A 72,089-nucleotide genomic window follows, 5' to 3' on the forward strand; every position below is an offset into this window, starting at 1 on the left:
CCATGAATGCAACATTGCAAACCTTCCGATCCACATAACATTTCTGTCTAGATTGAGTTGTATGAAGCCGATCTTGGATCATCTTGACCTTCTCCAAAGAATCTCGAACCAGATCCATGCCTAATAACTTAGCCTCTTCCGGCTCAAACCACCCAACCGGAGAACGACACCGTCTCCCATATAGAGCCTCATATGGAGCCATGTGAATACTTGACTGGTAGATGTTGTTGTAGGAAAACTTTGCAAGTGGCAAGAACTGATCCCAAGCACCACCGAAATCCATAACACAAGCGCAGAGCATATCCTCCCAATATCGGGATAGTGCGCTTGATTTGTCCGTTTGTCGAGGGGTGAAATGTTGTACTCAACTCAACCCGTGTGCCTAGATCTCACTGTACAGCCTTCCAGAAATGCGATGTTAACTATTTACCCCAGTCAGAGATGATGGATACCGATATGCCATGAAGTCGGATAATCTCGCGGATACAAACCTGAGCCAGCTGCTCTGAAAAATAGGTAGTCATTACCGGAATGAAATGAGCTGACTTGATTAACTTGTCCACTATCACCCATACCGCATCAAACTTCTTCTGAGTCTGTGGGAGCCCAACAACAAAGTCCATGATGACACTCTCCCATTTTCACTCAGGAATCTCAAGTCGCTAAAGCAAACCACCCGGCCGCTGATGCTCATACTTTACCTGCTGACAATTTAGGCATCGAGTTACATACTCCACTATGTCTTTCTTCATCTTCCTCCACCAATAATGCTGCCTCAAGTCCTGATACATCTTAGAGGCCCCCGGATGAATGGAGTACCGTGAATTGTGGGCCCTCTAAAGAATCAACTCATGCGGCCCATCCATATTGGGCACACATAACCGGCCATACATCCGCAACACACTGTCGTCTCCAATAGTAACCTCCTTGGCATCGCCATGCTGAACACTGTCCTTGAGGATAGCAAATGGGGGTCGTCATACTAACACTCTCTAATACGGTCATATAGAGAACACCGAGAAACCACGCAGGCAAGAACTTGACTGGGCTCCAAAATATCCAATCTAACAAACTGGTTGGCTAAGGCCTGAACATCCAATGCTAATGGTCTCTCCGCTACCGGTAGATATGCTAAACTACCCAAACTCTCCGTCTTTCGACTCAAGGCATCGGTCACCATATTGGTCTTCCCAGGATGATGCAGAATGGTGATATTATAGTCCTTAAGCAACTCTAACCAACTCTGCTACCGCATTGGCAAAACACAAGAGTGATGTTAGGTATATAAGTTAAACAAGCCTTAGACTCTAGTGACGTATTTTAAACCCGTGAGGGCCTAGGCCTAGAGCAGACAATATCACTAGCGGGCTGGGCTATTACAGATAGTATCAGAGCCACTCTTGTGTTAGCTATGCCGATGGTGGGTCAGGGTTTAACTGAGTTTAGGCAAATCCCGATTAGGTGGGGCAAACCTTAGTGCTAAGCCTAGGAGAATCCCATACGGTGGGGCAAAACCTCAGTGAGGATGCTGAGTTCATAAGAGGAGATGTATGCAACACCCTAGACTTTAGACAGAGTCCCACATCGGCAAAACAGAAGAGTGATGCTGGGTATATCAGTTAAACAAGCCTTAGACTCTAGTGACGTATTTTAAACCCGTGAATGCCTAGGCCCAGAGCGGACAATATCACTAGCGGGCTGGGCTATTACAAATGACACCCCTGAACTTCAAGATACCCTCGCACAGTTCTTGAGCATGTTTGGTACTCTAGCTCAGGCAGGGTTGATTCCACTTGCACCAACCACATCTCAGGCTAGGGAAGGAGCTCAGATTCCCGCAGCCCGTACCCGAGTGCATCGGGTCCATGTTGATCAGGTCCTAGAGGTTATACTAATGCAGCCTATTTTTCTGGTTCCACCTGACATTAGGGCATCATCATCTGAGGAGGAGCAACTTAGACTTGAGAGGTACAAGAAATACCATCTTCCTACTTTCAGCGGCCTAGCTACAGAGGATGCATAAGGTTTTCTAGAGAAGTGCCACCGTATTCTCAGCACCATTGGTATTGTGGAGATGAGAGGGGTTGCTTTTACTACAATCCAACTATCAGGGGTAGCGAATTAGTAGTGGAGGGCTTATGAGGAGGGTAGCCAAGCTGATGCAGCTTCACTCACATGGGCTCAGGTTTTAGAGATATTCTTGAGAGAGTTTGTTTCCCAGAGCCTTCGGAATGCATGGCGCGTGGAGTTTGAGCAGTTGCGCAGGGTACTATGGCAGTGTGGGAGTATGTTGTCAGATTTAGTGAGTTGTCCAGACATGCACTGGCTTGTTTTCCACAGTTAGAGAGCAAGTTCACCGATTTATAGAGGGGCTCAACTATGGTATTAGATTTAGCATGGCTCGAGAGTTGGAGACAGATACCCCATATCAGGAGGAGGTAGATATTACACGGAGGTTAGAGGGTATGCGGGGACGTGAGAGAGAGGACAGAGAGGCTAAGCGGCCTCGAGATTCTGCCAGATAAAGTGGTCCTCGTGCCCTAATTGCAGGTCATCATGGTAGAGGCTATGTGAGTCGTCTTGTTCATTCAGCACTTCCAGCTTCTAGTAGTACTCCGGCTGCTTCTAAGTCTCAGGTTGCCTATTATGCACTGCCACTGTCTAGTGCATCTCCTGCACGGGGTGCTTCCAGCGATCAGTCCAGCCGATCAGGCCCGAGCCAGTTTCAGCAACCACGCCCACCGAGAGCTTCCTTTGAGTGTGGTGATACCCGGCATATGGTGAGGGACTAACCCAGACTCAGGAGGGGTGCACCTCCAAAGACTACTTAGGCTCCTCGTGTTCCATCAGGTCCATAGACTTCTCAAGCCTTGGTTGTTGCTCCAGTTGCCCCTCCACCTACACAACCAGCTAGGGGTGGAGGTCTGGCGGGTAGGGGTCGCCATAGAAAGGGAGGCCAGGCTAGATGTTATGCTTTTCCAGATAGGACGGAGGAATCATTCACTCGACTGCTAAGCCTACGGGCTACTTCGATCATTACGTCTACGGGCTATATTGCACCGAGTTTGAATCATTCACTCGATGATTAAAAGCCTACGGGCTACTTTCACTTCTAGTTCAAGCAAAACATTCACTCGACTGCTAAGCCTCGGGCTACTTCGACCATTACGCCTACGGGCTACATTGCATCGAGTTCGAATCATTCACTCGACTTCTAAGCCTACGGGCTACTTCGACCATTACGCCTACGGGATACATTGTATCGAGTTTGAATCATTCACTCGACTGCTAAGCCTGCGAGTTACTTCGACCATTACGCCTACGGGCTATATTGCACCGAGTTCGAATCATTCACTCGACTGCTAAGCCTACGGGCTACATTTTTGAGTTCGAGCAAGAACTCACTCGACCATTACGCCTACGGGCTACATTGCATCGAGTTCGAGCAAGCACTCACTCGACCATTATGCCTACGGGCTACATTGCATCGAGTTCGAATCATTCACTCGACGATTAAAAGCCTACAGGATACTTTCACTTCGAGTTCAAGCAAAACATTCGCTCGACTGCTAAGCCTACGGGCTACTTCGACCATTACGCCTACGGTCTACATTGCATCGAGTTCGAATCATTCACTCGACTGCTAAGCCTACGGGCTACTTCGACCATTATGCCTACAGACTACATTGCATCGAGTTCGAATCATTCACTCGACTGCTAAGCCTACGGGCTACTTTTTTCGAGTTCGAGCAAGCACTCACTCGACCACTAAGCCTACGGGCTACGTCGACCATTACGCCTACGGGTTACATTGCATCGAGTTCGAATCATTCACTCGACTGCTAAGCCTACGAGTTCGAATTATTCACTCGACTGCTAAGCTTACGGGCTACTTCGACCATTACGCCTACGGGCTACATTGCATCGAGTTCGAATCATTCACTCGACTGTTAAGCCTACGGGCTACTTCGACCATTATGCCTACGGGCTACATTGCAATGAGTTCGAATCATTCACTCGACTGCTAAGCCTACGGGTTACGTTTTTCAAGTTCGAGCAAGCACTCACTCGACCATTACACCTACGGGCTATATTGCATCGAGTTTGAATCATTCACTCGACGATTAAAAGCCTATGGGCTACTTTTTTGAGTCCGAGCAAGCAATCACTCGACCACTAAGCCTATGGGCTACTTCGACCATTACGCCTACGGGCTACATTGCATCGAATTCGAATCATTCACTCGACTGCTAAGCCTACGGGCTACTTCGATCATTACGCCTATGGGCTATATTGCACCGAGTTCGAATCATTCACTCGACGATTAAAAGTCTACGGGCTACTTTCACTTCGAGTTCAAGCAAAACACTCACTCGACTATTACGCCTACGGATTATATTTCTTCAAGTTCAAATCATTAACTCATCTAGTAAGCCCAAGGGATACGTCACTTCGAACAAATCAATAATAGAGACTACAAAGTCCAAATTTGATTGAAGATGCGAAAGATGCTCCCCCGGAACTTGAAGAAGGGGCGAAGGCAACGATTGATGCCTTAAAAGAAGTTAACCTTGGCACTGATGAAGAACCAAGACCCATCTACCTAAGTGTTTTACTAGAAGTTGATGAAGAAAACACTTATATTGAGTTACTCAAGGAGTTTAGGGATGTATTTTCTTGGAGTTACAAAGAAATACCTGGCTTAGACCCTAAAGTAGCAGTCTATCACCTTGCGGTCAAGAATGGCACTCGTCCTGTTAAGCAAGCTCAAAGGCACTTTAGGCCGGACTTGGTTCCCCTGATTGAAATCGAAGTTAACAAACTCATTGAAGCTGGATTTATTCGGGAAGTTAAATACCCAACGTGGGTTTCAAGTATTGTCCCTGTAAGGAAGAAGAATAGCCAGATTCGAGTGTGCGTCGACTTTAGGGATGTCAACAATGTGTGTCCCAAAGATGAATTCCCGCTTCCTATTCCAGAGCTGATAATCGATGCTACTACTAGGTATGAGGCAATGTCGTTTATGGATAGTCGTCAGGCTATAACCAACTTCGCATGGCACCAAAAGATGAAGAGCTTACTGTATTCCACACCCCTAAAGGTTTTTATTGCTACAAGGTAATACCTTTTGGCTTGAAGAACGCTGGTGCTACTTATCAAAGGGCTATGCAGAATATTTTTGATGACCTCCTCCATAAAAATATTGAATGCTATGTGGACGACTTAGTGGTAAAATCAAGAAAGAAGGGTGACCACTTGAAAGACTTGAGAATGGTGTTTGAGTTGCTCCGGAGGTACCAACTTAGGATGAATCCATTGAAATGAGCCTTTGGAGTTGCTTCCGGAAAGTTCCTTGGTTTCATTGTCTGACATCGAGGGATTGAAATAGATAAAGCCAAAGTAGATGCAATCTTAAAAATGCCTGAGCCTCGGGATATTCATGAATTGAAAAGTCTGCAAAGAAGTTAGCGTACCTTAGGGGATTCATCTCAAACCTAGCTGGGAGGTGCCAACCATTCAGTCGCCTTATGAAGAAAGGTGTCCCTTTCAAATAGAACCAAGCGTGTAGCAATGCCTTTGAGAGCATTAAATTAGTAGCCCCTATACTTGGAAAGCCGCTGATACTATATATTTCATCACAAGAAAGGTATGTTGGAGTGTTGTTGGCCCAAGAAAATAGTGAGGGGAAAGAAAACTCTCTTTACTACTTGAGCAGGATGATGACACCAAACGAGCTGAATTATTCGCCAATTGAAAAGTTGTGTTTGGTGCTAGTCTTCTCAATACAAAAGTTGAAACACTACTTTCAAGCTCATGTTGTTCGTCTTGTTTCTAAAGAAAATCTCATCAAGTTCGTGATGTCAAAATCTGTTCTTAGTGATCGACTAGCGAGATGGTATCTCCAATTTCAACAATTCGAGATTTTGTACATCCCTCAAAAAGCTGTAAAAGGACAAGCATTGGCAGACTTCTTGGCAGATCACCCTATACCTGATGATTGGGAGCTAACTGAAGAACTACCTGATGAGGATGTAATGGTCATTGAAGTTCAACCTCCATGGAAGATGTACTTTGATGGTGCTGCATATCGCGAATGAGCTGGTGCTGGTGTAATATTTGTCACTTCTCAAGGTGAAGTTCTGCCCTACCCTTTTGCTTTGATGGTGCTGCATATCGCGAAAGATACATATTGCCCTAGTCGTTGTCCAAATGAAGTATGATGGAAGTAATTCATTCAAACAACACTTGAAAATGAGGCTGAAATTTCATTCTTCTTTTAAACTTTGGATCTCATATGACTCAGAGAGGGCAAGCCTTCATGATAAACCAGTGTCTTCAATAGGGCATTTATAGTCTTTTAGGAGGCTACCAAGTATTTGCACTGAAGTTCAGGGATTTACTATGTCTTCATGTTCACCAAATCTTTAAGTCCTCCGGTCTTCAAGTTTGCTGCTCTTCAAGTTGAAATATTTAAACCCTCCAAGTCTCCAAGTTGAAGTCTTCAAGTCCGTCGGTCTTCCAGTTAAAGTCCCCAAGTTGAAATCTTCAAGTCTGTCGATCTTCAAGTTGAAGTCTTCATGTTCTCCACTCTTCAAGTTGAAGTTTGCAAAGTCCGCCAAATCTTCAAAGTTTCCAAATATTCAAGTCAATGTCGTCAAGTCCACGAATTCTTCGAGTTGAAACTTTATAATTTTCCAATCTTAAGGTGGACATATGAGTCCCTTTGCACCTTATGTTGGCCTCTTCGTGGATTTGTCCTTAAAAGAAAACTATAACTTTCCAATCTTAAGGTGGACATATAAGTCCCTTTGCACCTTAAGTTGGCCTCTTCGTGGGTTTGTCCTTAAAAGGAAACTATAACTTTCCAATCTTAAGGTGGACATATAAGTCCCTTTGCATCTTAAGTTGTTCTCTTCGTGGGTTTGTCCTTAAAAGGAAACTATATTTTCCAATCTTAAGGTAGACATGTAAGTCTCTTGAGAGTAATGTCTCCGATAGTCGGGGTACATTGAGAGTAATCTCTCCGATAGTCTAGCCACATTGAGAGTAATCTCTCCGATAGATGAGTACCCATTCCTTCACACTCTAAGATTGTCTCTTTCATGCATGAATCATCCCGTTAAACAAGAACACACCCTTCTCGTTTGACCTTAAAAAAATAGGAATAAAAGGAATAATGCTAAAGAAAAGGGAGGAGAAATTACCAGATGTAAAATCGCTAAAACAAAGTGGAGCTCGATGAAGCTTGCAACAATGTAATTGATACTAAAAAGGATGAAGAGCCTATGGTTTATATAGATGGTGATTGAGAGCATCAAAAGACTTATTTCTCGATGTGGGATTAATTGTAGTGGCGGTGACTTCATCCGTGTCCGAGTAGATAATAGTTGAAACTATTCTACTCCTAATAGGATTTGTGAAAGTGGGCGTCCAATAATCTAGTGTGTCATGCCCTTAGTGAAATGATCTTTATCTTTGTTAACATCTAAATTTAATATGCAAAGTGTTCACAGAAGAGAACACGTAAGCATCAATGTGCAAAGGAGTATTTATTGATTTAAAGTGTTGTTTCAAAGGCAACACTCAACACCAAGTAAAAATCATGGTCCAACTTTTGACAAAATGAAAATTTTCAATTAAATAAAAGTAAAATCTCTTAAAATATAATTTGAAGGAGGCATGGATAAATAAATCCATGAAATTGTTTGCAAGAAGAAAGGCGCAAAGTCCCCTTGTTGATACTTCAAGCCTAGTCATTATGTTGATACTCTGACAAGTCTTGAAGTATGAGGCATTTGTAGATATGTAAAATTTATTCGATTCAAATTAAATAAATAATTTAGATTATATCTTACATATACTAGTCCAAATAAATATTATGGGCTAATATATATTGACTTAGTTATTTAAATCTAATTAAATTGATTTAAATAAAAGTCCAATATTATTGGGCTATCCTATTTAATTGGACTACGAATGATGAGCCCACTTCATTAGGCCCAAGATGTCATCTTCCTAGAGGCCCACTGCCACGTGTCAAATAACGTGGCACTCCAAGTCAAACGGAAGAGCCAGTGGGATCACGCCACGTGTCAAAATGACAAGGCATGCCAAGTCACATTAAAAGGCCAATGAAACTGTGCCACGTGTGCAAGTGACATGTTCTTGCCAATCAAATGCGGCCTTGTCACACTTCAATTTGATTGGTCAGAAAGAGTTTATTCTTATCATAACTCTTCCCTCCCACAACTATAAATATGAGTCTTCATAACCCTGAAAAGACACCAGAAGTTATAACAAGAAGCAAGAAAGAGTTCGTGGATCAAACACTGCAAATTACCCCACTAGTTTCAAGTTTCAATCAATCAAGTTCAAGCTCAAGAACGAAGAACAAATCAAGTTCAAGCTCAAGAACGAAAAAACAAATTAAGGTCAAGTTCAAGCTCAAGAACAAGGTAATCGTTCGTGGCAACAACTACATATTCAAGATCAAGCTTAAATGCCCTTGAATTTAGTTACTATTTGAAAGAAGAATTAGAGGATTCATAGAGATTGTAATACCTAAATATATAAAATAAAATATTATGATTGTTATAATATTTTTTGATATTAATTTTATTTTCTCGACACAAGTTATTGTCTACCGGAGTACCAATAGATTATTTTTGTGAAAATCAGTAAACTATAGAGTGTAGTGTAATCCAGCTGTATCCCCAATAAAAGTGTTTCAACACGTGTTATCAAGAAAGAGGAATAGAAGGGCTGAAAGTAAAATACCAAAATGCCCATAATAAATAATATTATTCCAAAAGTACCCTTCATCGTATAATTAATATGAATCAGTGTAGTTCTTGGTAATTCTATGTAAATTCACGTTATTAGTAGTTTTCCGTTGACTGAAATCCAAAATCTAATCAAATGAGAAAAGAAAATAATATTATTGATAAACAAAAAATATGAAAATTAAAAAAGAAGTAAAATATAAACATAAACGCCAGTTTTTACTTTATAAATACCAAAAATAATTTTATCTAATCAATTTTGAAATAAAAATATATTAAGACATAAATAATTTATAAGTGAATCATTTTGGAATTTAAATTTTGTATAATAATTATGTGCCCTTTATGGGGGGAATATCTTTCCCTTCTTTTGCTTCCCTTTCACTCTTAAATTACTCGAACAAAGAGGGCAATGAATGCTATCGTATATAAGAAAAACAGTTGTATTTTGGCAAGGGTTAGCTCTCTTTCTAACTAAAAATTTGATAAGAGAAGTGCGAAAGAATTGCAGGATAGATTCAAGGTACGTCAGTTGTCCACGAAACTTTCAAGATTGGTTGAATCTAGAGTATAAAAAACTTTCATGGCATTTTAGTTTGCAGTAAATATATGCTTATCACTACTTGTGAATCAAATACTTCAATTGCTTGTTATTAATTTCAAAACATTTTTATTCAAATACCTATTAAGTTACTTTACGACACATAATTTATCAACTACTTTAAATCATCATAGCCAAACGGGCTAAATTCCAAAGAGTTCATATTAGCCCTACATGAGTATAATACTGATATTGTCATCAGCAGCACCTACGGGCCGTATCGTATCTTCCCTCTTCCCCCTGTTTTTCTACCTTGTCTCAGCCAAGCAAGAAAATAAAAATAAAAAATGGCTGAAATGAGTGTACCCACTACTTCAATTCAATTCTTTCCTAAATCAGCACTCTGCTCCCTCTCAACCAGAAAATTTAACCCTCACGACTTGTGGGTTAGTTCAGCAATTGTATCTCCCAGCCCTAGGTTTTGCTTAAAGTCCAAGTACAATTCACTTCCTTTCTGTGCTGCTGCTGTGAAGGCTGCTTCTTCTTCAGAGAAAACTCAAACGGAGCCCATGATCCCTCCTTACAATGTCTTAATTACAGGTGGTTCCAAAGGTTAGTGGTTTGCCGCCCGAAAATTTCCAAAATACAGCCATTGAAATGGGTTTTGTTATAATTTGGCATGTTACTCTTAACTTCTGTTTTTCTGTTTTCTTTCTGGAGGCAAACTATTGTTCTGAAATTTGCGGATTGTTGATTCTCGTGAACCCAGGTGTTTTCGCTTCTCTCTGTTTAGGGTTCTGTGTTGAGCTTGCTTATCTCTTTTTAGGATTCTGTCGAGCTTTCAAAGATCATATAGAAGAAGTAATCTGTAACTTTTATCTGTAACAATTTGATGTTAAACTTGGTCATTATATCTGTAACTTTTAATCTTTGTAAGAGGCCACTGCGGCCAGAGGATCAATGCCATTGTCAAAAGTTAAAGAAGATTAGATTTGGTGTACACTGAGAAATAACGAACTCATTGGACATATTTTATGTTTTGAGTTATGGAGTTGGAAATTGATTATTGAAGGCAGGGCTTGAACTACATCCAAAAGGACAATGGTGAAGTGGTATATGTTCTGACTAGTCATATGAAATATGAGAAACTATAATGTTAGAAGATGCTACTAGATATCAGCCTGCATGAACTCTACGCTGGTTGACTAGTAGGTGTATACATGGCAACTTATCTTTCATTGATCAAAGATATATTATATTTATAACAAGGATGTATAGCTAAACCAAGAAACGCAATTATAAATAAGGTAGGTATCTACCAAATTCTTTTACACCAAATGTACAACTAAGAGAATATTTCTTATCAAATATACAACCAAGAGAACATATTGCTACCAATATGCAACCAAGAGAATACATTCCTTGTTATCCTCCCTCAAGTTGAACCATTGTAGAAAAAATGATCAACTTGTCTCGTAAGGACGAAAGTAACCCTCAAGCAAAGGCATAGTCAATACATCTACAACTTGATCAATGAAGGAGATATACCGAACTTGAAGTTATTTTTGGCGAACTAAATCACCAACCAAAATGGAAGTTTATTTCCATATGTTACATTCGGGTATGAAGCACTAGATTAGCAGTTACATACATTGCACTAAGATTGACACACCTAGGACATCTAAGCCAATCTTAGAAAGCAGGTTGTGAATCAACATTATGTCAGAACTTGCAGCAACCAAGGCACGATACCCGGCTTCAGTGGGCCGAGACACTGAAAGCTGCTTTTTGGCTGACCAAAAGGCAAGAGACCATAAAAGAGTTGCAAAACCTGCTGTGGAATTCCTATCGTTGACGTCTCTTCCCCAATCAACAGAAGCCATAAAGCACGTGTATACTATGAATTGGAATTCACAAACCATGTGTGGTGTTATGGGCGGCTTTCAAGCCATGCCCCATGACCCCTTGGACGCGCCCCATGGCGTCCTAGCAAGCCTCCCTACGCCTAGCGCCATGGACGGCCTCGGGCCGAGCCAAGTGACAAGCGCGCCTGTGTCTATGTTGCTCCACCGATAACCCTCGCCTGCGCTCAGCCGCAGCATATGCCAATAGCGCCGTGCGCGCTGACTCTGATGCTAAAGACAAGGTTGCTGCCAACGGACCTGCTTCTGCTTTGTAGGAATCTAAGTCATTTCTATTGTAAATATAGAGTAGCTTTAATTCATGTATTTTCATTATGTTTCTCTAGCTTAGTTATGTCAAGTCCTGTAACTTTGGTTTATTTTTTTTAAGTACTATTAGAGGGGATCAAGCAATCAAACTTTCTAGCAAGCAAACAATTCTTTGTACTGGCGTCTCTCCCCCTCGACATCGTGTTGCTTTTCTGTAATAGCTTTCATTAATGTGATCAAGCTTTCTTTCATTCTCAATTGCTTTTGACATTGGTTTTCCCGTACGGCACTGACAATCTTCTCTAGCGTATAGAGTGGACCCTAGTTGGCGGATAGTAACTACACGGACATCGGTTGCTTAGCCTTACGTCGCCCTTCCAAGGAATCTCAAGAAGGCGCCGCGTAACAGTTGGTATCAAAGCCTAGGCTCGACATCGGACGAGGGAACACATTGTCATTACCACCATTTCTGACCATGGTGAATCATGGGGACCGCATTGCGGCCCTTGAAGAGACGGTTGACGTATTACGACCTATCGTGAATATGGTGCCTGATCTAAGAACCAACCTAGTGCAAAGGTTGGACGACCTGGACCGCAGGATGCGACAGGCCGGAGGTGACATTACGAACATCGGTCGCGACTCTGAAGGAGATCGGCAAATGGCAGCCACAGAGGCAGCCGGAATTTTTGGCAAATTCGAGGGCCTTCAATAGGAGCGTACCGAAGATTTAGCCTATTGGGCACAAGAGGCAGACATGGTGACTGCCATACAACAAACCATAGACAACTTGACAGACCAATTCAATGTTGTCAATGCTGCACTACATGGCCTACTTCGAGGAGGCGGAAACCAGATCGTGGGTGTTGTGAACCTCGCCCCGTGCCACAAAAGCTGAAGATTCCCGAGCCAAAACCATACTATGGACTCGGAATGCCAAAGAAGTGGAGAACTTCATCTTCGACATGAACAGTACTTCGATGCCGTGGGGGAGTTAGAAGAAGCAAAAAAGGTAGCAACTGCTGCCATGTATCTTCAGGGTGATGCTAAACTCTAGGGCGGGGTGAAATACGAAGCCATCAGGGTCGGTGAAGATACTTTCGAAACATGGGCAGAACTGAAGGCAGTCATACGCCTACAGTTCTTCCTCGAAAATGTTGAGTACAATGCATGGAGAAAGCTGCGGGAGCTCCGCCAGACCAAGTCATTGCGGGATTACGTGCGGGAATTCTCCGCGCTCATGCTGAACATACGGGATATAGGGGACAAAGACAAACTTTTCACATTCTTGGAAGGTTTGAAACCTTATGCCCGTATGGAGCTGCAAAGACAAAGGGTAGACACTTTACCCAAGGCGATCCAAGCAGCGGAATGCCTTGGGGACTATCAAGTAGAAGCTCGGAAGGATAGGCCTCAGCCACACGTCCGAGGGGGGTACAAAGGGGGCTAGCCTAGCAGTGGTGGCTCTAGCAGAAGTGGAGGAGATCGGAGTGCAACCAAATCTAAGGCTCCCTCCTCAGGCAGCAATAGTACCGCATCCAACAACAACGATTGGGGGAGGAAGCCCCCTTCAGGATGCTGTCATTGCGGCGGGCCACATTGGAACAATGAATGCTCACATGCACAGATGAACGCCCATCAAACTCTTGATGATGGGACGGATGACGACACAGATGATGCTGACCTGACAGAACCTATAGGTGCCTTCAATGCACTTGTTTGTTATATTTCTGAGGCTTTAGCAGGAACCAGTGCTGGTATCTGTAAGAAGAAGGACCCCTGCCCTACCACCAAGAAAGGGAAAAAGAAAGCGAATGAGGGGCCTCCTCTTAACCAAGAGAAGACCTTGATGTTCGTCGAGATGAAAATTAATGGTAAGCCCATTCTGGCGATGATAGACACGGGCGCTACTCAGTGTTGTCAAAGGAGCGCTTAAGCCCTGAAGCGAGGCTCAAAACACGTTGAGCGCTTCGCCTCGCTTTGTGGGTGCTTTAGTGTCACATCAAATCTCTAAGGCATAATTTTCCTTGCCAATGAGTGTAATCCTGAAAAGGCGACCTTAAACAATTGATAATTCACTTTATCGTGATTTTTTTTTCAATTTCTTTTTTCATATATTTGTTATTCATGCTTATAATGATTAGAACAAGAGTGAGTTACTCTAGTGGTGAGCACCCTCCACTTCCAACCAAGAGGTTGTGAGTTCGAGTCACCCCAAGAGCAAGGTGGGGAGTTTTTTGAGGGAGGGAGCCGAGGGTCTATCGGAAATAGCCTCTCTACTCCAGAGTAGGGGTAAGGTCTGCGTACAAACTACCCTCCCCAGACCCCACTAGTGGGATTATACTGGGTTGTTGTTGCTTAAAATGATTAGTCTTGGACTACATGCATATTTTTACTTTTTTCTCTCGTTGCGCCTTTTTTCATTAAAGCTCACGTTTTATTTGCGCTTTGCACTTAAAGCCCCAACGGACTTTAGAACTTTTTTGCGCTTTTCGCCTTTGATAACACTGGTGCTACTCACAACTACTTAGCCTCAACTCAAGTAGAGCGCCTTGGTCTAGTTGTGGGAAAGGGCAGAGGTCGTGTCAAGGCTATCAACTCACCGCCTCAGCCAGTGGGTGGAATAGCCAAAGGAGTGCCAGTGAAGCTTGGTCCTTATGAAGGAAAATTCAACTTGTGCGTGGTGATCATAGATGACTTCGAGTTGATAGTTGGGTTGGAATTCATGCGGCAAACCAACACCATTCCTGTTCCTTATGCCGATATGCTACTCATGATGGGAGCAAACAGGGCCAATCCCTACATCATCCCATGCACAACCATAAAGATGGCCGCTGAGAACATCTCGGCCCTGCAGTTGAAGAAGGGAGTCAAAAGACGTCAACCTACGTTCCTGGCTACCCTCTGTATTGAAGATATAAAATGCTCTTTGAGTCCCATTTCTGCACCCGTGAAACAGCTGCTAAAGGAGTTTGAAGGCGTCATGCCACAAGACATGCCAAGGAGATTCCCGCCTAGGCGCACTGTGGACCATGAGATTGAGTTGGTGCCGGGTGCGAAGCCACCTGCCCGGGCGCCTTACAGAATGTCACAACCCGAACTCACAAAGCTTCGGAGACAGTTGACGGAAATGCTAGACACGGGGATCATTGTGCCCTCCAAGTCCCCTTATGGGTCCCCCGTGCTATTCCAAAAGAAACAGGATGGCACCTTACGACTCTGTGTGGATTATCGGGCCCTGAACAAAATCACAGTGAAGAACAAATACCCTATCCCACTAATGGCAGACTTGTTCGATAGATTGGGTGGTGCTACAATGTTCACCAAAATAGACCTGAAGACAAGTTACTAGCAAGTCCGAATTGCTGAGGGAGATAACACAAGACGACCTGTGTGACAAGATATGGGTCGTACGACTTCCTGGTCATGCTATTCGGCTTGACTAATGCTCCAGCCACATTTTGCACCTTGATGAACCAAGTCTTCCGAGAGTGCATTGACGAGTTCGTAGTGGTCTACTTGGACGACATTGCGATAAATGGTAAAACATTGGAGGAACACCTGGAGCACCTGCGGAAGGTCCTAGCCCGACTGCGGGAGCATGAATTATATGTGAAGCTATCCAAGTGTGCATTCGCCCAAAAACTGATTAACTTCCTTAGACATGTCATCGAGGAAGGGCGGATAAAGATGGACCAACAGAAGATTCAGGCTGATTGGCCGCCGCCTAAGGTTATCCACGCCTTGAGGGCGTTCCTTGGCCTATGCAACTTTTATTGGGGATTTGTGAAGAATTACTCTCTGCCGTTGACAGAACTCCTAAAGAAAGTCACGCCTTGGGATTGGGGTCCCAAGCGAGCGGAGGCCTTCAACGCATTGAAAGCGGCCATGTCTAGTAGCCCTGTCTTGGCCCTTCTTGATTTGGCCAAGTCATTCTAAGTACAAATGGATGCCTGTGACTATGCTCTGGGCTGAATCTTACTACAAGAGGGGCACCCAGTGGCGTACGAGAGCCCAAAGTTGAAGGATGCAGAACGACATTATGCCGCCCACGAAAGAGAACTATTGGCTGTCGTTCATTGCTTACGCCTTTGGAGGCATTATCTGCTGGGAACCCCGTTCGTGGTCAAGACAGGCAACACAACAGTTAGCCATTTCATGACCCAGCCAAAGTTGAATGGTCGACAGGCCAGATGGCAGGAACTCCTAGCGGAATTTCACTTCAACCTAGAGTACCGAAGTGGGAAGACTAACCAAGTTGCTGATGCGCTCAGTCGAAGGGCTGACTTAGCATCGGTGTGCCTACTCGCCACCCTAAGGGGGAGCGAAGTGGCCCCCACTATAAGAGACCAGATACACGATCTACTCCCAAAGGATCAGGCTGACAGTATTTGGTTGATTTGGTAGGACAAGGCAAGACTCGCCAGTTCTACATGGAAGATGGGTTCCTGAAAGGAAAAGGGAGCCAACTTTATGTTCCTAAAGAAGGAGATCTGCGAAGGACTCTTCTGACAGTATTTGGTTGATTTGGTAGGACAAGGCAAGATTCGCCAGTTCTACATGGAAGATGGGTTCCTGAAGGGAAAAGGGAGCCAACTTTATGTTCCTAAAGAAGGAGATCTGCGAAGGACTCTTCTGATAGAATGCCTTGATACTTTGTGGGCCGCCCTTCCAGGTGAAGAACGTACCATGGCGTTGTTGCGCCGTGCTTATTATTGGCCTCAAATGGCTGATGATGTTGCTCAGTATGTGAAGACTTGCCTAGTATGCCAGAAAGACAAGTCAGACCGCTTGACACAAGCGGAACTTTTGGAGCCATTGCCTGTTCCAAAGAGACCTTGGGAAAGCGTTTTACTGGATTTCATCACTGGATTGCCCAACGTCGAAGATCTTACAACTATCTTGGTTGTGGTAGATCGATTTTTCAACTATGCCACATTGATAGCTGCCCAACAATATATATCAGCAGAAGATACCGCTCAACTCTCTCATGTTGTCAAATATTGGGGTCTTCCTAAAGACATCGTTAGTGATCGCGACTCTCGCTTCACTAGCAACTTTTAGATTCAACTCTTTAAGTGCCTCGGGTCCAAATTGAGCCACAGTTCAAGTTTTAATGGCGTGCTGGAGGAATATCTCCGCCATTTTGTTACCGAATTGCAGAAGAATTGGGTGAACCTTCTGGATGCTGCTCAACTGTGTTTCAATTCACAAAAGAGCTCTAGTACAAACAAAAACGCTTTTGAAATTGTTACCGGACAACAACCGCTACTCCCACACACTGTGAATGCCCCAAACATGTCAAAATCTCCTCGAGCTGCTAGCTTCTCGAAGGAATGGAAGCGAAATTTGGAGATAGTGCGGAGCTATCTTGTCAAAGCCCAGAAGCGGATGAAAAAGTATGCTGATCAAAATCATCCCTTTGTTGAATATCAAGTAGGAGATAAAGTAATGGTGAAAATCCCAAAGCGGTACTTGTTTGCCGGGGGTCCATGACCCTCGCCTATTGCAAAAGTACATTGGACTCTTGTCCATTGAGAAGCGCATTAGGAAAGTTGCATACCGGGTGGATACCCCAGCCTGGTGGAAGATTCATCCAGTCTTCCATGTTAGCCTTCTGAAACCTTTTCGGGAAGACATGGAGGATCCTTCGCGGAGCCAACTCACAATACCCAGTATTCGAGGCCCTAATTCAACCGGGAAAAGGCTGGTAGAAGCTATTCTCGATGATCGAGTGATTCATGCTTCACAGAAAGATCACCAAGAGTTCCTTGTAAAATGGCAGGGCTGTGATGCGGAGGAGAATACATGGGAGAGGGGAACAAACCTCACAGCCTACAAGAGCATGATCGAAGATTATCTTGCAAGTAAGGCGCCGAGGACGTCGCCAACTCAAGTGGGGGAGAATGACATGGGCGGCTTCCAAGCCATGCCCCATGACCCCTTGGACGCGCCCCATGGCGTCATGGCAAGCCTCCCATTGCCTAGCCCCATGGACGGCCCCGTGATCTTGGCCGCGCCAAGTGACAAACGCGCCTGTGCCTATGTCGCCCCACCGATAGCCCTCGCCAGCGCCCAGCCGCAGACAAATGCCAACAGCGTCGTGCGCGCAGATTCTGTTGCTAAAGACAAGGTTGCTGCCAACGGACTTGTTTCTGCTTTGTAGGAATCTAAGTCATTTTTATTGTATATATTGAGTAACTTTACTTCATGTATTTCCATTATGTTTCTCTAGCTTAGTTATGTCAAGTCCTGTAACTTTAGTTTATTTTTTTTAAATACTATTAGAGGGGATCAATCAATCAAACTTTTTAGCAAGCAAACAATTCTCTGTACTGGTGTTTCTCCCCCTCGACACCGTGTTGCTTTTCTGTAATAACTTTCATTAATGCAATCATGCTTTCTTTCATTCTCAATTCTCTTTTATGTTCTCTCAATTGCTCTTGACATTGGTTTTCCCGTACGGCACTGACAATCTCGTGTAGCGTACGGAGGGGACCCTAGTTGGCGGATAATAACTATAAAGACATCGGTTGCTTAGCCTTATGTCGCCCTTCCAAGGAATCTCGGGAAGACGCCGCGTAACAGTGGTCATGTCTTCAAATATCAAAAAATATGTGTCCCAACAGCCTAATGATGAATAGTGGGAGCATGCATAAAGTGGCTTACTTTATTGACAGTGTAAGTAATATCGTGTCAGGTGAAAGTGAGATACTGCAACTTACAAATAATACAATGAAACAGAGTTTCATCATAAAAGGTCTCACTATCACCCAATGTAAACTTGTCAATAGGAGTAGATGGAGTAGAAATATTACTACAGGTAGCCATACCCGTTTGTAAGAGGAGGTCATTAATATACTTGGACTGATGAAGCATGAGTCCAATGTTTTTGCCATGTAGCCTTAAGGACTAATATAGGTCCTTAATGAGGAATATATTCTTTTTGTTGTATATTTGGTAGGAATATTTTCTCTTGGTTGTTTTTGGTTGTATATTTGATGTGTGATACTAGGCGTAGGGGAGAACAATGGTGCTGACTCTGAAGCAGAAGTCGCAACGTGTTCATTTCAGACATGATGGCGACGACAATCAAAGAAAAGTTAAGAAGACGGCTTAGGCTCTGATACCATATAAAAGTTGCAATCATCTGTATCTTTTTTGACTAGAAAGATATATTTATACAAAGATGTTTAGTTGAACTAGGAAACAAAATTACAAGCAACGTTGGTCTACAAGATTCTCATGTATCAAATATACTACCAAGAAAGTATTCCAGCCAAATATACATCAAATACTAAACATACAACCAGGAGAATATGTTCCTATCAAATATACAACCAAGAGAATATCTTCCTTTTTAGTAGAAACCTTGCAGTAATTCCTTAGGAAAGAAATGCATGTGTTAAGTTAAGTGTGCTTTCAGTCTCCCAAACTTATGAGGTTTAAGCTGAATAACTCTCATCCTTTGACCCAAATGATGCTTCCTTAAAGTCGTCTCAATTATTTTTGGTTTACTTTAGATTGTGAACTCTGTAGTACCATGAACTCTGTAGTACCATAGGTATAGGGAAGATCTTGGCACTTAGAGAAAGTAGTGAAATGGAATGTGATTTCATCTTTCCAATTGCTTGACTACGAAAATTTCTAGTGATGCAAAAAAGTGAGATTTTGAAATTTCTAAAATGTCCCTCTCTTGAATTGAATGGAGACACATACTGGAGAACACTTGTAATATATGCAAATGAAAAAATTGAACTTCTAAAGAAAGCCAAATTTGAATTTTAATCTTTAACGAAGGGTTTAATTTGAGAAGGAGATCAGTCGGAGGAGGAAGAAAGGATCAACATCTTTTCTTGAATAAATTGAGATCAACTAATGCCATGATTGATAGTTATGGGATTAGTCAAGTATGTGTCGAATCTTTTCTCCATCTTTTACAATATCTTTTTTGGTTAAGATATTTATTCAAATATTCCTTTTTAACTTCAACTTCAAATATTCTTTTTCTCAACTTCAATAAAATATTTTTCAAACGCCTCTTAATAAATGCTTTTCAAGTTGTTTTCTTTCTGTGATGCATTTCAGTAATCAGTTTTTTTCTTGTGAGAATGTATGGGAGAAAATATATTATTGATATTGGATGTTAAATACAATACAAGAGGTCCCTATTTATAGTTATACACTACAAGGAGATATTACTCCTATTCCAATGTGGGACAAGACTACACTATACATATCTGTAAACTAACACTCCCCCCCAAGCCGGTGCATACACATCATATGTACCGAGCTTGTTACACATGTAGCTAATACGAGAACCAGTAAGAGACTTATTGAAAATATCTGCTAGTTGATCATTTGACTTTACAAACTTTGTAACAATATCTCCTGAAAGTAATTTTTCTCTGACAAAGTGACAGTCGATCTCAATGTGTTTAGTCCTCTCATGGAACACCGGATTTGACGCAATATGAAAAGCAACTTGGTTATCACACAATAGTTCTATCTTGCTGATTTCTCCGAACTTTAGCTCCTTGAGCAACTGCTTGACCCAAACTAACTCACACGTCGCCATAGCCATGACCCGATGTTCGGCTTCGGTGCTAGATCGAGCAACTACATTCTGTTTCTTGCTCTTCCACGAGACCAAGTTACCTCCTACTAGAACACAATATCCAGACGTAGAACGTCTATCAAAAGGTGATCCTACCCAATCAGCATCTGTGTACCCAACAATTTACTCATGGCCTCGATCCTCGAATAGTAATCCTTTGCCTGGAGTTGACTTTATATACCGAAGAATGCGAATAACTGCATCCCAGTGACTATCACAGGGAGAATCCATAAACTGACTTACAACACTCACCTGAAAAGAAATGTCAGGTCTAGTCACTGTGAGGTAATTCAATTTGCCAACCAACCTCCTATATCTTATAGGGCCTCTAAGAGGCTCCCCTTGTCCAGGCAGAAGCTTAGCATTCGGATCCATAGGAGAGTCAATAGGTCTGCAACCCATCATTCCAGTCTCCTCAAGAATGTCTAAGGCATAATTCCGCTGTGAAATAACAATACCTGAGCAAGACTGAACGACCTCAATACCTAGAAAATACTTCAATTTGCCCAAATCCTTAGTTTGGAAGTGCTGAAAAAGATGTTGCTTCAGATTAGTAATACCATCCTGATCATTGCCAGTAATAACAATATCATCAACACAAACCACTAGATAAACACGCAGATTAGGAGCAGAATGCAGATAAAAAACAGAGTGATCAGCCTCACTACGAGTCATGCTAAACTTACCAAACCAAGCTCGAGGGGACTATTTCAAACCATATAGTGACCTGCGCAATCTGCACACACAACCACTAAACTCCCCCTGAGCAACAAAACCAGGTGGTTACTCCATATAAACTTCTTCCTCAAGATCACCGTGGAGAAAAACATTCTTAATGTCTAACTGATAAAGAGGCCAATGACGTACAACAACCATTGACAAAAAGAGACGAACAGATGCTATTTTAGTCACGGGAGAGAAAGTATCACTATAATCAAGCCCAAAAATCTGAGTATATCCTTTTGCAACAAGACGAGCCTTAAGCCGATCAACCTGGCCATCCGGGCCGACTTTGACTGCATAAACCCAACGACAATCAACAATAGACTTACCTGCAGGAAGAGGAACAAGCTCCCAAGTGCCACTCACATGTAAAGCAGACATCTTGTCAATCATAGCATGTCGCCATCCTGGATGAGATAGTGCCTCACCTGTAGACTTAGGGATAGAAACAATGGACAAACAAGATATAAAAGTATAATAAGATGACGACAGACGATGATAACTTAAACCGACATAGTGGGGATTAGGATTAAGTGTGGATCGTACACCTTTGCGGAGTGCAATTGGTTGACTAAGAGGAGACAAGTCCGCAGTAGGTGCAGAATCTGATGCGGGGCGTGAATCACCTGGGCCTGATGCTGGATGTGGACGACGATGATAAGTCAAGCGTGGTGGAGCTGCAGAAGGTTGAACTGGATTATGTGGAGGAACTGGAGCTATAGGTGGTGGAGCTACAACTGGAGCTGTAGGTGGTGGAGTTACAACTGGAGCTGTAGGTGGTGGAACTGGAGCTATAGGTGGTGGAGCTACAACTGGAGCTATAAGTGGTGGAGCTGGAGTGACTGAATCTCCAAAAGATGAAACTGGTAGTACCTCAGAAATATCTAAGTGATGACCTGAACCTGTGAAGTATGATTGGGTTTCAAAAAAGGTAACATCAGCGGACATAAGATACCGCTGGAGGTCAGGAGAGTAGCATCGATACCCCTTTTGTGTTCTCGAGAAACCCAGAAATACGCACTTAAGAGCACGAGAAGCTAACTTATCTGTTCCTGGAGTAAGGTTATGGACAAAACAAGTGCTTCCAAAGATACGGGATGGAAGAGAGAACAAAGGTAAGTGGGAAACATGACAGAAAATGGAACTTGGTTCTGGATAGCTGACGATGACATACGATTAATAAGATAGCAAGATGTAAGAACTGCATCCCCCAAAAACGCAACGGAGCATGAGATTGTATGAGTAGGGTACGAGCAGTTTCAATAAGATGTCTATTCTTTCTTTCAACTATCCCATTTTGTTGAGATGTGTACGGACAAGATATTTGATGAATAATCCCATGAGATTTCATAAACTGCTGAAATGGGGAAGACAAATACTCTCGGGCATTATCACTACGAAATGTGCGAATAGAAACCCTAAATTGATTTTGAATTTCAGTGTGGAAGGTCTGGAAAATAAAAAACAACTCAGATCGATTTTTTATCAAAAATATCCAAGTGCACATGGAATAATCATCAATGAAACTGACAAAGTAGCGGAATCCCAAGGTGGAACTGACCCGACTAGGACCAAACATTTGAATGGACTAAAGTAAAAGGTGACTTTGCTCGATTATCAAGACGCCGAGGGAAATGTGAGCGAGTATGCTTACCGAGCTGACATGACTCACACTCTAGAGCTGACAAGTGAGATAAACCAGATACCATTTTCTGAAGTTTTGACAAACTGGGATGTCCCAACCGTTTATGTAATAAATCTGGTGAATCGGTAACAGGACAAGTTGTAGAAGGAAGACAAGATGTGAGTCCATGTGATTTAGCAAGGATAAGGTAATAAAGTCCGTTTGATTCACGCCCGGTACCAATGATCCGCCCCGTACTGCGTTCCTGTATAAAAACATGGTCATCAAGAAATAAAACAACGCATTTAAGTGATTTAGCTAAGCGACTAACAACTATGAGATTAAAAGGACTATTGGGAACATAAATGACTGAATCTAAAGGTAAGGAAGGAAGTGGGCTTGCTTGACTTATTGCAGTTGCCATGGTTTGAGACCCATTGACGATTGTGACTTTTGGAAGAGATTAAGAATACGAAATAGTAGTGAAAAGAGATTTGTTACCAGAAATATGATCTGATGCACCTGAATCAATGACCCAAGACTCAGAGGATGAAGATAGGGAGAAACAAGTCACGCTATTACCTGTTTGAACAATAGAAGCTATCTCAGAAGATGTCTGCTTACACGCTTTGTACTGAAGGAACTCAATATAATCTGCTAAAGAAACCATCCGTCTATTCAAAGCATCGGTTCCCATGTCGCTACGAGATGTCTGCTTACATGCTTTGTACTGAAGGAACTCAATATAATCTGCTAAAGAAACCATCCGACTATTCAAAGCATCGGTTCCCATGTCGCTACAATTTGTAGTAGTAGGGTTAACTTGAAATAGTGGAAATAAGTAACTCCTGTGAGAAAATTGAAGAAATAGCTTGAAAAACACTGTTTGCAGCAGGAAGACAGAACATTGTTCTGCGCCGGAAACACTGTTCACGCTGGAAACACTGTAGCTGACGGAAAAACTCAAAGTGGTCGGAATGAAACAAAACAAGTGAGGGTAGGATCGGAATTACCAGGCGATCTTACTGTTCAACTGGAACTTTTTCAAAATCTGGCCGGAACAGTGCTCACGCGCCGGTGTGTGGGTCAGATCTCGCCGTAAATTTTTTTCTTTTATTGATAATCATATCCTATTAAAAAGTTTCACTCATCCTGAAGGCTAGTATAAGATCCAGATTCACTGAGTCTTAAATTGGTCCCATGTGTAATCAAGATTTGATCCGTAACTAGTAGCCTGACCTGGTGTGAAATTCTTGGAGCAAATGACAGGACTTCCTGGATCCATATTTCAGTGGATACAGCTTCTCAAGAAAGTATTTAGCACTCGGCACAAAACTTTTAGATATAACTGTCTCCCTTTTGTACCTTCGTATTGATTCATGACCACCTGGGTTTTTGAAGATAGACCTAAGAGTCATGAATTTGCTCTCAGTGAAACAAAATGAATATGGGGTATCCACCTAGATGGCATGGGAAAGATAGTTTGCATTGTAGCGCAGACCTTATTTATCATGGTCGAATAACAAAGCATAACTGCTGATGGTATGAATTAAGTAAACTTTACAGCCCTATTTCTTCAGCTGGAGTGCTAAATTATGTGATTCTGGATTTGTAGCTCCTTTGGGTGCTTTTAGTGTCCACCCTTTCCCCGACAATTCCTAAAATGCAATGCGTTGGTTATTAAAATGTATAATTTCTTGTTTCATGGTTGAAAAAGCTGCCGACGCCTACTTATAGGTGGTCACTTCAACCTTTTTGTAGATGGTTTTTATTGTTCTTTAGATGCTTTAGAACTCTTCACATCTTTTCTCCATTTTGATCCTTAGTTTTTATCAATTGTGTAGTAACTAAAAGTTTGTATGCTGAAACTTCACCCATGTTTTTGCATAATCACCGAATACATGAATTTGAATTAGATTGGGATGTAATATGTTCAATTTCATGTTGCTTGACAAGTTCAATGGAATTCTTTACTTTCTAGCAAAGAGAACCATAAAATTTGTAGCTAATGCCATGTGTTCATGGATTATCTTTCAATCTGCCCACTTTGTTTCTCAGAGTTGTTACATGGATACAGAATAAGTCACACTGAAATATGCTGCAGTTTCTCTTTGTGATTTCACTTCACTATAGATGTCTACAATCAACATTATTTTATTATTTCAGGAATAGGCTATGCATTAGCTAAAGAATTTCTCAAGGCGGGTGATAATGTCATCATTTGCTCCAGATCAGGTGATTTCATATCATAGCAACAATCGTTTGAGACCATGGACGTTAATGATGTCATTAACCAATAGATTATTGGGTTTCTCATTGTTCATTTCCTCTTTCATTTTTTTCTTTTTCTTATAGGTTGTGAAAAGGCAGTCAATTGTGTAATAATGATATATGCTGAATATATAGTGGGATCATGGTAATAGATGTGCCATTAGTGGTGTACCTTAGTTCGAGAATCATGATGATATAGGAGTTTGGGATAGATCTAAGGTGGAGACTTGCTGCCAAATGCAAGGCTGAGATTCAGCCAACTCTGCAACTGGGGGGCTGAGATTTGGCCAACTCTCCACTGAACATTGTCTTAGATGTCTGGGGATCTTTCGCTTGTTAAACCGAACTAATGTATAGTCTTTGCCAAGTTCTCCTTTAAAAAGATGTCAGATCCTATCTTAACTTGGACCCCAGAAATATTTGATATTTCTCAAAAAGCTAAAAGCCATCTCTGAATCTTGAAACTGAATATAAATGTTATTCTTTAGCAAGTTGTGGAGGATTAAAACAACAACAACAACAACCCAGCAAAATCCCACTAATAGGGTCTGGGGAGGGTAGTGTGTACGCAGACCTTACCCCTACCCCGAATGAGTAGAGAGGCTGTTTCCGAAAGACCCTCGGCTCAAAAAAAAGAAGACAAAAGGGACAAAAAGGGAGACAATATTAGTATCACAACAACAATCATAGGATAAATAGGAACACCATGAAATCCAGAAGAAAGATGCAAAGTAAAGGGAGACAATATTAGTAAATATTAGTATCACCACAACAGTCATAAGTAAAATAGGAACCTCATGAAATCTAGAAGAAAGATGTAAAGCAAAAGCGATAGCTAGTAAATAGGACCTGCACTGAAAAGAGAAATAGTAAGCCACAACATTCCCACTAGTTATCTTAAAAAAAAAAAAAAAAAAAAAAAAACCTACATGGCTAGTCCCACCATGTTACGAAGTAAGGCACGACTCAACTACCTCCTAACCTACAACCCTAATACTCGACCTCCACATCTTCCTATCAAGTGTCATGTCCTCGGAAATCTGGAGCCTCGCCATATCCTGCCTGATCACCTCTCCCCAATACTTCTTAGGCCGCCCTCTACCTCTTCTCGTGCCCTCCGTAACCAGCTGCTCACACCTCCGTACCGGAGCATCTGGGCTTCTCCTCTGAACATGTCCGAACCATCTAAGCCTCGCTTCCCGCATCTTGTCATCAATGGGAGCCACATACACCTTCTCCCGAATATCATCATTCCTAATCTTATCATCTATCTTAGTGTGCCCGCACATCCACCGCAACATCCTCATCTCTGCTACTTTCATCTTCTGGATATGTGAGTTCTTAACAGGCCAACACTCAGCCCCATACATCATGGCCGGTCTAACCACCGCTTTATAAAACTTACCTTTGAGTATCGGTGGCACTCTCTTGTCACACAGGACTCCAGATGCTAACCTCCACTTCATCCATCCTACCCCAATACGGTGTGTGACATCCTCGTCGATCTCCCCTCCCCTGGATAACCGAACCAAGGTACTTGAAGCTGCCTCTACTCGGGATGACCTGCGAATCAAGCCTCACATCCACGCCCACTTCCCCTGGCTCACCGCTGAACTTGCACTCCAGGTATTCTGACTTCGTCTTGCTCAGCTTGAAACCCTTAGACTCAAGAGCCTGTCTCCAAACCTCCAGCCTCTCGTTAACACCGGCTCGCGACTCATCAATCAGAACTATGTCATCGGCGAATAGCATGTACCATGGCACATCCCCTTGAATATGGTGTGTTAACGCGTCCATCACTAGGGCGAATAAGAACGAACTGAGCGCAGAACCTTGGTGTAGCCCCATTATAACAGGAAAATGCTCAGAGTCGCCTCCTACTGTCCTAACCCGAGTCTTAGCCCCATCATACATGTCCTTAATCGCCATAATGTAGGGAACTGACACACCTTTTGCCTCCAGGCATCTCCAGAGAATTTCTCTAGGAACCTTGTCATATGCTTTCTCTAGGTCAATAAACACCATGTGCAGATCCTTCTTCCTCTCTCTGAATATTGTGGAGGATTAAGTATGAATAATAAACGAACTTCTGTTTACCTATCAAAAGTCGAAAAATAAAAATGAAAGGAGTACAACTCTGTTAATGCAACTTCACTTTCCAAAGTTAGAGCAACTAGAGTCTGAGAAGGTCTGATGACCAATATTGATTCTCCTTATTGAATAGAAAAGAAATCCAGACCTTCGAGCCAATGAAGATTGAAGACCGAGAAAATTTTATAGCCAATATCATTCCAAGCTCCATGTTAGAATTTGGACATTACAATTAAGTAAGAAGTGATGAGACTGGCGTAAGTGCAGTTTTTTATGTTCCTTGTCAATGTGTTACTCAATTAAATACTCCTTGATCAAATCATTCACTCCATAATCTTCATAGTTTGGTAGATCTTTGCTTACACGTATAACGGCCTTTGATGGGCCACACAATCAAGGAGATTATATTGCACTCAAGGATGTGGCCTAGTGAAGTAGATACAAACCTCGGGGACTAGCGTTCAGATTCACAGAGAAAAAAAATATTCGGTGATTTCTTTCCATCTGCATAAGTCTTGGTAGACAGATTTACCAGTATAAGTCTTTGTGTTGATGGAGGTAGTAGGTATCCCGTGGAATAGTCGAGGTGCGCTTAAGTTGACCCGTACGTCACCGTTGTAAAAAAAGCTAATTATGTAGTTAGCTCCTTAAACTTGGCACGATTTATCAAGTAGACATCTTAACTTTGTTAGTGACTATTTAGTTACCTCTTCTTGGCATAGATGTATTTCCTAAACACCAAGTCCAACTGACCATGTGTCTGACTAACAATCGGCGGTGATTTGTCAAACGAAAGAACAAAACAACGACAGGTGTAATTTATAAGGAAAAAATGAAATATAATATTTAAAAGGTTCCATCTTCCCCATTTCAGAACCCTTTCCCCTACTTCTTTGCTTAACAACCCCTTCTCCACAAAAATTCCTCATCTCCCAATAGTTTGAAACAGAGGGCAAATGGGTAGGGCAGTCAAATATACTGGTTGAAAAGATTGATGGGTGGCTATCAGTTTTCTGTCCGGCCATGACTAGACCTATTGTTGGTGACCTCAATCTCTATGTGCAAGTGATGAGTTGTGCAGTGGTGGTTGGAACTTCTCTCTTTTTATTTCTTATTGCTCTCTTCAGGCACTAGAAATTTGATTGCTTGATTATTGCATTTATCCGTTCTTGGAGATGGTGGAGGCAATGTGATTGATTTTGTAAGGAATTTAGGAGCTTTGGTTGTGGTAGAAGCTGGTGGGTTCTTTGTCCCATTTTTGGTTCTTTCTTTCAGACTATGGTCAGATTCCTCTCAAGGAAGACAAATCTGTACTCTCGATGACCCACTAGAGCCTTATAACAACCCAAATCTTTTGTCTATTGTCTGCACTCGATACTATTGCAGCCTATAAATTATGGCTTTCAGGTTGCCTCAACCTATTCCTCTTCTTGACAGGATATTATGATAGTAGATTTTGCGTTTTTAGGTGAAGGAGATGAGGTGATTGAGAAGCCCCACCCCGGCTGCCAGCTTCTTTTTCATTGTTTCCGTCGACTTCTTCCAAGAAAAGTAAGGAAGAAGAATGTGGTGATTAAAAATGAAAAAAAAACGGAAAAGCATAATTTTAGTCATTTATACGCTAAAGTGTAAATGAAAAACACAGGTTTTGCCATGTCAGCATGAGGTGTTTATGAGACACATCTCTGTCAAGAATAAGTGTCTAAATGGTCACTGGTATAGTTGAAGTGTCTACTTGACAAATCGCGCCAAGTTTAAGGGGCTATCTAGATATTTAGCAAACAAAAATCAAGGGAATCATATCATTTAGGGTGTGATGTCCAATTAAAGCGATCTGAACTTGAGTGGGCTATGCAATGAAAGCTATGTCATTGTTCTCCACATTACTAAAGCAAAGAGATGGAAAGCACATAAATACTTCAACTACTGGTAGTTCCTTTTTTGGTTGCTACAGTAATATAAGAAAGAAAATCAAATGGTAAAAGGCTAAGTACGACTTGGATGTCGGGATTTTTTTTATGACAATTGGCATTACTCAATACTATAGGACTCAGCTTGTTGTGATTGTTCTGCCTGCCAAATAGAAGATGAAGGAGAAGAAGATCGGAAACCAATATGTGTGAATATGGCTGTAATGGATTTTTTACCTGCACACTATATTTTTTTTTTGAGAAGGTAACATTTGTTGCATATATATTAACTGTATCAAAACAGGTATAGTTAACCATAATTACAGAGGGTGGTACAGGAAGATTATCTAGTCCTTACAAGGATCCTAACACATCAACAAAAGATTCTTGATCTTCCATGTACTCTTGCTTACACCAAAAATAAAAAAGAGCTAAACAATGCATTTTCATTCTCTGGATACTACTATGTCTATCTTCAAAACATCTTTGATTTCTCTTTTTCCAAACAGTCCACCAAACGCAAGCTGGGACAATCGTCCATCTCTCTTTCTAATTAGGGGAGCTACTAAGTCTGTTCCAGCATTCTAGAAGTTCAATAATACTCCTTGGCATTACCTACATGATTCCTTTCAAGATAATGAAAATCCTCCAAATTTGTTCTGTTATCCTGCAGTGCAAAAAAAGATGGTTGATTGTCTCTGCCTCTTCTCCACATAAGTAACATCTGGAGCATAGGTGGAAGCGTCCTGAGTTAAGACTGCTTTTCTGGCTAGCAGCCACGTGAAGCAAGCAACTTTGTATGGAATTTTGACTTTCCAAATTAGTTTCCAAGGCCAACTTCCAATCTGATTATTAGAGGTGTTGTATTCCTTGTAGGCAGACTTGACTGAGAATTTACCTTGCTTATCCCTTTGCTAGAACATACAATCTTCAGGAGTGGATATCCCTTTGAATTGATCCAAGGTGTTGTAGAATTCTGTTAGCCTGGCGATCTCCCAGTCATTGAATAATCTTCTATAGCTAAGGTTTCATCCTTGGTTTGACCATACATCTCCCACAGTTGCTCCTTGCTGCTGGTTCAGGCTATAAATGTCTGGGAAAGTTTGTTTCAAAGGACATTGGCCTAGCCAGGTGTCATCCCAGAAAGAAGTTTTCATTCCATTGCCCACCTTGAATCTAGATTTGTTTTTGAACTTTGGCCACAAGTTCATGATTGATCTCCATAGACTGACACCATAAGGATTGGTTGTAAAGTTGGTAGTCCAATTACTTTCCATTCCATACTTCACTCTAATGACATATTTCCATAGTGAGTGTTCACTCGAAGCAAATCTCCGGAGCCATTTCATCATTAGGTTGTGGTTCTGAATTCTTAGGTTCCTAATGCCCAACCCCCCTTCGTTCTTGCTTGTTACAAGTGAATCCCAATTGACAAGACGAATTTTTGCCTTTGTCACTGTTGCCTTGTCAAAGAAAGTTCCTTCTCAATGCATCTATTCTTTTGACTACATTTGTCGGGATAGGAAATAGAGACATCATGTAAGTGGGCAAGGCATCCAGTACACTATTGATTAAAACTAGTCTGCCCCCCTAGGAAAAGATATTGGCTTTTCCAGTTAACTAGTTTCTTTTTACACTTCTCTAGTACACCATTTCAAATTTCTTTTGATTTGCTGTTTGCTCCCAGAGGCATTCCAAGATACACTGAAGGAAGTTCTCCAATTCTCCCTCCCAGAATGATAGCTAGGTATTGGATATCAGGGACCTCATTGACCGGATATAGATGACTCTTGCCCCAATTAAAATGCAACCCAAATATGGCTTCAAATAGAATAAATATCACCCTCCGAATTTTCAGTTGATCTCTATCGGCTTCACAAAAAACTAGTGTGTCATCGGCATACTGAAGGTGTGTGATTTCTAGATTGTTGACAGCCCTAGTAGATACATTGAATCCCTTGATTCAGGTGTTACCCTGAGCAGTTTTCAACATGTCATTAAGACCTTCCATAGCAATGATAAACAAGAAGGGGATAAGGGATCACCTTGTCTCAGGCCTCTCTGGGATGAGAAGAAGCCAGATGGGGAGCCATTGATAAGGATGGAGAATTTGATAGTGCTTATGCAGAATTTGATCCAGGAGATCCATCTGCCTCCAAACCCCATCTTCTTCAAAATTCCAAGCAGATAACTCCAGTTCAAATGATCAAAAGCCTTCTGAATGTCCAGCTTACATAGGATGCCTGGGAGTTTGCTTTTGATCCTTGTGTCTACACATTCATTTGCTATAAGTATGACATCCATTATCTGTCTCCTTTTATAAATGCCATCTGTTGAGCATCCACCAATTTATGTACCACTTTTTGAGTCTCTAGTCAACAACTTAGAGATGATTTTGTAGATGCTACCTATTAGGCTGACGGGTCTAAAGTCTTTCAATTCCTTGGCACCCACTTTCTTAGGAATCAAAGCCACATAGGTGGCATTGAAGCTTTTTTCAAAAACACCTATATCATAAAATTTTTGAATAACAACAGTGACATCAGCATTGACTACCTCCCAACAGTGAGTGAAGAAGGCCATGGTATAGCCATCAGGGCCAAGAGCTTTATCCCCAGCACATGCTTGAACACTGCTCCATATCTCTTGGGCTTCGAGCGGACTCTGTAGTATCTGGTTTTCTTCTGGAGTGATCATAGGACAAACTCTGAGGTTTCCATGGGGCCTCCATTCTTCTGACTCAGCGTAGAGGTTTTGATAGAATGAAATGATTTCCATCTTGATGTCTGCAGGATTTCTGATGGGCTCACCTTCAACTTCTAACATGTCAATGTTGTTGTTCCTCTTATGAGCATTGGCGGTTCTATGGAAGAACTTGGTATTATTATCTCCTTGTTTCAACCAAAGAGCTCTTCATCTCTGTCTCCATGTGACTTCTTCTTTTCTTGCGATCTCCTCAAATTCCACTGTTAATGTTGCTTTTGAGAGTATTTCATCTTCATTTAGATTCCTGAGGTCCTGAATCTCATCTAATTCACTTAATTGAGAGAGAATGTTAAGCTTCTGCATTTCTAGATTTCCCTGAATAGTTTTGCTCCACTCTCTGAGTTTTCCTTTCAGAGCCTTCAGCTTGAAAGCTAGAATATAGTCAGGTCTTCCTTCACAGTTGAAAGAGTCCCACCATTCATTGACTCTCTCTTTGAAACCCTCTGTCTACAGCCACCAATTTTCGAATATTAAATAGGATTTGATAGGCTTCCAATTTCCACATTGAAGTAACAGAGGCGTGTGATCAGAAGTCACTCTATGCAAGGTTGATTGTTTGATACTCCTGAAGCCCTCATCCCAGTCTTCAGAAATAAGAAATCTGTCTAGTCTAGCTGCAACGTCATGTCTGTCTCCTTTCCTCCAAGTGAACTTACTTCCTAGTAGTTGTAGATCTACCAACTCCATATCCTCGATAAATTCAGAGAAATCAGTCATCGATCTGGAGATTCTGTTACAGTTTTTCTTCTTTGAAGGAAATCTAACTGTATTAAAGTCCCCACATACCACCCAAGGACCTGAGAACAAGCCTCTTCTTGCACCAATTTTCCACCAAACTTCTTCTCTCTCTGCCCTGTCATTAGGAGCATAAATACTGGTTAAGTGCCAAGACAAGTCCTGTGTTTTTCCAGTGAACTTACATGTGATAGAGTAGGAGGCCAAGATGGTTGTTTCACCTTCCCATACCCTGCTGTCCCACATCAGTAAAATGCCTCCCCTAGTACCGCTAGCCTCTAGTTGTGCAAATCTGCACCATCTATTGGCCCATAATTCTCTCACAATTCCTGTGATATCTCCTTCAATTTTGGTCTCCTGAAAGCAGTAGACATCTGCTTTCCAAGTGTTAATGCAACTGTTGATTAGTTTCCTCTTCCTTGCCTTGTTCAATCCCTTCACATTCCATGATACAATGTTGACTTTCATTGATCTTGATTGATGTGGTAGCCCCCTCTGCTTCTGGTACCATTACTTTTGAAATTGCTCCCGATATCCAGGTTCTTCAGTTCTTTAGAACCTTTAGTTTTAGGAGTTGTTGTCACCGTTGTTCCTGCAATACCCATATGTGTTTGTCTTTTTTGATCAATCTTCATGAAAAGCTGTAAAGCCTCTTTTTCGCAACCTTGGAAATCAACCCCAAATTCTTTACCAAGTTTGCTGATGTTTTGGTGCACCCAGATAGGTGTATCAAAGTAAGGGTCCTCAGGCTCTTGGGTGTGTGGATTCAAGTGTTCAACCTCTTCAATTGCCCACTCAGTAGTTTCCTCCCCTTTTATGTTTTGCAAGGGTTGGAAACCTAGTGGAGAGCAATCTGATTCTTCCGCAATGAACATGGCACTTTCCTTGTCAACTGGGTCAGTTGGGCTTCTTCGTTTCCTTCTTCCTCTGATGTTGCCCTTTCTTCGATTAGGTTTGACTCTGGTTTGATGTTTGCAGCATGCAAAATGTTAGGAGGCAGAGATATTGCCAATATTTCTTCAATTAGTGGGTCTGGTCTGTATTTACTAGAGTGTTCCAAATTGGACTTGTCTCCTGAAATGACTTGGGCCATGATATTTGGGCCAAAGATTGCTTATTATGTAACATGGACCTTATTTGTATCGGGTCATTTAATTTAAATGCCCCTGTTAGGTCACGTGTATCTTCAGAAAACCTAGGCTGTAAGGCTTTTGAGCAACCCACGTGCCCCGTCCCATCTCCATAATCTTGAGCCCCTCCCACTGCCAACATAGAGTCTACGATTACCCGCTGGTCGATGACCTTCATCTCTCTTCCTTCACCGGAGGAAAATCTTACCGGCGACTTGCACAAGACTTGGATCGTGTAAGTAATTCCTTCGTTTTCAATGATTACTGCCCTCGGGATAAAATCCCTATCTCCTCTCACCTTCAATCTGGCCCATTTCAGGTGATTTTTGAGTTACGTCTCTTCCTCAGTTTGAACCCAACCTCCACAGTGATCTCCAACCTCTTTGAAGACTTTCTGGGACCAGAGATGAAGTGGGAGTCCAGCAAGTCTGATCCAAACATGTTCTATCTTCTCAATTTTTGATATAGAGCCCATTGTCGGCGACCACCATTGAAGATTAAACTTATGAAACTTCCAGCTCCAGTTCCCTTTTAGCACATGTTCGTTAGTTTTTTTCGAGGGAAACTCAAACAGAAAGTGATTTTGGCCTATCTCATAGATGTTTACCCCATGAGCCTCCTTCCAAGTGCTGCTGGCCCACCGCCGGATCTCCGAGAGTGTAGGGATGTCAGAAATCCCAACTGGAAGGCTACCCACCACACTCCTGGAAAGGAGTTCATTTTGGACAGTGCTGATTCCTCTAGAGATTTTGATGTTGTCCCCTTTTTCATGAACAAAGGCCTTTTCCATTTCTCTGGTTGTCCATTTGTTTTTTCTGATTGTGTCTGAATAAAGGAGTCCTTCCTCTGTATTTCTAGGGACAATTGTAACTGTCCTCTGGGCTCTGCCATAAATGAATCTTGATATTTTAACTGCAATGTCCAACCACCCTGTATTAAATGCCAATTCAGGTATAATAATAACAGATCTCCTTCTCTTTTGCATGTTTATAATACTTATGTAGCGACCATATTTGTTGAAGTTTCTCGAGCAGAAGAACTCAGAAAAGTGGTCTTTGGACTTCCATCTTCTCACTGAATTACCCTTCCCTTTCGAAGCTTCTGTTAGTGCATAGCATAACCATTCCATCGTCTTCTGGCTGCAGAAAGTCCTCCTGAACATGTTATGACCTCGTTCTGTCCAGTTATACCATGTCTCTGCTCTAGTTTCCTCCCTGATTATTTCGTATGATCTGGAACCTACAGCAAAGTAAATTGCATTGTCATCAATTTCCACTGATATGTTAATTCCAATCAAAAGACTACCGGAAAATCTGTTCTGAATTGGGTACAACTGACTAGAAAGGTTGGGAGGTGTTAACCTCGGGAAATATGCCTGGGAGCACTTTTAGTGTATCTGTTTTTTTTCTTCTTACCTACCTGCACACCATTGTAGGAGGTAAAACTAATTTGTAGGATGAATTTCTCTTTTCAATAGATAATTATAATAGTTTCATCCCATTTTCTTGTCCACTTTGGTTAAGGATGTGAATGGACACTCGAGATTTTAGGAATGTAAATATAAGAAGCTACGGCTTGTGGGAAGAAAAAAAAAAAAGAAGCTACGGGCTTTGGGTCAGTGATTCCTAGACATTAAGTACCACACATTTAAATTAAGGAAATAGTGAAAAGCAATGGGTGCAATCTTATTAGGATAGGGCAAATGGGATGCTGGCTGCTTAATAGCTTGTTTGGTCAAGCTTCTTTTTGGCCAAAAATGCTTTTTTGGCAAAAAGTGTTTTTTGGGCCAAAAGTGCTTTTTTTTCAAAGTTAAGGTGTTTGGCCAAGCTTTTAGAAGGAAAAAAGTGCTTTTGAGTAGAAGTAGAAATAGTTTTTGAGAAACAGAAAAAAGTAGTTTCTTCCCAAAAACACTTTTTTGAAAAATACATGTAGAAGCACTTTTTAAAAGCTTGGCCAAATACTAATTGCTACTCAAAAGTATTTTTCAAATTAATTAGCCAAACACAAGCTGCTTCTCACCAAAAGTACCTTTTTGAAAAGCACTTTTGAGAAAAACACTTTTCAAAACGAGCTGATTTTAGAAGCTTGGCCAAATAGGCTATAAATAGGTGATAGTATGGGTTGACCGGAATAGAGCTTATTGAACTTAACATAACAAAGAAAGGAAGAGAATTTGCTGATGTAGTTTGAATTAAAGATGTGGAGGGATGGCATATTCATGATCTAGTTTGATCTCTTTTGAAGTCCTATACCAATAATTGCTGCTATCCTACCTTGCTGAATCTTGTCCAAATCCTGAATTCACCATAATTGGACAAGCATAAGACTGATGATCTGGCGCGTAACCTGGATACATGAGTTTTTTTCTCCTCAATTTGTAATCTTGTAACTTGTGAGGAAGTGTTCCTATTCTCTTTTTACTGCTTTAAAGCTCACACTATTTTTATGTTAGCTCTTCAGATCCCCCTACTCCTGAATGACAACGAAAACAAAAATTCTTTGGGAGATGTAGTTCAAAACTAAATGTAATTATGTCTTCAGAATTGACTAGTTTGTTTCTTTGACAGATGAAAGAGTTGTATCTGCTCTTGACAGATTAAGAGTTGAAACCGGGAAGCAGCATGTGTGGGTATCTCCATTCTAACTTCATTTCTTGATACATCTTTTTTTGTTTTTTGATACTTTCTAATTGCTCATCCATAGTTTATGGACTTCAATCTGCTGGTTCTATGATGAATGTTCTATATGCCTATTGACTAAGATACCATTGTGGGAATAATATTTTCTGTGCTTCATGTCTATCAATTGACTTTAACTTTGATGTCCTGAAAGTTCTGTTGGAAGTAAAGTTGTAAAGTAAACAAAAGGTCCCGAAATATATTTACTGATCCTTTCAGGTGTTTTAGGCTTTCTTTACATGCTTACCTTAAGTATTATTTCGTCTTCACATGCTAGTTAATAATTCAGATCCATATGCAGGGCATCAGATGTGATGTTAAAGAGGGAGAAGATGTGAAGAACTTAGCTGCCTTTGCGAAACAAAAGCTTAAATACATCGACATATGGGTATTTTATCTGGATCCTCAATTTGCTTGAGTTGATATGGCTGCAAAAGCACTTTATGTTCTTTATCAAAAATCCAATATTTGCTTGAGTTGATATGGCTACAAAGGCTCTTTATGTTCTATATCAAAAATCCAGTTATCTTTCTGATTTAAATGTTAATGTTTTCTTATTCTTTCATTGGATAGATTGTTTGAGAATTAATACTGGTACTTAATCCATAAAAGATAAGTTTTTTGTGCTGCAAAAGCCATGATACAAATATTAGCAGTCCAAAACCAAAATGACTCAAAAAACTATTTTTTTAACGAAAAGAAGTGCAAAAAACTAAATGTAACCAAAATACGTATATTTTATAAAATTCATGCGTTATAAGGCCTTTGTCTCATGTCGCATGTTGACGACCGTTAAGACCAAGTAAAAACATGGGATAATGTAAAAATGCCTTTGAAAGGCAACTAATGAGAGGCTAACGTATCCCTAAAGGCATATCGTCTAAGTCCAGGAGTTAGTGCATGGATTCCTGTGCATCTAGTAGAGTTGACTTAACACCAAGCAAATCTCCTTTCTAGTCTAGGACTTATAGCTTTGGAAATTAAATTAGTCCTGCAACTCCCCTAGCTGCACATGAATGCACAGAGAAGGCCCTCACTCGGGTTCTTTGACATCGACTCGGTTGCTAGGAAGAATGCGGGCTTAGAGCCAATAGAACTAGTGTTCCTTCGTCACCCTCTAGCGTACCGAACTTGTGAAAAGCATGATTTAAGATATGCACGGACAAAAGTAGCTGCTTAGGTTGCATATATAAGAATAGGAATCGAATTCACAACTATTGATATTGAATCCGCTGTTCTCACCTTAAAAGCTGGGTAAGCCAAGGGGGGACTTTGAACCATTAAGAGGTGCCTAGCGCTTTCATCAATATGAAAAAGGAAGCTTCTGGGTTGTACCTGTACAACTGGGGATTGGGGGACGTTGAATAGTAAACTAAACGAAGATGACGCTGTCCAATTGGCCGAACGGAAGATCGACATGAGAAGCCGATGTTCTTGGTACAAAATCCTATGCAGATTTCTTAACTGTTTTGTTAGGCATTGGCATGAGCAAGAAAGCAGACAAGAGGAAATCAGAAGAACGGGGATTCGAACCGCCTATTTTTTTCCCTTTTTGTTTGCAAGGAAAAAAAAGTAACTGAACCAAATAGTAAACAGGAGGCATAGTAGCAGAAATAGAAAGATGCCCATCCCATTGTATTTGGATTTGGAAAGAAAGAAGAAGATAGACTCTTTATTCTTTTATAGAATCTTTTCTTAAAGTTAAGTTAATCCGATAATAGAAAATTGCGTATAGTATATAAGAAAGGTATCCGCTTTGGCTTTTTAGGAAGAGCGCTTTTTGCAAGATCCGGTCTTAGTGAGAGAGTTGGGATTGAGCTTTCACTAATACTAATAGAAGAATTTTTAGTAAAGGGAGGAAAGAGCTAGGTCTCGTATAGAAGAAAGGGTTTTTTCGCTTTTTGACAGGAGATGATACATAAGTGCTCTTGGTCTTCTATTCGTACCGCTGCTCTTAGCCTTGTTAGAATCCAGTGTTAGAAGGAAGAATTCAATAGGCATCCCAATATCCGTTTTCTTAGATGGATAAGAGATAAGCTAAAGTAATGGTCATACCCCTCCTCCCCCTCCGTTTGAGAAAGATATCTCAGGTATTCGCCTACGAGGTCTTCACATAATAGGTTGAAAAAAATCCTTATTAGGAAAAAGAGTTGGACAAATCCCCGGTCTTATAGAAGTAGCTAGCAAGTCTAGGCACTTGATGTGAAGACCCCTGTCTTACACGTGAGGGTAAGGAAAAGAAGTCTCTTTGGCACGTATGAGTAGCTGTCACGAATCGAAGTTTCAAAAGCCAAAAGAGAGATTTTCCGACAAGAAAAAAGTTGGTTGAGACATAGGATGATATGGCGGGCGGCCGACTTTCGGTACCTTCTGCCAACTCGATTTCAATACTAAGTAAGCTCCTCATCGCATAAGTAAGAAAGTTCAGCTACAGAGGGTAAAGAGAGGGGCAGACGAGAGTTCTAATAATTCTCTTCCTTCCATACAGGTCTGCGAGCGTCCTATTTTTTCTTACTTGAATGAAGAAAGACAGAACCTCCCTTTTCGGCCATAACCAACAGTTCGCTTTCCACTTCCGAATACCAAAGAGCGATTGAGAGAAGAGCAGCATGTAGGACTTAAAAAGAGGGTTCCTTCCTCTCTTAACTCTCCGAATTTCGATCCTCACCTTTCTGGTGTCAAAGGCCTACCCTTCCACTTTACAGAAAGTTATAAAGGAAGAAGTCGAAAAGGAAAAGAAAGTCACCTTCCCTGCCAACCTCCTGGCTTTATTCTTATACTCATCGAGCTGCACTATTTTCTATTCTAATAGATTTCACTTCGCTTGCTTGCACGACTTCCTCTTTGCTTAAGAAAAAGGGGGCAAGTCAAGTAAGTAAGCAGTGATCTGAACCAATGCACAAGCTTTGAAATAGAAAGAAAGATAGAAGGAAAGCAAGAAAGAACTATCTGACTTCGCTATCTTTCTATGAGCTCCTAGGAAAGAGATCCTACTCCCAAAGAAAGGAAGCTTAAGAATAGTCATTAAGAGAGGTGACGGTGACCCTCTTTTGCTTTTTCAAGCTATGAATGTAGAGATCAGGTTGAAGAGTGAAAGGGACGAAGTGGTATGAAGTTGCTTGAACCTAGCGCTCGGGAGGTTGTGCTCGACCGAAAGGGTAAGGGCAAGAATACTTGGATGGACGTAGTTCAGGATCGATGTAATTGAGACAACTAAGTAGAGGATGGGAAGATGTGAGACCGGCCAAAGGTGGTTCTATATAGCTCTTACGCTTTTACAACTCGTACTATTTTATTATAAACTTTGTGAAATCGTTCTTTACTCGCTACAAGTATTTCGCTCTAGCTCTCTAGTTCTCTTAGCTATCGTTACATTTTTTGACTCATGGAAAGTGGAAAGGCAGAAGCGTCGGCTAGTCAATCACGGACTTCTAGGCTTCCTTATGATGATTCAATGTTAGTGACCTCATTCAATCTTTTTTTTGAGCCTTCGCTATCGTGGGCTAGATGAATAGCTAGTAGTTATGAGTAGCAGTCCCCTGTCTATAGGTAGGAAAAGATGTAGAGCTGCGTGCCACACTCACGAGGGACTGGGAAGTTGACTAAGTTGCGAGTTAAATGAGAGGCTAGAGTCAAAGGCGAGCTAATGAGCTTCTCAGTTAATGAAGAGCTTCCCTTGATGTGAGCAGATCTATTTGAATTATTAAGAAAGTTGCCCTCCATTCTTGCTTTGAGGAGTAGATTGAAGGGCTTATCGCTTCTCCTACTGCTGCTCCTGGCCCCGTCCCCGTCCCGCAGTTGACCGATCTGCTGCCTTAACTTTAGAAAGATCGTTTTTGTTCAACATTTTTTTTTTTTTTTCTAGAAGTAGGGAAAGTAAGAGAAGAGTGAATGAAGACCCCCACGGAGCGGTAAGGAGATCGATGAGTTTTTAATCTTCCTCTTTATGTATGAAATTACAGACATATAGTGAATGGACGAGCCCCTTCAACTTCGAAGCAGCTTCCTTTGTACTTCCCTTCGTAGGGGAGGTAGGAAAAAGAAAGAGATTAGATAACTATAGAGCAGATTCAGATCCAACCAGCAAGGCATACGGTCTTGGACACTTAACCAAGCTCTTGATGAGCGGTATCCACCTTCACCATATTCTGCTCTCCTTAGCCTCCGGCTTGGGCATGGTGAAGCAAGGGGTCAGTGAGATCGACCCAGATCAGTGCAGTTAGATAGTTAGAGTTAGTAGTTTCTTCAATAATTCTAAAAAGAGGAGTTACTCTTAGAGTTAGGAAGCGAGTGGAATAAACGAGTTCAATACGCTGGATAAGAAGCGTAGTATACGAAGCGATCACTAGAGCGAAGGAGTGTAATAGGCAGAAAGGACTACTAGAGCTATATACTTTGAGAACGAGTGGAATACCTGAAACAAGAGAGGGTAGGTAGAGCACTTTCGCCTTTTAAGCTTTGCTTTCTCGATCCACTACTATCTTACTAAAAAAAAAAAGAACTTCTGAGTTAAGAGAAAGAAAATAGACACACCCTTACACAGCCTTAATTAATAATAATATAGAGGGCCTTCTTCTTTTTCTTTATTTTATTTATTTTATCATATTTTGCCTTCTATATCTTATATAGACTTTTAGCGTATAATAATTACCAATACGAGGACTATCGTAACTCTTATTAAAAAACGTGTACAACATAGGTCTCTTCGTTCACTTATTGACAAGTAATACATGTCATTGATTTGTATATGTTGTGAAGTAGGTGAATCTACTTACAATTAACATGTCATTGATTTGTACATGTTGTGAAGTAGGTGAATCTACTTACAATTATTAAAGTCGCATTAAAAATTGTATAACATTGTACATAACATTGATTCTTATTGAGTTATGTCATTTAAAGCAAGAGAATGTAATTGTTTTTCCAAAAATTGCAGTGTACTTCTAATATTCATCCATGCAAAGAATGTTACTTTAAGTTTCGTTTACACAATAAGACAAGTTCAGCCCATTATAAATACAATACATACCATATTTACCAAATTATTCTCAACATTTCAGCCTAAAAGTCACTTTATAAGTGTTGAACTATGCCTTAAAAACTTTCTTGTAACAGTTGGTTTAGAAAAGGCAAAAAGGGGAGGGTAGCTGAAGAAATCCCTATGGTAGGAGTTGGACATTGAATGAACTTGAAACATATTTTGAAACAAACATGCTCGGTTGTTATACTGACCTTTCAGATGACATATGGTATAGTATTCTTCGTCCTTTAGAAAATCAACCCATCTATATCTATACAGATCTCAAAATCGTTGGACACATTATGTAGGGTGATGCACACTCTACAAAGACAGAAGGTGTGTGGATTTGGGGTTGAAAAGTAGGTGGGTTGAGTTGTCTTCGAAGAGGTGCCATTATGAAGTCTTATGTTGCTAGCATAATCTGCCTGTACCACAAGCGTTATTAGCAACTTTTCAGACCATCCGATTCATAGATTAACCACAAGTTATCCTAGCCTTGTACAAAGAAATCTTTGAGATGGAAAAATCACTCGCCAACTTTCATGCTTTGGAAGATCCTAACTTCCTTCAAGCGGATGAAGAGATTTCCCATCTCAAAGATTTGTTTGTGAAAAATTGGGCCTATTAGAAAGTGAAAAGTTGAATTGAGATTTTTTCTTATTTGGTTATATCCAACAATGAATAGTGGAAAGGGCTTGCAACATATTTATCACAAACATTGGATTGTGGAGTGCCATATTGCTGCCAAAACCAAGCAAGTGGTATGTTTGATGATAGTCAAGATTCAAGAAATGTGTGATAACTGGGACTAAACTATGATTCTTCAGTGCAAACGAAGAATCATAACTGGGACTAAACTTTGTTGTTGTTGTTTGTTGTTCTTCGGTGCAAACGAATGTTTCAAAGAGGATGAAGTTGAACAATAAGGAGAAGAAGAAGAAGAAGGGAAGGGGAAGATGTAGGCGAAGATGAAGACGAGGTGGTACCGGACAATGAGGAAGACAAAGTTTGTCTCTGTATGTTTTATTGAGCTTCTTAACTTGTTAGTTCTGTTTTCCATATTTGTATATGCTTGCTAGTGTTTTCTAGATCATTACTTAGTTTGTTAAGTAGTCCTATGGACTTGTCAAGAAAAAAAACACTTTGTTATTCTGAAATTCAGCAAAAATTAAGTGCGATACAATGAATAAGTTGAGAAATTAAAATGCTTCAAACCAAATATCATTAAACACAAAATTCATACAAACAATACATTAAACAATGCAAACACGGAAATTGAAAATTCATACACATTCAACATTACAAAACTCAAACAATAACATTGAAAATTCATACAAACAACACATTAACTAGTGCAAACACAAAATTTTAAAATTATTAACGGAAAAGGGTCATATATGTCTCTCTACTAGCTAAAATAAGCTAGATGTGCCCCCCGTTATACTATTTGATTAAAATTATCCCCACCGTTCAAGTCTCTCGTTTAAAATACCCATCTACCTTCAAATTCCAATTTTAAAGTATAAAAAGCCAGGTGTCAGATTCCTATTGGCTAACTAAACCCACCCTTTTCTCTTTGACCCAGCCGACCCACCCAAATCTCTCATCTGTCATCTTCCCCAACCTTACCCTTTCCTTCTTTCCAATAACTCATTCCTCTAAATACTACGGGCGAATCAATGGCACAACCCAAAAAGAATCTGATCTCACATACATCCCTAAAAAAGAAAAAGAAAAAAGTCATCGAAAGGTCAAAATCATAAATTGTTAACATTTAGAGCAAATTCCTCAAACAATGAAGATTGAAAATTTAACATTCAAATACTTAGCACATTAAGCTCAGTGCTACCTTTCATCTATGAAACTAAGCGCTAAATCTAAAAATTCTACACCAACACAAAAAGAAAACTGATTTAAAAAAGAAAAAAAGAAATACATGTATAACTATCGAAAAAATCAAAGGAATTATAGTAAGTGCTGATAGAGAATCAATTATCTCTGCCAAACATGTGGTCTGCTTCATCAAAGACAAGAATCTTCATGCAACTCATGCCCATTTTTCTTGTTGTGACTCAGTTTTGTATAGTTTCAGGAGTGTCAACTATTACTTGTGCTGAAACAGGTGGCCACTTTCAAATTGGTACATAGTTGGCTGCATCTATTTGGATAGCTAATTCTGATGTTATACCAGTGAATTTCCCCATTTATAACAGCACTTCCATATTCTGCAGCATTTTCCACCATTTTAAACCAAACCTTTTGAAGTTTTTATTCTTTGAATTGATGAGGAATCTTCTTAATGTTCTCTTTGAAATATAACAACATTAAAAGAGATCATTCGTCATCTCAACATTAGTACAAATCCTTCTTCCTCCAAGTACTATGGGGTTGAATGGAGGAATGAGTTGCTGAAGGAAGAAGGAAAAGGTGAGGTTGGAGAGAGTGTGTACTTTTAGGGTTTTTTTACTGAGTTGGTTTCGGGTGGGTAAGATTATTTGGGCGGGTCGGTTGGGTAAAAGAAAAAAGAGAGGTGGGTTTAATTTAGCCAATAGGAATCTGACGCATGACTTTTTTTAATTTAAAATTAGTATTTGACGGCAGAGGGGTATTTTGAAGGAGAGACTTGAACGGTGGGGACAATTTTAGTCAAATAGTATAATAGGAGGTAATCTAGCTTATTTTAGCTAGTAGAGGGACATATATGATCCTTTTCCGAATTATTAATGCCTAGAGGTACTGCCACCATGAGCCTAGCTTGGGCAATTATGCCTATCTTGTCCTGTTTGCTTGCAAATTCCACATTGCCAAACATATCGAGAAGGTCTAACATCCATCTGATTTGGAATTTGAGTTCTTTTTTGGATTCTTTTTCGACGCAAATATTTTTTATAAGCAACCTTACTAAAGGCTGATTCTGGCCAATATACCTCATCACCGAGTGGTTCGAACTGCCCCCTATATGTATATGAGTAGCTTGCCAGGGTGTAATTTATACTGACATATGTCATGGCTACTACGACATGCTCGCAAGACTTCACACATGAGAGCATGGAATATGGTAGGATTTCCATTTATTGCCTGTATAGCTCTTGGTTCTCTCATGAAGCTTGTGCGTGCTAGCCCCGTGACCATTATGCACAAAAGTTTTGACTTCAAATACACCACGTTCCTTGGTGTAGTCCACAATTTCATGTCACTTTGTTTAATGCTCATATTGGTCGAACCGGTTTTTGGGTTTCACCATAATTTTTACTCCCTTGTTCTACAAAATTTGGCTACTTGTGATTTTTCCACCAATCACTCCACAATTTGGCCAACTGTGATTCTGTCTATTGCAGTATCTGGTAGCCCTCTAGCAGTCTTTGCCAATCCATTAAATGACGCAGACTAATTAGCTATAAGTATCCCCATCTTCTGTAATGTTCATTTATCCGGCGGTATACGTGACAACTGATTATACGCTTCTTGGTTCGTCTACAACAGGTTATACGCTTCTTGGTTCGTTTGTCGAATCAGTTCTATCCGTCGAGTGTTTTTTCTTAATGATCTATGGCAGCCATCCACATAAGGTTTTCAAGTTGCTTATTAGGAAATGCCTTTACAAAATTACTCTTTAAATGCCTAACACAATAACGATGGTAGCCAGCGGGCTCCTTACATTCAACCAAAGAATACAATATTGAGAATTACATGATAGCAATCAGATATTAGACAAATTCATGAGCGCTCCTACACCACATATTGCTTCAATAGGTTAAAAAACGATGTTCATTACTACGACTTTCCTTAGCCACAGTTGCAAAAGTGAGCGGAAATATATTACCATTTACATCAACTCCATCTGCAATCAATAGCTTCATCTCATAATTTTCATAGACGTAAGTGTCGTGTCGTCTATTGTGATAACTGGCCGACAATGCACGAAACTATAGATGCATGGTTTAAATGCAGAAAATACATATTTGGAAACTTTTTTTTTTCAAAGTATCGTCGTGCAACCTTTCAACAACGGTTCCAGGATTGAAGTATTGGAGAGCAGCCATGTATATATGCAAAGTGGAAAATGACTAGTCCCAGTTACCAGATACCAACTCAAAAGCCCGAGATACGCCTTTCTTTTGTTATCGTACTGCCATACGTGCTTTTAATTGTAGTTATACAATCTTTCACCTTGCACTATGAATTCGTTTGAATAAATGGAATCAACACATGAGCAGTCATATCAGTATCCAAGTTAAAATGATCTTAAGCGATTACGCCCATTTCACAATTGTGATTGCTGTGACATTTGCCAATCTTTTCAACCAACTTAGCGTAAAGCATCCAGCGACAACCTTCTTTCCATCTCCTGCAAATTACAACAACAACCCAGTATAATCCCACGTGTGGGGTCTGAGGAGGGTAGTGTGTATGCAGACCTTACCCCTACCCCGAAGGGTAGAGAGGCTGTTTCCGAAAGACTCTCGGCACAAGGAGATGAAAAAGAGGCAATGGAACAATAACAACCACATACGTCAAGAAGACAGTGCCAGCAACCTAAGAATCAAAAAAATATAAATGGAAAAAGCAATATCAATAATCAGAATAATGGAAAGTTACTAGGCAATCGGAGCAGAAAACAACACAAACACAAGAAGTACTACTAATAATCTAAAGCAAAACACTACAAACTAGCCCGACACCCTCAACAGGGAAGAAAAACGCTCAACTATCTACTAACCTACGACCCTAATGCTTGCCCTCCAAGTCTTCCTATCTAAGGTCATGTCCTCGGTGAGCTGGAGTTGCGCCATGTCCTGCCTGATCACCTCTCCCAATATTTCTTAGGCCGCCCTCTACCTCTTCTCATGCCTGACAAAGCCAACCGCTCGCACCTCCTAACCGGGGCGTCAAGGCTTCTCCTCCGCACGTGCCCGAACCATCTAAGCCTCGCTTCCCGCATTTTGTCATCTATGGGCGCAACCCCCACCTTAGCCCGAATATCCTTATTCCTAATCTTATCCAACCTAGTATGCCCGCACATCCACCTCAACATCCTCATTTCTGCTACTTTCATCTTCTGGATATGAGAGTTCTTGACTGGCCAACATTCTGCCCCATACAACATAGCCGGTCTAACCACCGCTCTATAAAATTTGCCTTTAAGTTATGGTGGCACCTTTTTGTCACACAAGACGCCAAATGCTAACCTCCATTTCATCCATTCCGCCCCTATACGGTGTATGACATCCTCGTCAATCTCCCCGTTCCCCTGGATACTAGACCCAAGATACTTAAAACTCCCTTTCTTGGGGATGACTTGTGAATCAAGCCTCACATCTCTGTCCGCTTCCCCCATCGCGTCACTGAACTTGCACTCCAAGTATTCTGTCTTAGTCCTGCTCAACTTGAAACCCTTAGACTCCAGGGTCTGTCTCCAAACCTCCAGCCTCTCGCCAACACCGCCTCGCATCTCATCAATCAGGACTATATCATCAGCAAATAACATACACCATGGCACCTCTCCCTGAATATGGTGCGTCAGAGTGTCCATCGCCAAGGCAAATAGGAAAGGACTGAGCGCTGATCCTTGGTGCAACCCCATAACCACCGGAAAATGCTCCGAGTTACCTCCCATTGTGCTAACCTGAGTCTTAGTTCCATCATACATGTCCCTAATCACCTTAATGTATGTTACCAGAACACCTTTAGCCTCCAAACACCTCCAAAGAACCTCTCTCGGGACCTTGTTGTACGCTTTCTCTAGGTCAATAAACACCATGTGTAAATCTTTCTTCCTATCCCTGTACTGTTCCACCAACCTCCTGATAAGATGGATAGCTTCCGTAGTTGAACGGCCAGGCATTAACCCGAATTGGTTCTCTGATATAGACACCGACCTCCTCACCCTCACTTCCACCACCCTCTCCCACACTTTCATAGTATGACTAAGCAACTTAATACCCCTATAGTTGTTGCAATTCTGAATATCACCTTTGTTCTTATACAACGGAATCATCGTACTCCATCTCCATTCCTCTGGCATCTTCTCCGTCCTAAAAATAATGTTAAACAATCTTGTCAACCACTCTACGCCCTCTACCCACATACCTCCAAAACTCAACCGGAATTTCATCTAGCCCAATCGCTCTGCCCCTGCTCATCTTACGCATAGCCCCCACGACCTCCTCGACCTTAATACGCCTACAATACCCAAAATCACGGTGACTCTCGGAGTGCTCCAAATCACCCAACACAATGTCTCTATCCCCCTCCTCATTCAGAAGTTTGTGAAAGTAAGTCTGCCATCTCTACTTAATCTGAGCCTCATTCATTAAAACTCTGTCATCCTCGTCCTTGATGCACCTCACTTGATCCAAATCACGCGCCTTTCTCTCTCACCTTGGCCAGCCGAAATAACTTCTTGTCCTCGCCTTTGTCCCCTAATTCTTTATACAAGCGACCAAACGCTGCATTCTTGGCCTCCGTGACTGCTAGTTTCGCCTCCTTTCTAGCCTTCTTGTACCTTTCTCTATTCGCTCTTCTCTCCTCCTCATCTGAGCTCTCCACTAACTTCAAGTATGCCGCTTTCTTGGCCTCCACTTTTCCTTGAACCTCTTCATTCCACCACCAATCCCCTCTGTACCCCCCAGAGTAACCCTTCGAGACCCCTAACACCTCCTTCACGGCCTCCCTAATACAGTTCGCCGTCATTGTCCGCATGGCACTCGCGTCCCCACTACTCCTCCAGGCCCCCATATCCATCAACTTCCTCTCCTACTCCTGCGCTTTATCCTTAGACAAAGCTCCCCACCTGATCCTCGGACGACTCCAGATAACCCGCTTCTTCTTCTTTATTATGATGCCGACGTCCATCACCAAGAGCCTATGTTGTGTCGCGAGGGACTCACTCGGGATAACTTTGCAATCCTTGCAAAGAACTTTATCACCCCTCCTGAGGAGAAGGTAATCAATCTGAGTCTTAGCCACCATACTTTGGAAAGTAACCAAATGCTCATCCCTCTTAGGAAAATTAGAATTCGCTATCATCAACTCAAAAGCCTTAGCGAAATCCAACAAAGCATCACCTCCTCTGTTCCTAGTCCCAAAGCCGAAACCACCATGAACCTCATCATAACCCCCAACATTCGTCCCAATATGCCCATTAAAATCCCCTCCTATAAACAGCTTCTCAGAAGGCGGAATACGACGCATAACCTCGTATAGATCCTCATAGAAAACGCCTCTTAACCTCCTCGTCTAAACCCACATGGGGTGCGTACGCGCTAATGACATTCAGATTGAGCTCTCCAACCACTAACTTAATAGCCATCAATCTATCATTCATCCGCTTAACCTCAACCACTGATTCTCTGAGGTCCCTATCCACCAAAATACCTACTCCGTTCTTACCCTTCGTAATCCCTGAGTACCACATTTTAAACCCGTCCGCATCCTTCGCCTTCGACCCTACCCACCTAGTCTCCTTGACACATGCTATGTTGACCTTTCTCTTCTGGAGAATCTTAGCTAACTCTATAGACTTACCCGTCAACGTCCCTATGTTCCACGACCCAATTCTCAACCTAATGGTTCCCTTACTCCTCTTACCCCTACCCTACCCCCCGCCCTCTGACCCCCCCCCCTCGAGGACATGACTTTAATCTACCATCAAAGTCCGCAACCACTAAAGCCTACAGTTGATTCAGGCAATCGCTAATGCAAAAACAAGCAACGGACCAACCTTAAAGAAAACAAGCTACATGTATAGGCACGCTAGTAGTAAGTCTAGACCGAAAGCGAACTAATAATGGCCGTAAATTAAATGAATCACAAGAAGAACAAGGCAAGAAGGCAGGAGGTACCAACTCTTAAAAGTAGAACCTGGAATGTAGTCTCGGCGAACACCCAACCATGCGAATTTGACGCGCTCACTTCCAAAGGCTCCAACAGGGGGTGCTCTGCTCTGCTAGCACGTAGGTCTCCCGCTTGTTGCCAAAAACCACTGCCAAAATCCTGAAAAAATACAAAACGACCACGAAACCAAGGTTTGTTTGGGGGGGGGGGGGGGGAGGGGGGCTGTTGCCGCTGCTGCTTAGTTACCTAGCAATTTGATGCTGCCGGAAACTGCCAAACGTCGCCGGCAAGTGCGGTGGCAGAGAGCCAACAGACCAGAAAAACAACAGTAATAATACTAAGGGAGAAAGAGTTTGGGGGGGAGGGAACGGGTACGGTGGCGCAATAGGCGAGAAGGGGAAAGGGGGACGCCGGTAGTGGCGGTCGCCGGCGATGGATACCCCTGCTAGGGCTTGGGGAGAAGCGGGGTAGGAGAGAAACGGGGAATGAGAACGAAGAAAGGGGGTAGGGTAGGCAGAGAGTGAATTGCCGGAAAGTAGAAAGGTAAATGCCTTCCAAATTTTTTTCGTAGACTCTTCAACCATAATTCCCCTATATTTCTTCAAGACTCCAAATTTGTACACATTTGTGGGATTACACACTTGTGAGATTACAATTGGTATGTTATTGTTGCTTGCTGCTAAATAGCATACCTGATCGAAGATCGGATGGCGAATCGTCAATCCACATTGTTGACGAACATCATCTAACTCCCTTGTGAATGCAAACATATTAGACCGACCTTGGAGGTGATCCAGAAAAGGAATCTCGTTGGTATGGTATTGCACATGCTCCGTGGTTGCTGTTGCGCTTCTTTATCCTCACTTTTAAATTCTAAAGTAGGCATTTCATCGCCCCACTCATCGGCTTTGTTCGGTATATCACTGTCATCCTCTTCATTTTGTGCATTTGCAACATTACTATTGTTGATACGTTCGGCCAGCCGTGTTATTATAGGATCGTCTTCTACTTCATAACCACTATAAAAACAGGAAAAATCATGTTAATTTCTAATGAATTAAATAATATATTTAATTATAGGACCTACCAGTCAAAATTTGTAGATGTCCCAGCATTACGTGCTTGTTTAAAACTAGTAAATGTCTGTTTCGGTTGTTCAAATTAGTAGATGCCCCAGCATTATGCACTATTCATTCCCTCTAAATGCATCATTGAAGAATTCATTTTAGGCCGATATCCCTTGCAAAGATAAGCACAATAAAGATATCACCAATAATACTGAAAATGATGCTACAGATATGGAATACTAAAAACATATACCATTCACATTGAGAAGTCTGCTGATATGTCGTTCCAGCATATTGTGTTTGTTCATTCCCCTACTAAAATCTCATTCTTGTATCGACATTCCATAGAGATTGGTTAAAATCAGGCCGAAATGTTTCATATGGTATTTGACCCGATAAAGTACCTCCAAAAATACCCACGTCGGGGAATATGTTAAATGTATGGGGGACTTCATTCGGAGTCACAGTTTCCGTGCTAACATACATTTGAAGCATATTTAGAGCCACTTGATCTTTAAGATCTTGCCCTCTTAAAAAATCGTGTAGCATTTCGTCATCGAAAATATTTATCTCGACATAAGGTGACCCACATGTCAGAAATTGGAAATGTATATACTTGTAGTTATATAGAGTCTTACCGCTTGCAAACTAACGTACATTGTTTTACATATCATAGATACTAGTGTTTCGTAGTCGAGTTAAGTTGGCAGCTTCACCCCCGCTTTAGGACCACAACTGAGTTATTTTCATACACAACCTCACTGCCCCAATATAACGAAACCTTAACTCTTTACATCATGTGCCGTTAAAGAATGACTTTTTACAACTACCAGCAGAGTTTTTATAAATATGAAGGATGACTTTTAGTTTTAGTCTTTGAGAAGAAAAGTTAAGTTTTTAGTCATTGAGAAACTTATATGTTGAAATGTTGATATTCTAATTTTTGTTGGTTGCTTACAAATTCTTGAGCATGATGCAGATCAATAATGCAGGATCAAATGCATATAGCTTCAAACCCCTGGCAGAAGCTTCTGATGAAGATCTAATGTGAGCTCTTTTACACTTCACTTGTGTCCTATCTTTGTTTATTGAAGGTTTTCATGAACTCGATTTGCATGCAGTCAAGTTGTCACTACAAATACTCTTGGTTTGATGATATGTTGTCGTGAGGTAAATTCTGTTGCTCAGTTGTTGAATTCCTCTTTGTTGATTAGCCTCTGTTTGCTAACACTTGTTATTTTAGGCTATAAACTTGATGCAGAATCAGCCTCGAGGAGGTCATATTTTTAATATTGATGGGGCTGGTTCAGATGGAAGACCAACCCCCAGGTATCTTTATTCCTTTCCTAATGGCACTCAACTTATGCATAATGTATCAGAAGAGATGGGGCCGTGTGCTAGAACATTTTCATAAGGGATATTTGAGAAGTGAATAACTTATCAAGAAAAAGTATCTCATTTTGCTCCATATCCCCGGAATGTCACCTGGATGTCTCACCTGGTGCACAAATTGCTTCCCATTGACATTAGTTCATCAACCAAGAATTTGCCCTACTTTTGAAATTGGAACCACAAGAGTTCTTTCTTAACTTTACCAACCTCTTGGTGGAAACATCAAGTTGGTCATTTAATAACTGGACCTTAAACTCATTAAGTACAACCATTATGCAAGTTATAAGTCAGTTGGTAAGAAAGTTATGGAAAACCTTCGTGCAAGAATAGTATTTCTAAGAACCATTAAATGTGTTACTTCAGTACATGCATGTGTTTCTTTGCAGATTTTTGCTTGTCCGTTTATCTTCATGATCTGAGGGAGGGAGGGAGGGAGGCTATAAAAGAATTTTCTAGAAAGGGACTGAAGAAGAAATTGGATTATGATTTGTTTTTCGGCACCCTCATCTTTTTCCTTTGATAGCAGAAAATGGGTAAGAGTGCAAAGGGAACTGGGAAAAAATCAAAGCTTTTGATTCAAGTTTTCTGAAACCTCACTGTAGCGCCCCAAAGTTAAATTTTAATAAAAAGTTCATGGGAGGCAAACTTCAAGTTTGTTTCAGACAAGAAGGATAAAACAATAGTCATCTAAACAGCTTAATAAATTTTCTTTAGTTAGACGCATTTGGTTGTTGCTAGAGTAAACTTAACTTTCTGTATCGTGAAGCTCAAAATATCATAGCTGATCCTATTCCATGATAATCCTTGTACTGCTACATGATACATCCTCTGACCAATTGTAAAAGCGTTATGACTTCAAATAATTACTGGTGGCTATAGGCGTTATGACTTCAATACATGATGTTGCGTCATTAATAGATCAAGTAACATACTTTGGAACAAAATTGGTAACGTGTCATGCTTGAATATTAAACAATTATCAATATGTCCCTGATTGTCTCTTCAAGTTTTCTCTTTATGTTGTCTGCTCCCATCTCCATTTTTCTTTTTCGAATGTGCCCCTTCTGTTTGTTTCAGATTTAATCGTTCCTTATTTTTAATATCTTGGAATTGCATTGCTATCAACTTCATATAGGAGGTCACTAGTGAGAATAATGCAACTAGTTTCTCACTTGCGTCCCTTCTCGCAGTTCTTCTCAGTGATGGGTCTTGTTTCTTCTTCCCTCTTCAGATTTGCTGCATATGGAGCGACAAAGCGCAGTGTTGTGCACTTAACCAAATCATTGCAGGCATGTACTCAGTTTGCAGACCTAAAAAATATTTATATATGTATATGAAAATGTTCCCTCTCTAATTGTTAATGTTTTGTGAGGCAGCTTACACTATTCAATTTTGTATTAGAATAGGCAGACGATTCGAGTCTCACCACTACCTATCAACAAATATATCCATGTGCTTGGGAAAGAAAAAGAAGTAGGCGCGTACATAAGGGGATGTGTTACAGAACTAAAATAAAGAAATTTGTCCTGTCTAACAATTTTATCATACTCCCTCACCCTTCTCCCCGGGTTGTTGTCAAACTCTATGCCGGATCATTTAGATGAGGCACACCTTCAACCCCCCCCCCCCCCCCCCTTGTTGGTTGTTCAACTCTATGCAGGATCATTTAATGTTGGGTTTGATATTAAGACACATTAATTTTGCTAATTTTGAGTTCCAGGATGATCAATTACCCATCACGTGCTTGGCACCCTAAATGTTGAATGGCTGAGAGGATAAAGGTCAAGACTAGTTAAAGACATGAAAAATCACGGATTATACTTCTATTTTCCTGTATTATTTTCCTTTACAGCTGCCACAGAAAACTGGAATTACATAATTCTTGAAATCATAAAATACAACTTTGATAGATGAAGTATTAATCAACATTTCACAAAACGTTAAACCTGCAGTTGGAAGACTTGAATGCTGGCTGGCTTTCATTCTTCTTAGATGCGTCTCTATGTAGCAAAAGTAGGATAGCTGCAAAAGTTATGTCATTGTGCAATCTGGCGTCACCTTTGTTCTCTGTTATATTTCGTGATGAATTATTACAGCATAGATTTTTTTGATTTTGCTGCAGGCAGAATTGGAAATGCAAGATGTTAAAAATGTTATAGTGCATAATCTATCGGTATGCCCTGCTTCATTTATCTTGTGATCTTATAGTGTCTTGGATTATTGAGAAGATTGCTTTTGTCTTTTTTATTTGAATTATAATATTTTGTGGGTGTTATTTTCATTTCTTTTGCTGTATATTGAATATTCCACGTTTTTTGTCTGACGTCATTCTGATAAGCATGTTAAGTTCCTAAAAATGATGAGTATAAAGCATCCCTTATGTTGTCAAGTTTGAGATAGAAAATCCTAACAAATATTCCATCTTACATGTAATTCATCATTTTTAAAACATACTAATGATGACAAACAAATATTGTTCCTAATTTATGTGAAATTGATCTTAAGGTAGTACAGAACCCTGAATCTTGTTTTCCTGGGACAATTCTGAGAACGTGGCAATTACACTTATAATTCCACCATAATTCTTGCCACCTTGATGAATTGCTTGCAAAGTTTGCATTTTACATGCAGATGATAAATTGCAGATACTTGATAGTCTCAACGCCCAATGGTGGTGCAAATCAAAGCTTTTGTGCTGACGACATGATAGATTCCAGATATATAAGAATATAAGCTGTTAGCTGCTGATTTTGCATATTGGATGAAGTTCCAGACCCACTGACCTAATTTGTTTTTATAACATATTTGTGGCAGATAAGCGTTGCATTGCAAAAATGTATATTTCCTATATGGCGTTGTTGGATTGAGGACCTATGTAACTTTAGTTGAGATCCATAAATGTTTACCTCAAATACTTTGTTAGTTTTGTTTTGGGGCCCTTTTTCCTGGCTATGAGATTACATTCTGCTATGTATCCTAGAATTGGCTCTTTATATTTGGACTTCCAACGTGTGATTGCTCGCTCTTCTCTATCATTTGTCTCCACTCAATCCTGTTATATCTGAACCCACATTGAACTCACATTGCAGCCTGGGATGGTCACAACTGATCTTTTAATGTCTGGTGCCAACACGAAGCAGGTAAAATGCTGATTAAAACTTATGTTCTTGCATTTACGGCCTGTCTTGCACTCTTTTTGAAAATAAAAAGTTACAACAGTTTTATGTTTATTGCAGGCCAAGTTCTTTATTAACGTTTTGGCAGAGCCAGCAGATGTGGTGAGATTTTAATATCTTAAGTAGATGATTTCCTATTTGTTGTTAGAAAATGAAATATTTCCTTAATAATAGGCAGATGAAAGTTTCACCAGGAACAGCTTAAATGAATATGAAATCTGTCGCGTCCTCACCTGCTTCATCTTAGGTTTTGTGTACACGTCTATTTTTACAGGTTGCAGAGTATTTAGTCCCAAACATTAGATCAATACCGACCAATGGATCAACAAAGCCTACTTACATACGTTTTCTCACAGGATTGAAAGCATATTCCCAAATATTTTCAGTTAAGTGGAACAGTTTGCTACTATAATATCCTTCACCTCTTTGCGCCTGAAAACACCTTCTCCTACACAGATCCACACCCAGGTACATGCCTCCCTGGCACCCGATTTCTTTCTAATGATATCATGATTTTGTATTGCCATGCAGAGGATTGCATTTGGTGCTAGAAGGAATCGATATGTTCTTGAAGATTGATGAATCGATGGGTCCAAATGGATGGTTGGGGTCCAAATATATCTCTCATCTTGTTGCTCACAACTTGTGTATATCATTGGAAGCCTTACCATTTTTGACGAGGACAAAACCATGTAAGAGGTTGGGATAGAATGAGCTTATGCTTAAAAGAGTGTCTGTATCTTACTTCTTATTGACCTATTTAGATAGATAATCAAAAGGAAATTTTCTTTTCACCACAAATTCTTTTTATATGTTCTAAATTAATTTTAATACTAAAATTGGTGATTAGTAGTTTCTTTATTATGTAATTTTAGTATAGTCGTGCTTTGCCGTTGGAGTTTAAATCCGTACATCCACTCTCATATCTCTATGTTACGGAAGTACTTGCTTAACCTGGTACTTGTTATCCCATTCCAACTCGGATAATAAGCAATCCTACAAAGAAGTTTCATAACCATTGTGGACCAGCAAATTCGCAAGTTGAGGTCTAAAGAAGTCGCTTAAATGAAAGTTCTTTTGAGGAATCTGAAGAAGTCACTTGGGAAGCCGATAGTTACATGCGACGTATCCAGAGGCGGATTCAGGATTTAAATCCTATGAGTTTAACTTTCAAAGTTTTTATTATTGAACCCATTATATTTGTAAAGTTATGGGTTCATATCTACTATTTTTGTAATTTTAATAAATTTTTACATGTAAATTTTTACTCCGCATCAAAAGTTATGGGCTCAATTGAACCCATCGGTAATACGCTAGGTCCGCCCCTGGACGTATCCACATCTCTTCCACACCAAAGATATGACTTGTTTCAACATTCTAGGATGAAACTTTTTAAGTGGGGGAGAATGTAACGCAACATTACTCTGTGTAGCTCTTTTACACGTCTTTAGTTCTTATAATGCTTAATATGGGTGGTTTTACACGTCTTTAGTTCTTATAATGCTTAATATGGGTGGTTTTAACTTATTGGCAGACTGTGAAGGGGCATTTGCATCTATAACTAGTTTTTGGGTCACCATTTAATTTATACCCGCTTTGCACAAAAATTTACAAGTATATTCATTTTTCGGGTAACTTAAGACATACGGGCCTGAAGTAGCAAAAATTTATATCTGAAGTTTGAACTTCAGAATTTTTTGCCTGAAGTGTAGTCTTATCAAAGCAAAACTTAAGATATTTTTGCCTGAAGTTTAGTCTGACTTGCAAAGGCAATTACGCAAACTTTAGTTCATAGTGCAAGGGCAAACTTCAGTTCAATTGTGTATGTCTGAAGTTTGAACTTCATAATTTTTCGCTTGAAGTGTAGCCTTATCAAAGCAAAACTTCAGATATTTTTGCCTGACTTGCAAAGGCAATCACGCAAACTTCAGTTCATAGTGCAAGGGCAAACTTCAGTTCAATTGTGTATGTCTGAAGTTTGAACTTCAAAATTTTTTGCATGAAGTGTAGCCTTATCAAAGCAAAACTTCAGATATTTTTGCTTGAAGTTTGGCCTGACTAGCAAAGGCAATCAGGCAAACTTCAGTTCATAGCAAGGGCAAACTTCAGTTCAATTGTGTATGTCTGAAGTTTGAACTTGAGAATTTTTTTGCCTGAAGTGTGGCCTTATTAAAGCAAAACTTCAAAATATTTTCACCTGAAGTTTGACCTAACTTGCAAAGGTAATCGGGAAAACTTCACTTCATAGTGCAAACTTCAGACAAATTAGTCTGAAATTCTTCAATTTGTAGTGCAAACTTCAGGACAAAATTAACTTGTTATATTTGAACTTCAGATAGTGCAAACTTCAGACAATTTATAGTGCAAATTTCCATACCAGTGATGTTTTGAGATTTTGGCAGCAGTTGAAGAACAATTCTGTGCATAATTTTCAGTGATGAAACTGCACAACTACGATATTTACTTTTGATTGGTCAAGGAAAAACGGTCAGCTCAAAATCAGTGGCATCCTTTTACACTATTTATCTCAAAAGCACAACCTCTTTGAAAAGGAAAAAAAAATAATGGGTTTGGTTAGATTTTAAACTGAACTGCTCTCAGCCTCATCAGAAAAGAAGAGGAGGAAAAAATGAGCACGTAGGTTAGGAGGAAGAAGAGGAGGCGTCTGAAGTTGTCAAAATTAGGGTATAGGTTAAATAATTTTAAAAATATGGGTATATGTTAAATGGGGGCGACCAAATAGGGCGCCCAGTGTAATTTTTACGACTGTGAATGTGTGTGTTTGATATGGGGATAGCAATCCATGTTTTGGATGATATGGAAGAGCTTGGATTGGAATTAGGCAGGAAAATGGAATAATTTTCAAAACACGTTGTACTGCAATCGAAACAAGTGTAATGCTTGCAACACAACACTCGGAGGCAGCCCAAGCTCTGGATAAAGGGTTGTGTGATCACAACCAATGTTTTAAAAGGCGTTTTCGGGGCGAGCCCCGGGGCGAAGCGAACAAAAAATGACCGAGGTGATGGTGTGGGGCGAAAGTCTCAAGAGGCGTACGCCCAGCAATTCGGAGCGTATGCCCAGGCGTTGGGGCGTATGCCCGGTTCAGGGCGTGCGTTGGGGCGTATGTCCGGTTCGGGGCGTACGTCCGGGCGTTTGAGGCGCGTTTTTGTAGTAAGGCGTAAGCCCCAAAGACTTTCAAATTAAAACAAAATTTGTTGAATACGTCCTTCATATAATACCCAAACTCTCAAAAGTGAGCTTGTAATTATTCAAAAGTTTTAAAAAGGAACTGAAATGTATTAAATTTAAAAGTCAAGACCTTTTTTATTGATTAAACCCCTAATTTATGGTCTTTCCCAATTCTTTGTCTTGTTCGCTGGTATGCTGTGATGACCCAAAATATCATCTTTAAAGTTAATAATTAATTCTGTATTCTAAGATCTCGAAAAGTACTATTTATCATTACTCGACTTGCGTGCGCAGTCCGTAAAATTTTTCGAAAAGTTTTTATGTGAAAAATGGATTAAAATATGAATTAGAGCTTTAAAACTCAACTAAGTTGACTTTGGTCAACATTTTGAGCAAACGGACTCGGATCAGTATTTTGACAGTTCTGGTAGGTCCGTATCATGGTTTGGGATTTGGGCGTATGTTCGGAATCAAATTCCGAGGTCCTTAGCCCGAGATATGGAATTTTGATGAAAAATTAAAAGTTTAAGTTCAAATAGTGATCGGATGTCAAATTATGTGCAAACGACCCCGGAATAGAATTTTGATGATTCCTACAGCTCCGTATGGTGATTTTGGACTTAGGAGTGTGATCGAATTTTATTTGAAAGTCCGTAGTGAAATTTGGCTTGAAATGGCTAAAATAGGAATTTAAAGTTTGGAAGTTTGACCGGGGAGTTGACTTTTTGATATCGGAGTCGGAATCCAGTTCCGAAAAATTTCATAGCTCTGTTATGTCATTTATGACTTGTGTGCAAAATTTGAGGTCAATCGGACTTGATTTGATAGGTTTCGACATCGAATCTAGAAGTTGGAAATTCTAAGTTTCATTAAGCTTGAATTGGAGCATGATTCATGATTTTAGCATCGTTTTATGTGATTTGAGGTTTCAAATAAGTTCGTATGATATTTTAGGACTTGTTGGTATATTTGGTTGAGGTCCCGAGGGCCTCGGTTGAGTTTCGGATGGTTAACGGATCAAAAATGGGACTTAAACAGCTGCTGCAAATTTTCTTCTGCTGAGCAATCGAGCCCATAAGTCGAGCCCAAGAATCAAAGGCAAGCTCGAAGGCCATTAATCGAAGGCTCAGGATCGATGCCATGATCGAGGCCATAATCAAAGGCCCAGGCTCGATGTCATGATCGAGGTCATGATTGAAGGCCCATGATCGAGGCTTAGGCTCGAGGGCCATGATCGAAGGAACGATCGAGGCCCAGTTCCGAAGGCTTCCTAGGCAGATTTATAAAAGAAGAGATTCCCTCCCATTTGTCATTTTTGACGAACTTGAGCTTGAGCAGAAGCGATTTTGACAGATTTTCAAGGAAAAATATTTGGGTAAGTGATTCTAACTCGGATTTGATCAATATACACGAATATATCATTATTTTCACCATTTAATTAGTATATTGAGATGGAAATTTGGGAAAATTTTAGAAATCTCATAAAAATGAATTTTTGAGATTTCAGTGTCGATTCGGAGTCGGATTTGAGTGAAACTGGTATGGTTGGACTCGTAATTGAATGAGTTATCGGATTTTGTGAGTTTCACCGGATTTCGAGACATGGGCCCCACGGGCGATGTTTGAGCTAATTTCGGATTTTATTGAAAAATATAGTATTTTCTTATGAAATTGATTCCTATAATTTTTGTTGACTGTATCGAATTAATTATGACTAGATACGAGTCGATCGGAGTCAGAAAATCGAGGAAAAAGCATAATACTTGGTTAAATTGGAGCAAGTCGAGGTAAGTTACTTGTCTAACCTTTTGTGGGGGAAATTTTCCCTAGGATTGATATTGATGTGATTATTAAAATGTGTTGAAAGTCGTGTACACGAGGTGACGAGTGTGTACACGAGCTAAATGTGAAAGATTATATTTTTAAATTGTGTAGATCACTGTTGCGCATTTATTAAATTATTTTATCTTGTTATATTCTTCATCATTTATTTGAGATATATACTTTAAATTTGTTTGACTTTTTCCTGCTAATTGTTTTACCTGTTTAGTTGAAACTTGGTTTCTTTTATTCTGTGCATTATTTGAAGGTTGATTTTCTTTAAATTAAATGTTATTAATATGAAGTATTTGATATTTTTAAACTTGATATTAAAGCAACATATTAAAAATTTTGAAATATTATTTTCCTGAATTATTTATTCCTGAATATTTTTGTAAGATTTTCGTACTCATTGTGATGGAGCCGTGAGCTCTTTATTGTGGAAAAATATTATTGATGATTTATTTTGGTATGAGCCGTGAGCTCTTTATTGTGAAAAAATATTGTTGAATTATTTTGGCAAGTTAAATTATTTGAACACTTGAGGTACAAATTGTGATATATTGTGATATTGATACACATGCGGTGGTATAAGGTCTGGGTATTGAAACGCATGCGGTGAGATAAGGGTGTCTGGATACGCGTGGCTAGTAGGGGAAACTACTAGAAATTATGCGGTGTGATAAGGATGGCTAAAACGCGGGATGCTATTTCGGAAAAAATATTTTCTTTCAAATAAATTATGAAGGCTCCCGCGGTGAGATAAGAAAATGAGATATTGTGAATTTATTTATGATTTGGGACTACGAGGCGGTACCTCGTGAGTGCCCTTGTTGATATTGATTTATGGCCATAGTTGCCTTTGATTATTTGTTGTGATTTTCATAAAGTTGAAAGGAATTCTGTTTTGATTCCACGAGATATTATTTGCCATTATTTTGTGTAATTAAATGGTGACATGCTACTTGATTCATTTCCTCATTTTATTTAATTATATTGTTAAACATTTTACCATGCAATTATTATTTTTCAGTAGGACCTGACCTGACCTCGTCATTACTCTACCGGGATTAGGCTTGACACTTACTGGGTACCACTGTGGTGTACTCATACTACGCTTTTGCACATCTTTTTGTGCAGATCCAGGTACTCTTTACCAGCCCCGACTTCAGTGAGTTACCTGTGCACGGAGATTTCGAGATATATCTGCCAGCTTCTGCAGACTCCGGAGTCCCCTTCTATCATTATTATGTTCCTTCCTTATTTTCTTTAGACCTTGATATATAGAGACATTGGGTATAAAATTCTTAGAAACTTGTGACTTATTTCTACCGGATTTTGGGAGTTGTAATTAGGTAAAGTTTCAGATTTATTTGTTTCAGATTTTTATTTTTATTCCGCATTGATAGGCTTACCTAGTTCTAGAGATTAGGTGCCATCACGACATCCTACGGAGGGAATTTGGGGTCGTGACATATGCTAATATCTCCCAAAAGCAATGAATATTCAATTTATTTTTTATAAATACAAAGAGAACTCCATTCTCCCTCATAACAGCAAGTTCAAAGTTCAAATTGGATGTTAGTCATTATTTTTATTCCTCCATATAGAAAACTTTATTATTTTCGACTCAAGTTATTTGTGCTTATAAGTAGCGTATAATAGATTGTTTTGACTAGTTTTTTGTGGGGATGGAGCACATCTCTCTCTCTCTCTCTCTCTCATATACTTGACTAATTTTTTGTGGGAATGGATCATATATATATATATATATTTCACATATTTATAGTTTTCTTCAATTTTTATGCAATTTTACCTGTTTATAAATATTTACTGTAATTATATTATTTTATAAAATATTAAAAATTAAATATCTATGGAGCTTACGCCCCGTGCCTTGGGGCTTACGCCTTGCCGAGACATATATAAAACGTCTCGTCTTACGGTCATGCCTTTTAAAACACTGATCACGACCAAGAAGTATGCATAGTAGTGCTACAGTCGCAGCACACTTGCTGCAATTGTAGCCAAATGTGGAGTCCAGGACCCTCCCTAACATAAGAGGAGCTAAGATTGCAACGTGTGTTCTCCATCCAGGCAACAGCTACTTGAATATGACTGCAATCGTAGCATCACCTGTCCTAAGTCTTCTCCTACCCTGGGCAAGCATCCCCCAAATTGTTAGCAAATGCGATCATATGATCCTAATAGTGGCAATCGCATTTATGCATGCGAACCCCAAACAGCTACAATTAGTGTAGAAATAACGTGAGATAGCCACTTTTTAACATGATATTTAGTTTTTATTCAATATTTTTAATGCTGAGCAAAAATAGCCATTACTCTATTAAAATTAATACAAAAAGGTATTTTTACCCTTTCTTCATGAGTGTTGTGTAAATATTAAGGACATGATGTCCTTAACATTTACACTGCACACATGAAGTTAAGGATACCATGTCCTTAACATTTACACTGCACATATGAAGTTAATGACATGATGTCCTAAAGTTTAACAATGGAATATGCAAATACAGGACACTTTGTCCTTAATATTTACATAACATTCATGAAGTTAAGGACACCATGTCCTTAATATTTACACAACACTCATAAAGTTAAGGACACTATGTCCTTAACATTTACACTGCACACATGACGTTAAGGACACCATGTCCTTAACATTTATACTGCACATATGAAGTTAAGGACACGAGGTCCTAAACTTTAACAACAGAAGGTGCAAATACAAGTTAAGGACATTATGTCCCTAACATTTATACTGCACACATGAAGTTAAGGACGCCATGTCCTTAATATTTACACTGCACATATGAAGTTAAGGACATGATGTCCTAAAGTTTAATAACGGAAAGTGCAAATACATGACACTTTGTCCTTAATATTTACACAACATTCATGAAGTTAAGGACACCTTGTCCTTAATATTTACACAGCACCCATGTCTAGCACATGGGTATTTTCATCCGGGCGGGTAAATATTTATTAAGCACTGGCTAAAAAGTAAATACATTAGTGGCTAAAAAGTAAAGACATCTCTAATTAGTGGCTAACTGTGCACGTCTCCCACAATTAGTGGTGCCAAAATGGATTTAAAAAAATAGTTATCCATCCACATTATCTACTAAAAAAATGGGTTGAATGTTGAACTTTTTAAAAATGGATCAAATATGGATAAGATTCATATTATCCACTTATTAAATGGATAAACAATGGATAACCAATGGGTTTTAAATTTTACACTTGCAAAGACTCAAATTGTTCCACAAGTTTGAAAGATTAAGAATTCTTTCAAAAGTGATCATATTTAAGAAACCATAGATAATATAGATATCCATATTATTCAGCGGTTAACCAATTTCCTATCCTTATTCAATATGAGTCGGGTTGGATAATTTATCCATTTTTGCATTACCCATTTTCGACCTGCTCATATCCGACTGACCCCCATTTGCCCCAGTTACAATTTAAGACCCCTTTGGGAAAATTTTCACATTTTCCATACTTCTCAGACTAGGGCTCGGCTAAGAAGGGTTATATCCTTTACAAAAGAACATAGTTGACAGGGTAGTACTATAGTGAATCCCTAGTCATAGACGTTACATTTGATCAGGATTAGGTACCTTGCTTTAATAAAGATAGGGTCTCGAATCTCAGATTGATGAGCTCCAAGCAGGAGTGTTAGCCGTACTAGAAGAGGGAATCAGAATCGGACTTAGTATATGACATATGTGGGTGACTTGATAGATGACTTAGATAATACGAAATTATGATGATTTAACCAAATATGTAACGACATAGGCCAAATATACGTATGTACTATGAGAAAAAGTTTAAATATACATTTCATTATATTTTGGGTCCAAATATACCCCTGTCGTAATACTATTGGCTCAAATACACTCCTCTTTTGTTAAGTTTGTTCACAGTGGACATCCAATCCTATGTGACACTTACATTTGATGAGGTGGATGCCACATGGCATGCCATCTCAGCGCCCCCAATCCATATATAAAAGATTAAAATTTGAAATACAATATTTTTCATGGTAGCGGTAATAGTGGCAATAGTGGTGGAGGGGCAGGGAATTTTAGTGTTGGAAAAATAATTGAAGGGAGGAGTAAAATGGGTTAGGGGCGCTGAGGTGGCAAGTTATGTGGCATCCACATCATCAAATGTTAGTACCACGTAGGATTAGATGTCCACTTTGGACAAACTTAATGGAAAAAGGTATATTTGAACCAATAATATAACGATAGGGTATATTTGGACTCAAAATATAACGAAAGGTACATTTAAACCTTTTCTGATAGTACATGGCTACATTTGACCCTTTGCCAAATATGTAATAAGATTTTCACACTTGACATGTTCTTTATTTTTAGAACATTTTGATTATGATATTTGACTTAAAAAGGTAATTTGGTTAGGCCAAATACATAAGCGGCCCTTTCAAGTTTGCCTCAACTTTCATTTGGACACTCTAACTATGACATGTACATATTAGATACTCCAACATGATTTATTGTATGCTTATTGAACACCTCATGTTCACCTGGTCTGAAAATTTAAGCGCTGTATAATTCATATTCGGATGATGTGGCACAACATTGAATAAAATAGTGACACGTGGCTACGATTTTTTTTTTCCAGGTCAAATAGCGCTCTCTCTCTCTCTCTCTCTCACACACACACACACACACACACACACAAAACTTGAGAAAAAAATTCTATGACTTATCTCTCCCCCCAACTAAGGGTGGCAAGTGGGCCGGTCCTTGCCCGGGACTGCGGGATAAACGGGCCAGGACCGTTTGGCCCGATTTTAGCAGGTCTGGGCCGGTCTCGTGGGCCGGTCCTATGATTTGGGCCCGTCAGGTCCGGGACCGTTTAGCCCGCCAGGGTTCGGGACCGGCCCGGGACCGTTTGGCCCGCTAAGGGACCGGGCGTCTACTGATGTGATGATAATTCAGAAGCTTTATAAAATAACTATTTACCCCCCCCCCCCCAACTTTGTTTTAATCCCAAAATTTTTATAATTACACTTTTTCCCTATTTTCAACTATAAATATATATAAAACTCATTTATATTTTAATAGATGCCGTCTTTAAATATAAGGGTACTGAATTAGCTAGATTAAGAATTCTCTTATATGTTAAAATAGAAATCTTTAACTGGTGGAAACCTTCCAGGCATATAAAAGCCAGATGTGAGGTGTGAAACAAGTCCAGTTCCCAGTCAAACGGTGATTTCTATTTTAATTTAATTGAGAAGGCATGGCGGATTACCGCCCGCCACTTGATCCTGTTTAAATGGTATCAGAGCCTAGGTACTTTCATGGTATATATAAGATAGATATGAAATATTCGACATAGATATGTTTCTGAAATATGGATTTAGGAGAAACTAGTATGAAAAATACTAGATTGGAAGAGGTAGATATACCTCAAAACCTTGATTTGTTAAACAAATGGACTATTCCTAAAGTCCCTATTAGAACAATCTATGATTATGGATGGTTTGATAAACTCTCTTCTAAACAACTTATTAAAACAACTGAGCAATCTTTAGCTTTAAGTTCGTCTGAACAGACTATTCGTTTGTTAAACAAACATGATGTAGATATTCATAAACACCAGTATAATTATTTGCATATTGGTATGGTTCAAATTGCTTTTAAGCCTTTAACCCTTAAAGGGTTACCAGAGACATTTTTGGCTGCTCTCAGAGATGCCAGAAATTTGAATTTTAGACAGTCTCTGATGGGTTCTATTGAATCTACTGTCGCCTATGGCCCAGTATATTTTAATACTCAACCCAATTTGTAATTATCTTTATCTGATGTTAATATACTTGATGCATTAACATTAAATGTGAAAACGCATGGTTATAATTATGCGCCTGGTTCTGAACTGATATGTTTATCATATAGAATATATTTTAAATTACTATCTACGTTAAACCCCAGATGTAAATTATATGATACATCTGATCAGACTATTCTAGTGGAAACGAATTTTGCAAAGTCTAAGGTCACCACGAGAAGACCTATTAAGTGGGAAGAAATTAATTTTCCAACCACATGGACTTTGGATTCGGTTATATCCCCCAGTCAGATAACTGATACTGTTAGTAATACTGAGTATTCTCATATTACTCAAAATCCGGATGGTAGGATTTGCATTCAGTTTGACGATAATAGTTTCACTTATAGTAGACAGTCATTTTCTAATAATAGAATGTTGCCTACTATTAATTCTAGTTATAACAGACATTCCTTTACTAGTCGTAGACTGTTGCCTGATATTCAACACATTTCTTCTGTTGAACCAGTCTATGGACCAGCTAGAAATCGTGCTGCATCTTTACACACAATTTCTACTAAAGTAGGTGATAAACCTGTTGAAAGGGTTAAGATTAACCCCAAAACAAATATTGTTCAGGATAGTGATAATATTTCTGATAAGGATATTCCTTCTGCGTCCGAAATGGATTTTGACCCCAATGATTCTTAATGATTCCACACCAAATTGATTTTAGTCCAGGGTCACAAGCTAGAGGTTATATTCAAAAAGAATTTTTTACTGATAAATGGAACCAGTTTAAAACTTGGTTTTTTGATACTTATAGTAAGGAAGATTTAAACAATATTTCACAAGAGTTTTATGAAACTTGTGCTTTACATAATCAAATTATGTATTTTGTTCCTTGGTTTATAACCACATATTTACCACTTTTTATAAAAGTTTTGGAAAGATCTTATAAAGACGGGAGTGGCAATATTACTAAAGCCATTTACCCTCCTCAATCATCTTTTGTTTTACCTAATAATACAGGTATTACTTTTACTGCATTTCAAAAATTTATTGATGAAGATGTTGCTGCAGTCAGCATCGCAGAAATTAATAAATTAATTTCTCAAAATAATTATTTGAGTTTATATGTTAAAGTTTTGGGTGAAAACGTTAGTTTTCTTAATAAAAAACTTGATGATTTAACAGTCTTGATTAAGGAGATGAATACGAAAAAGACTTTGACTGATATTGCCTCTTCTTCAGGAAGCAAATCAGAACCTTAGATTGTTGTTACTCATATTCAAAGACCTCCTGATATTCAGGATTTTAAATTTAAATCTTTTGGAGACTTAGAAGAACTTCTTGATAAAAAGTTATCCGGTTTGAATATCAAACCCATTGATTTATCAAATGATTTTGCTGATAAATTAGATTCTACTTTTGACTATAAAAAGGATATTTTGTCAGAGTTTAATAAACTCAGAAGTTACCCCAAAAAGAATAGTAAGTTTGCAGATAGCAGATATGCTGATAAACCTAGAATGCAGACTTATTATTACAATCGTCCTACTCCTCAAGATGTTTTAATAGAGGAACGTGATTGGAATCAGACTAATACGTCTTACAGTGGTTCCGAAATTTATGAATGGAATCTTGATGGTTTGACTGATAGGCAGTTAACTATTCTAGTACATAGAATGCTTATGTATGCAACTATCTGTAAAAGTGTAAAAAATACAGATAGGAATATTTGCAGAATGATTGTTGCAGGTTTTACTGGCCAACTTCGTGGCTGGTGGGACAATTATTTGTCTGTCAACGAAAGGGCAATGGTTATTAACGCTAAAGCCGTTGACGAAGGACTTGATAACTTAGGCATGGCCCTAGTGGCAAATAGAGAAGATGCCGTTTATACCCTTATTCTTACTATATTAGAACACTTCAATGGTAGATTTACCAACCAAAATGAAACTGTTCGTACTCTCCTTAATAGCCTTAGATGTAAGACTTTAAGTGAGTTTAGGTGGTATAAAGACACCTTTATGAGTAGAGTGATGGAACTACCAGAAAATAAGTTTGAACATTGGAAAGCTAAGTTCATAGATGGCCTTCCCTCTTTATTTGCCGAAAGAGTTAGAAAGGTTTTAAGAGGTAGTTATGGAGAAATTCCTTATGCAGACTATACCTATGGTAAATTAATAGGAATTTGCACACAGGAAGGATTAAACCTGTGCAATGAATTAAGATTGTCCAGACAACTTAAGATGGATAAGCTTAAAGAAAGAAACCAGTTAGGGGACTTTTGCGCCCAGTTCGGTTTACCCGAAACTTCTACTCATAGGAAAAAGAAACATAAGTATCATAGATACCCCAACCAAGACAGTCCTTATAGGAAAAAGAGATCTAGATATAGATCCAAAGAAGAACGAGAAGCCAAGAAAGCACATCGCAAGTCTACTAGATTTACCAAAAATAGGTCTAAGCGAGATCTTGCTGACATTAAGTGTTATAAGTGTGGTAAATTTGGCCATATAGCTCCAAATTGTAAGCTTCAAAAGCTGAAAACCTTAGGACTAGAAGATGAACTACGTGATAAGGTTTATAGTTTGTTATATACTTCTGGATCGGAATCTGATTATTATTCTGAATCAGAATCCGAAGCTGAAATTGATTTGCTTGATTTATCTGATAGTGATAAAAATATTGATAATACTTGTACAACTTGCAAAGGTGATACATGTACTTGTGATGATGAATTTTATAAATTACAATCACAGTTTCAAGACCTAAACATGAAAACTATTACTTCTGATAATATAATAGAACTTTTAAAAGAAGTTAATGATGAAAAACTTCGTGAAAAAATTATTAATTTGGCTGCTAGTTCAAGTTTTAATTCAAGTTCTAGTTTTGCAAAACCTTTTGAAAAAGAATTTGAATATTCCCCGCCTTATTCCTTACTAGAGGTTAATAACCGTTTGTTAAACAAAAATGCATCTCCAGCAAGAGATTCTTCTTTCGATGATTTAAAAATTGAAGTTGAAAACTTAAAACGAGAGATCAAATCTCTTAAACAAAATCAAATGATTTGTGATCATAGGATTACTCAGATTGAGAAAATCAATTCTCCAGCTGAGAAATCTAATGATAAAAACAAAGGTATTTTTGAAAATGATATTGAAGAAAAACCTATTAATTTTAATCCTAAATATGATATGTTTCTAGGAATGATGCAAATTATTACTGCTCATAAATGGTACATCAAATGTACTATTCTCATTGATAATAGTTTCTCAATTACAAACATTGCCATGATTGATAGTGGAGCAGATGTTAGCTGCATTCAAGAAGGTTTAGTACCTACGAAATATTTTCAAAAAACTACTCATATGGTTAGATCTGCATCCGGACATGCTTTAGATATAAAGTATAAACTTCCTAATACGGGTATTTGTCAGAATAAAGTCTGTATTCCTCACTTCTTTTTCTTGGTAAAAAACCAGTTATACCCTCCAATTATACTTGGAACACCGTTTATTAACGCCGTTTATCCTTTTACTAGCATAGACTCGAAAGGTTTTACTGCTACTTATAAGGATAAAGAGATAAGTTATACTTTTGTTACAGATCCAGTAACTAGAGATATTAATGCTTTAATTGATATGAAGCAAAAACATGTTGATTCTTTACAATTAGAAATGTTTAGTATGAATATATTTGATACTCTGAATTCTACTAAAGTACAGGAAAAAATCAAATTGATTTCCGAGCAGATTGCTATTGATATTTGTGCTGAGCATCCTAGTGCTTTTTGGAATCGAAAAAAGCATATTGTTACTCTTCCATATGAAGATAATTTCACTGAGGATGATATTCCTACTAAATCTCGACCTTGTCAGATGAATGCAGAATTGGTGGAATTTTGCAAAAAAGAGATTGATAGTCTGCTATCAAAGGGTTTGATAAAACCCTCAAAATCTCCTTGGTCTTGTACAGCTTTTTATGTTAATAACGCAGCTGAAAAGGAACGTGGTGTTCCTAGATTAGTCATTAATTATAAGCCCTTGAATAAATATTTGAAATGGGTTAGGTATCCTATTCCTAATAAAAGAGATTTATTGTCTAGATTATATGACGCCAATATATTTTCAAAATTTGATTTAAAATCTGGTTATTGGCAGATTCAAATATTTAAAGAGCATACTTATAGAACTGCTTTTAATGTTCCATTTGGGCAATATGAATGGAATGTTATGCCTTTTGGTTTAAAAAATGCCCCTTCAGAATTCCAAAAAATTATGAATGATATTTTCAACCCTTATCTAGACTTCGTCATTGTATATATCGATGACATTTTGGTATTTTCCAAAACACTTGAAATGCATATTAAGCATTTAGATATTTTCAAAAGAATTGTTATACAAAATGGTTTGGTAATCTCAAAACAAAAAATGAGCTTATTTCAAACTAACATTAGATTCCTAGGACATTATATTTGTCAGGGGAAGATTACTCCTATTCAACGATCGATTGATTTTGCCTCAAAATTTCCCGATGTTATTACTGATAGAACTCAGTTACAAAGATTTTTGGGAAGTTTAAATTATATTTCACCTTTTTATAAAGATCTGTCACGTGATTTAGCCCCCTTATATGATAGGTTAAAAAAGAATTATAAAAGCCCTTGGACTGATAGTCACACTACTTTGGTAAAAAATATTAAACAACGTGTTAAATCTTTACCTTGCTTAACCCTTGCTAATCCTACATGGCAAAAAATTATAGAGACTGATGCGTCTAATATTGGTTATGGAGGGATATTAAAACAGATAAATCCCAATGATAAACATGAATATCTGATTAGATTTTATTCTGGTAAATGGTCTGAAGCCCAGAAAAAATACGCTACTGTGGCACATGAAATGTTAACCATAGTAAAATGTGTTTTAAAATTTCAGGACGACTTATACAATCAAAAGTTTTTGATAAAAACTGACGCACAATCTGTTAAATATATGTTTAATAAAGATTTTAAACATGATGCCTCAAAAATGATATTTGCAAGATGGCAAGCTCAATTAGCCCCTTTTGATTTTGAAATACAATATAAAAAGGGAATTGATAATTCTCTGCCAGATTTCTTATCTCGTGAATATTTACAGGATGGAACCCCCTGGGGTAGGGGAAGAGGTAGAGGTTGGGGAAGATCATCCCCACAGTCCAAAGGAAGGTCATCACCTTCGGGATCGTCATACGGATCCTCTTCAAACTCCCCAGTTATACAAATGGGAAGAAGGAGTTTAGTCAATGAGAGGATATCTCTCAGAGAAGAATCATCGATTGGACCATCCGTCCATCTGGAAGATATTCCAGAAGATAGTCCGTTATACGCACATTTGCAGGCATATTTGACTGCTCAAAAACAGAAAGATACTTCTGTTAAGCAAAGTAATACTTTTGCTTCCATTACTAAAGATGACAATGATGATATCGAGTCATACGAGAAAGTGCCAAAAAGAGAAATGATATTTCTCTTAGAAAATTCTGACATTCAGAGAAAAGAAGAACCATGGAAGATATTCCAAAGGTATTTGATAAATGGGTTATATTATCCGGGTGAGTCATACAAAACCCGTTCCTACTATGAAACGATACTGATCAGTACTGGAAGTGCAGATTTTCAGCACTTTTCTGGGTATAGCACAGACGAGAACGTTTATAACTTCTCGAAGATTATAATTAAACAGATTATATCTGTTGAAGACTGGGGTATATCCACAATGAAGGAAAGGCAGATAAGCCTTAACAAAAATAAAATGAATTTTACTTATTAGGATTATATCCAAGCTTTTGATAAAGTATTATACTACAATAATGATAGACACAAACATACTTGGTTTATAAAAGTATGTGCAAAGATATTTGCAACAACTGTTCCTAATTGGTTTCTAAACTGGTGGTCATACCACGGTCCAACAATAAAGATTTTACCAGATCCATTTCTCATGTTATACAAAGAATGGATAAAAATTTCTCCTTTTATTAACGATTTATACCACGCAGATCATATCTGCTACCCAGAAAAAATTAACCAAATATATTTCTTTCTGGAATTTTCAATCCCTTGGATACACAAATGGAATCCAGAAGTCGGATTCACTGAAGAACAAGTCCCCTGCTTATATAGGACTTTTTACAACAATTTTTGGGACAAGTTAATGAAGAAGGATCCCAAAACAAAGACCTTATATGGTCAAGAGCTCTTGGATTCAATCGAGATGAAGATCCAAGAATATTCCAGTAAACCTCAGAAAGAGGTAATTGATGACAGTTCAGTGAGGCATATTGCCAGAAGGATCTCCTTTCAAGAAGGAGATAAAACAGAGATGATTAACAGTTACTTGGAAGAGGTTAAAAGAAATTTACTGTCTTCCATTAATCAATATGAAAAGTCAGATACGTCAATGCAAAGTGAAACAAGCAACGATGATATTGCTGAAGATTCTCAGCCCATTGAAGCAGAAAGGATATTATCTGAAGAAGACTTACATGATACAGAAGAATTCATCCGCAAATTGAAAAAAGCGGAAAAGAAACCAGCACAGTGAAACAGCTGGACCCCACTCAAACAGTGAAGCCGCCGGACCTACAGCATAGTGAAGCCGCCGGACCCACTCGAACAGTAGATACACTGTTCATCAACAGTAAATACACTGTTTCTACAGTAG

General features: G+C 39.6%; 1 protein-coding gene across 1 annotated transcript; it reads left to right on the top strand.

Annotated features, from left to right (window-relative positions):
- The first annotated feature begins 9,577 nt into the window (after nucleotides 1–9,577).
- LOC107762138 (chlorophyll(ide) b reductase NOL, chloroplastic-like) lies at nucleotides 9,578–55,332 on the top strand. The gene is made up of 13 exons (XM_016580464.2): nucleotides 9,578–9,936; nucleotides 24,626–24,694; nucleotides 35,930–35,991; nucleotides 36,342–36,428; nucleotides 50,943–51,010; nucleotides 51,085–51,133; nucleotides 51,207–51,292; nucleotides 52,587–52,644; nucleotides 53,478–53,528; nucleotides 54,445–54,495; nucleotides 54,592–54,633; nucleotides 54,806–54,916; nucleotides 55,063–55,332. Exons 1-13 carry the CDS (start codon nucleotides 9,672–9,674, stop codon nucleotides 55,108–55,110), a joined length of 1,047 nt encoding a protein of 348 aa, XP_016435950.1. The 5' UTR covers nucleotides 9,578–9,671; the 3' UTR covers nucleotides 55,111–55,332.
- Nucleotides 55,333–72,089: the final 16,757 nt, after the last annotated feature.

Source organism: Nicotiana tabacum, chromosome 15 (genome assembly GCF_000715075.1).
Source record: "Nicotiana tabacum cultivar K326 chromosome 15, ASM71507v2, whole genome shotgun sequence".
NCBI lineage: Eukaryota > Viridiplantae > Streptophyta > Magnoliopsida > Solanales > Solanaceae > Nicotiana > Nicotiana tabacum.

Excerpts from the sequence above, each read along its gene's own strand:
- LOC107762138 (XM_016580464.2), top strand. The coding sequence starts at position 9,672 with ATGGCTGAAATGAGTGTACCCACTACTTCAATTCAATTCTTTCCTAAA. Across the intron at positions 35,992-36,341 it reads CCGGGAAGCAGCATGTGTGG|GGCATCAGATGTGATGTTAA; the intron begins GTATCTCCATTC and ends ATCCATATGCAG. Across the intron at positions 53,529-54,444 it reads TTATAGTGCATAATCTATCG|CCTGGGATGGTCACAACTGA; the intron begins GTATGCCCTGCT and ends CTCACATTGCAG.